This window comes from Neoarius graeffei, chromosome 20 (assembly GCF_027579695.1).
Source record: "Neoarius graeffei isolate fNeoGra1 chromosome 20, fNeoGra1.pri, whole genome shotgun sequence".
Lineage (NCBI taxonomy): Eukaryota > Metazoa > Chordata > Actinopteri > Siluriformes > Ariidae > Neoarius > Neoarius graeffei.
Window position 1 is genome coordinate 15,817,397 of NC_083588.1, and position 63,555 is coordinate 15,880,951.

Below are 63,555 nucleotides of genomic sequence, written 5' to 3' on the forward strand. Positions count from 1 at the left end.
TTTGGACTGTGAGGGAAACCGGAGCACCCGGAGAACATGCAAACTCCACACAGAAAGGCCCTCGCCAGCCGCTGGGCTCGAACCCAGGACCTTCTTGCTGTGAGGCGACAGCGCTAACCACTACACCACCATGCCGCCGTGATGGACATCCATCCATACATCCATTATCCGTAGCCGCTTATCCTGTCCTACAGGGTCACAGGCAAGCTGAAGCCTATCCCAGCTGACTATGGGCGAGAGGCGGGGTACACCCTGGACAAGTCGCCAGGTCATCGCAGGGCTGACACATAGACACACAACCATTCACACTCACATTCACACCTACGGTCAATTTTGATCCACCAATTAACCTAATCTACCTGTCTTTGGACTGTGAGGGAAACCCACACAGAAACGGGGAGAACATGCAAACTCCACACAGCAAAAAGCCCCCGCCGGCCTCAAACCCAGGACCTTCTTGCTGTGAGGCGACAGTGCTAACCACTACACCACCATGCCACCAGTTGACTATTATTACTGGTAGTAGTGCCTTTGAGCAAGGACCTAACCCCCAACTCCTACCCGGATGCTGTAGTGTAGCTGCGTACTGCTCTGGGTATGTGTGTGCTCAGGGGTGCAGATCCGATGTCAGGATTGGGGGGGGACACAAAAGTCTCTCATCTCATCTCATTATCTCTAGCCGCTTTATCCTGTTTTACAGGGTCGCAGGCAAGCTGGAGCCTATCCCAGCTGACTACGGGCGAAAGGCAGGGTACACCCTGGACAAGTCGCCAGGTCATCACAGGGCTGACATAGACACAGACAACCATTCACACTCACATTCACACCTACGGTCAATTTAGAGTCACCAGTTAACCTAACCTGCATGTCTTTGGACTGTGTGGGAAACCGGAGGAAACCCACGCGGACACGGGGAGAACATGCAAACTCCACACAGAAAGGCCCTCGCTGACCACGGGGCTCAAACCCGGATCTTCTTGCTGTGAGGTGACAGCGCTAACAACTACACCACCGTGCCACCCCAGTTAAAACTTGATTGTGCAAAAAGAAAGCCTTATATTAACTGTGTCCAGAAGCGCCGTTGACCTCTCTGGGCTTGGAGCCATCTGGGTTGGACCATCACACAGTGGAAATATATACTGTGGTCAAACGAATCAGTATTCCAGGTTTTTTTGGAAGAAATGGACACCATGTGCTCCAGACCAAAGATGAAAAGGACCATCCAGTGGTGGGTTTCCTAAAAGCCTCTTAACGCTAAGAGCATCTTAACTAGGAGAGAGAGTGTTCGTTGTACTGCTCACGCTACCCTTTAACGATGATCTTTGTGCTATGATGCTTTTGGGAAACTCAGCACAGACTGTTACCAGCAGCAAGTCCAAAAGTCAGGGTCTGTCATGGTATGGGGTTGCGTCCGTGCCCTTGGCAAAGGTAACTTACGCTTTTGTGATGGCAGCATTAATGCAGAAAAGTAGATTGAGATTTTGGAGCAACGTATGCTGCCTTCAAGATGACAGCTTTTCCAGGGAAATTTCAACAAGACAGTGCAAAACCACATTCTGCACACATTACAAAGGCATGACTGGAGAAGAAGAGGCTGTTTCCCCTCTGTTCCCAGGAAAGAACGTGTGGCGAATTTTGAAACTGAAAGTATAACAATGACGACCTCGTGCTTTTGCACACCTTAAGACCTGTTTGCAGGAAGAACAGGACAAAATAGCACCTGAAACACTTCATCACTTGGTGTCTTCAGTCCCTAAACATATTTTAAGTGTTGTGAGAAGGAATGGCAACATTACAAAGTGGTAAATGCTTTACTGACACAACTTTCTTTTTTTTTTTTTAAATCAAAATGGAAATAGACCGGGCGGCATGGTGGTGTAGTGGTTAGCGCTGTCGCCTCACAGCAAGAAGGTCGGGGTTCGAGCCCCGTGGCTGGGGAGGGCCTTTCTGTGCGGAGTTTGCATGTTCTCCCCGTGTCTGCGTGGGTTTCCTCCGGGTGCTCCGGTTTCCCCCACAGTCCAAAGACATGCAGGTTAGGTTAACTGGTGACTCTAAATTGACCGTAGATGTGAATGTGAAGATGTGTGAATGGTTGTCTGTGTCTATGTGTCAGCCCTGTGATGACCTGGCGACTTGTCCAGGGTGTACCCCGCCTTTCGCCCGTAGTCAGCTGGGATAGGCTCCAGCTTGCCTGCGACCCTGTAGAACAGGATAAAGCGGCTAGAGATAATGAGATGAGAGATGAAAATGGAAATGTGTTTATTTTGAAAAAATATATATATTGAGGTGAAACATCAAATAATGTGCTGTTGTATTGTTTTGAGTGCAATACAGGTCAAAGAGTATTTACAAATCATTATTTACAGTTTTAATTTCAGCAGAATTTCCCAACTTGGCAGCACGGTGATGTCGTGGTTAGCATTGTCACGTCATAGCAAGGTTCTGGGTTCGAGCCCGGTGGCCGACAGGAGCCTTTCTGTGTGGAGTTTGCATGTTTTCTCCGTGTCTGTGTGGGTTTCCTCTACAGTCCAAAGACATGCAGGTTAGGCTAATTGGTGGCTCTAAATTGAACGTCGGTGTGAATGGTTGTTTGTCTATGTATCAGCCCTGTGATGATCTGGTGACTTGTCCAAGGTGTACCCAATTAACCTAACCTGCATGTCTTTGGACTGTGAGGGAAACCGGAGCACCCGGAGAACATGCAAACTCCACACAGAAAGGCCCTCGCCAGCCGCTGGGCTCGAACCCAGGACCTTCTTGCTGTGAGGCGACAGCGCTAACCACTACACCACCATGCCGCCGTGATGGACATCCATCCATACATCCATTATCCGTAGCCGCTTATCCTGTCCTACAGGGTCACAGGCAAGCTGAAGCCTATCCCAGCTGACTATGGGCGAGAGGCGGGGTACACCCTGGACAAGTCGCCAGGTCATCGCAGGGCTGACACATAGACACACAACCATTCACACTCACATTCACACCTACGGTCAATTTTGATCCACCAATTAACCTAATCTACCTGTCTTTGGACTGTGAGGGAAACCCACACAGAAACGGGGAGAACATGCAAACTCCACACAGCAAAAAGCCCCCGCCGGCCTCAAACCCAGGACCTTCTTGCTGTGAGGCGACAGTGCTAACCACTACACCACCATGCCACCAGTTGACTATTATTACTGGTAGTAGTGCCTTTGAGCAAGGACCTAACCCCCAACTCCTACCCGGATGCTGTAGTGTAGCTGCGTACTGCTCTGGGTATGTGTGTGCTCAGGGGTGCAGATCCGATGTCAGGATTGGGGGGGGACACAAAAGTCTCTCATCTCATCTCATTATCTCTAGCCGCTTTATCCTGTTTTACAGGGTCGCAGGCAAGCTGGAGCCTATCCCAGCTGACTACGGGCGAAAGGCAGGGTACACCCTGGACAAGTCGCCAGGTCATCACAGGGCTGACATAGACACAGACAACCATTCACACTCACATTCACACCTACGGTCAATTTAGAGTCACCAGTTAACCTAACCTGCATGTCTTTGGACTGTGGGGGAAACCGGAGCACCCGGAGGAAACCCACGCGGACACGGGGAGAACATACAAACTCCACACAGAAAGGCCCTCGTCGGCCACGGGGCTCGAACGCGGACCTTCTTGCTGTGAGGCGACAGCGCTAACCACTACACCACCGTGCCACCCGCACAGGGAATCATTTGTCTGAAAATACATTTGTTTGTACAATTTAGGGGATTTTTATTGGGGGGGGGACAATTCATGTTTTGCAGAAATTGGGGGGGTCATGTCCCCCCTGGGGCGGCACGGTGGTGTAGTGGTTAGCGCTATCGCCTCACAGCAAGAAGGTCCTGGGTTCGAGCCCCGTGGCCGGCGAGGGCCTTTCTGTGCGGAGTTTGCATGTTCTCCCCGTGTCCGCGTGGGTTTCCTCCGGGTGCTCCGGTTTCCCCCACAGTCCAAAGGCATGCAGGTTAGGTTAACTGGTGACTCTAAATTGACCGTAGGTGTGAATGTGAAGATGTGTGAATGGTTGTGTGTCTATGTGTCAGCCCTGTGATGACCTGGCGACTTGTCCAGGGTGTACCCCGCCTTTCGCCCGTAGTCAGCTGGGATAGGCTCTGGCTTGCCTGCGACCCTGTAGAACAGGATAAAGCGGCTAGAGATAATGAGATGAGATGGACTCATTTCACTGTGCTTGAGTGTGCATGCGCGTTCTTCTTCTATTATTCTAGGGCGTTGTCTGAAGAGGCACCTAGCGTCAAAGTCGGAGTCGTGCACCTCGCGTGCAGAGACTCGTGCACGCGCTTTTCCATCGCGCTTTGGCGCCCGGGTCGCACTCTTGCTGTGTGTGTCGCGAGCTTGCCTGCCTTAACCCCGCCCTACTTGTATCGATGAAAGTTTGTGTTACAAAGATGGCGGATTTCCTGCCGTCCCGGTCCTTTCTATCCGTCTGTTTTCCTAAATGTCTACTCAACACCAGCGAAGCAGAGCAACTGAGGATATCAAAAGAGATCGACAGATGTATTTCGAAAGACAAAACGTACGTAAAGCGGTTAGTCAAGATACTTTTGCTCGGCGCCGGCGAGAGCGGCAAGTCCACTTTCCTCAAGCAGATGCGCATCATACACGGACAGGATTTCGACCAGCTGGCTCGAGAGGAGTTCCGAGCGACTATCTACAGTAACGTTATCAAAGGTGGGTCCGAGCTAGCCGTTCCAGTCCGCCTTTGTTTCGTTTTAATCCCTTTGAATTGTGTATTTGTGGCGTGGAAGTTCTTCCAGGCCGTATTCCAAACGCCGCCCTGTTCCCTACATAACTGTAGTGTGATTGGTATGAAATAATGGCTCGCGCGCACTACATAGGGCACCTACTGTTTAATCCGGAGTGGTTTAGTTAGTGATGGAGGTAAGCTAGCTAAGCTAAGCGGCTAATTTTGGTGTGTCCCAAACTAAAAGTCAAAGAAACGCCCATGTTTATTTTGAACCGTCGCGACTTGAAGGGAGGGAAAAAAAAGTATTTTTCACACTGCCATACAGGTATAGGAATTAAATAGACTATTTAGTTAGATAAAACATATATGGTTATTTTTTATTTTTAGAAGTAACAAATAGTCTTGTTAGGCTAGCGTTAGCAATGTGGATGAGTGAAGTGAAGTGAAATGCTATGCTAATAACCACAGCAGCTCAAACTGGTTTTATTTTTCTTACACCCAAAAAAAGCAACACTTTTTTTTTTAATTTTATTGGGTTATTTCCTGTCTATGAATATTTTTTTTTTTCGTTTAGACTGTAAATGTTTTATGTATAGTGTTACTAAATATCACCTGAGAAATTAACACGTCGTGAGGGGGGAAAAAAACCCAAAAACTACTACTCGACTGTTTGTTCAGGTCTGAAATAATTCATATCCACTTATAATAAAATATAATACACTTTGGGCTGTGCTTTTATTGGAAAATAACCCACGCCTTTTCTTGTCATACTAGCAACCCAGAGTGGATTATTTTCCTCTCACAGCTCGACCCTGTGTGTGTGTGTGTGTGAGAGAGAGAGAGAGAGAGAGAGAGAAATTCTACATATACGAGCTGCTCCAGCAACTTGCCCACACCATATCAACAATTCTACATTTTTATTTCTTAATTACCACCACGTTGTCTTAATCAGTTTTATTATTAGTAGTTTTGGAGGATATTGAGCATCCAATAATGTCCTTGTGTACAAGCTGTGTGACTTCAGAAACAGCACATGCGGCGTGCTGTAATTTAAAAATAATGATGAATATATGGTGTGATGCATTTTCCTGGAACTGTTCCCATGGCAGTTTCCCCACCGATAACTTTAAAAAAAAAAAATTCCCCAAGTCATCACGATTTTAAAAAAATCCCATCATAGTTAGATTAATCTTGTGGCATTTCTGTAAAAAGTTAGTTCCTGTTACTACTTATGATGACTAGAAACTTTCGTTTTCTCTCTCTTGCTCTCAGTAAGACGAAAAAAAACGCAGGTTCTCTGCCTGTGAAAACTTGACAGCATCCAGAAAATGTCACCATGTCAAGTATTACACGCTTATTTAAAAAAAAAAAATTATCCGTATTATCCATGCACAAGTTGTTTTAGAAAAGATCTAACGTATTCGAACAAGTGCATTAATATCCACGTGTTATTTGCATTTTGGCAGGAACACCCGGTCGGAATTGAAGCTTTAATTAAGCGCCATATAAATAGATGCCATTATGTGCTCTTTCCTTGCTACTCATGATGATGATGATGATGTAGTGTCTGTCTGTGATGCCCCCAAGCCACATGTTTATAGCTGTCACTCAGTCGGCTTTATTGTCAGACCCCAGGCAACACCAAGCGTCAATGTGAGTGTCAATACTTGCTTATCAGATTCGATATTTTCCGATCCAATCCAGTGACTTGTTTTGTACTGTAGCATGTCTGAGGCTGAGTGATACGACGTGGGCCTTGCCTGTGAATCTCGGCTGCAGTTAAAGTCTAACGCTCTTTCTTTTTCTTTCTTTATATTTTAAATTGGCAGTAGAAACTTGCAGAGTCACCTTGGTAATCAAGACATCAGTATCATGTTTCAGCCCATACCTGCCTGCAACGTGCTGTTATGTTTTCGTGTCGTGACCTACAATGTGAAATGTTTAACTCTTATTTGTGGACAGAATTAAATTTTCACGAGCACGTTATAGGTTTTTAAAGCTTGTTACAGATGACGTAGAGAGGGGCGGATCTTGTTTGTAAACGGCTCCCTATCGGACATAGAGGACAGACAACAATGGCTTGAACAACACACGAAACTGTGCACCGGTATTGGGGAGTATTTGTATCCTGAATGGTTCCTTGTGCACTTTGTTTGCCACCAAAGCCGTTATTGCATTGTAGTGCATGTAATTACAAAGGACTTCCTATTGGCCGTATGACTGGCTGTGAAATCTGTTATACTGTAGATACTACACTGATGGAGTAAGGGTATGGATTTCACATGGTTCCCTTTTGGACCTATTAGTACACTACACAGTGTAGAGGTTTAGTACCCTCTCTCTGGCATCTATATGGCAAGTTGTAGACTCGGTTTCAAATGGCTCACTGCCCCTTGGACATTTGCTTCATTCATAGAGGATATAAGCAGTTAATTTAGTTGTTGGTGCATTTAAATATAGAATAAAATACTCAGTGGTGTAGTGCTTAGCACTGTCGCCTCACAGCAAGAAGATTCTGGGTTCGAGCCCAGTGGCTGACGGGGGCCTTTCTGTGTGGAGTTTGTATGTTCTCTCCATGTCTGCGTGGGTTTCCCCCACAGTCCAAAGACATGCAGGTGAGGCTAATTGGTGGCTCTAAATTGACCCTAGGTGTGAATGAGTGTGTGAATGGTTTTGTCTCTGTGTCAGCCCTGCGATGATCTGGCGACTTGTCCAGGGTGTACCCCGCCTCTCGCTCATAGTCAGCTGGGATAGGCTCCAGCTTGCCCGCAACCCTGCACAGGATGAACGGTTATGGATGGATGGATACTCGGTACCCTGTTTCCTCGGGGTATAATGCGTTCTACATGAAAGACATGGATGACGAGTGACCTACACGAATCAGAATATCAAGCATCATTAAAACTACAATCGTAAATGTGTGTTCTAGTCAGTTGAGACTGAACTCAACCTTTTTGTTCATGCACACCGTTACCAAACAATTGCTTGGTGGGGGAAAAAAGGGTTTTGCATCCAGTGAAATATTACAATATGTGCCCAGATGGAGTGATGCTTTGGGGTTGTTCGGGGCTTCTGTGATGATAATTAGCATCATGAATCCTTCGGAGTACCCCAGGATATTTCAGCCCAAACCTAGTTGCCAGAAGGTTCAGACTTGGCCATAGATAACACACGTCAACATAAAATCAGAAATTATGAGAGAAACACGCTCACTGCGTTGCAAAGACAATCCCAGTCTGAACCCCCCAGAAAACCAGGAATAGACGTCGCGCTGTCGTTTCCAGTCCAGGTGTCGCAAAATGTTAATTTTTTTGTAGGGGAAAAAAAATTGCTACTTGAAAGAACTCATCTACTCCATGCTGTCTCTAAACCTGAAAATATCATTTATTGTGTGCGTTCGTTCTTATGATGCGTTGCGTTTTCTGATAGCCATGACATTGCATGTTGTGTAGAAGCCATTATTCATTGTGAAGCACCCTTATCTGGAAAGTAGGGTTCTGATGACCAGCTATATCTAGAGTGTTTAGAGCTGGTGTGTGTGTGATGGTTATAATGTGTTTCCATGAAAGGACAAGTTCTGTTATTGATGACTGTAATGATGAGCACAAGAAGAAATGTAGAGGAAAGCGCTATCTACCGCCTTCTGCATACTTGAACTTGTCGACGCCCCCATTTGGCTAGTGTCAAGTGATTGACCGGGGAGAGAGTATAATATGAACTCCTGCCCCCCACCCCAACCAGACAGAAACTTTGCTTTCCGACTCTGCCGACATGCAACCGTGCTTGGTTACAGCGCGGCGCAGCTCACTCGGTGGTGGAAACGGCAAGATCGTGCATGTAGGAGGAGACTTAATATGCCAAGTTGAGCCATCTGGTGAGGTGTGTAATAAATATACATCTTCAGAGCGTATTTACTCCTCCTTAGTTTCCTTGAAGAGCGGATGTGATGAATAATCAGTGGTGGTGATTGTGATTATTATTATTATTACATAACCCACAGCTTATGCGCTAGCTGTGGCTGCTGCTCATGAGGGAATTTCCAGTCATCTTACTGTAAAGAGTTTCTTGCTGAGATTGACGTGCAAGAATTTGTCAAGTTTACTGCCCTGACCAATGGGGTGGCTTTTTTTTTTTAAACCCAAGAATCTTTGATCAAACCCAACAAACAGGCTACGGTGGTAATAGCCCCCTGTGACACTTTTTCTTAAAAAAAAAAAAGCGTGTTGATTTTATTTCATGCAAATCCAAACCTGAAATCAGGGTTTATTTAAAGCGCGCCTGTTAAAAAGGAACGTGAGGTGCCTTAAATTGCGGCCACAGATTCAGATTTTCACAAACATGAAGCTTGTGTTTAAATTGTTAGCAGGGACGTGCACAGGATTATAGAGGGGCAGGGGCTCAAAGTCAGAAAAAGGGCAGCAAGTGCATGATCCCCCCCCCCCCCCCCCCCCCCGGTCCTTTCCAAAATATGGAAATGTAGAATTAAAATGAACGTACTAATAGGAAGGTAAGTACTTGGCTATGTGTCCTGTGTTGGTGAAAGTGATATGCAATTGCCATTTCTTTTGTGTCAGCAAAATTGTCACTCACATTATCATAGGCTTGGAAGACATGCAAAGCAATAAAACACGGGTGCATTATTAGGCTTTTTTATTGTTAAAGATTTAACATTGAACAGTGAAACCTGAACTTTGAACAAATAAGTAAATAGCCTAATGAACAAAATGATAATCAGTCAGCGGCATTTTATTTTGTGTTTTATACTCGATTTCCTGTACCATGCAAACTTCTCTGTGCTGCTCGATGCGCTGTACTCTGGCGTCCAGCAAAAATAGAAACTGACACATAACGTTTTTTTTTTTTTTTTCTGCAACATAACCCACATTTGATTTGAGCATGTTGTGGAAGAGGTTGATGACTAGTTATATATATACAAGAGGAGAATGTAAGCTTCCTGATGATATATGATACTTGCATGTACACCAAAGCACGGCCGAGGCAATCGATTGTGAACAGTAACGGGTCAGGTCACGTCAGTTAACAAGCAGATTGTTAACTTTTTTGTTAAATTGTTAATTGTTGTTGTTTTAAACTTCTAACAGGACTGTATTATTTATTAGGATTATTATTATTTTAAAAGGGCAACATTTAATTCGAGACAAAAAGGGCAGGGGCTCAAGCACCCCTAAAGCCCTGTGTGTGCACGTGCCTGATTGTTAGTTTTTTTTTTTTTGCCACCACCTTTCATAGCAATTTAAAAAAGGGGGAAAATTAAAAAAAAAAAAAAACTCCATGGCAACTCCCTTCCTTTTGGCTTAACAGTTCACTGCAGTTATTTGCCACATGGTTAACGGAGTAAGATGCATCTGTTACCCACACAGATCTAGTGCAACTTTTAACTTCTCTAAAAAAAAAAAAAAAGTGCAAAGCTTTCAGTAGGAATATGTTATGACAAACGCGTGTGTATGTAATTGATTGTTTTCATCTCAGAGGGCATAATCTCATCCTGTCGTTACTGTGAGATAAATCATGTTATGCAACGTATTGGTGTAAATACAGACATGGTGGAAATCAATTTTAATGACTGTTGTGGTTACTCAGTAACAGGACGACTGATTTGATTGATTTACAAGTGGTAGCTAATGTAATGCTAAAACGTACAGCATTAAAGTGCATATTCTGGACCAATTTCGTTTTTTTTTTTTTTAAATCTGAAAGAATGTCCCTTTACACACTCATCCAGAAGGGTAATTTTGCACAAGGCCATCTGTCTACAGTAGAAAAAAATAAAATAAAACATGTCTGGAAAAATCCCAAGAGAGTCTGGAGCCAGATTCGTGATGTCACCTGCGGAAGCGCCAGCAGGCTGTGCGAGCTTTGCACGGTTTCAGTGCACAGCCTGTGTAGACCAAGCGCTCCCATTTCTCTCATTGTCCGGTCTTTTGGGAAACCATGAGTACTAATCCCATCAAGATTGGTGTTGCTACACCCTCCTACGATAGATCTGTTGACCATTTTAATAATTACGTAATAAAAGAAATTTGCAGAAACCCACCAGGTCGTTTTCTCATAAATAAACCAGCGCTGACGTAGGATTCGGAGGGAGGCGTGCCGCACATGTCACGAAAAAAAATGTTTGCCGGGAAATCCAAATGCCAAGTTTTTTCAGAGGCGGACCAATTCAACTCAAATGGCTTGATTTCAACTGAATTTTTCTGGTATTGCGCAAGGTAAAAAAAAAATTGCGCAAAATGCGACAGATATTTGACCAAAGTTTAATATAAAATAGGAGAATTACATAGATCTTGCTCCTGAATTTACCCGTGATATGCACTTTAAACATCGTTAGCGAGTTCTGTACTTGAATACAGGCTAAGGGAAACTCCTAAACCAAATGCCATGCAGAACTTTCTGGTAAGCTTTCCATCTTCTCTCTAAACAGGCTAATTAATTCTGTGCAGTGATGTCCCAAATTGAGAAATTGTTTCTTTGGTTACAGTTGACAATAGCCGTTTCTTATTTTAATAAGATAATTTACTTTGATTGTTTAACGCAAAACATGCAAGTAGTACCGTATTTTCTGGACTATAAGCCGCTACTTTTTTCCTAGGTTTTGAACCATGCGGCTTATACAAAGGTGCGGCTATTCTGTGGATTTTTCTTCCACCGCTAGGGGCGCTCTAACCGGAAGTAGAATCAAAAATAAGATAGACGAAAAATCAATGCAAAGAAGAATTAGCAGATCTTTAGCAGATAGAACACGCATGACAAATTACTAACTGGTAATTATTTTCAAATCCAGTGAAGATGATTAAAGTGACTTGTGGTTTCAAACACAGGAGAAATGAAGGTAAATAAATACCGGTTATTTTCTCTTGGTTTTGTTCCGTTTTAATCAGCAAAGTTGCTGCCGTGTTAAAAGGCACTGTTCGGAAAGAATCTGTTCAGGTACATACATGTACATTTACAGTACAAAATCGTTCTGTACATGCAGTAAATATCTAATTTTTCAACATAGATATCTGCGGCTTATAGCCCGGTGCGGCTTGTATATCTTTTTTTTATTTTTTAAATAGAGCGGATGCGGCTTATATACAGGTGCGCTCTATAGTCCAGAAAATATGGTAATCAAATTTGTGCGCTTTATGGAGCAACAGTTCAAAAAGAGCTTTTTTTTGTTTGTTTTTTGTACAAAATACTATACTGTTTTTGGTCCAAGGTTGCCAGGTTTCATGGGTAATGTCCGTGTATTACAGATATATTATGTTTCCTTTTTTCTCTGAAAAAGGAAGAAAAATGTGTCTACCTTTGGGCTGGCGACTTTGAGTGATGGTTAAGATGGGAATTTTGCCACAGCCTATCAACCCTTCCCCCTTCCCAGGCTTGGTTACGGCGAGTTCTGTTTGTACTGGGAAGTCAGGATTTCAGGCTTCCCAGTTGGAATGGTCAACGAGAATGCCCCCTGAAGTTGGGTTTCCAACTCGGAAAGTCAGAGGAACCTCGCCAACCCCAGGTTCAAAATTCAACATGGCTGCTCTGCACATCAACAGTTTGAAAGCGGTATATCGTACGCTGTTTATTAGCACTTTTTTTGGCTCTTTAAATCAGTCGTGTCCGCAATACTTTCCAACTTCTGTCTGTGGACATGTTGGGACAATGATTTATACGTGCACAATGCATTATCAACTGGTATTGCTAACCTGGTTAAAACTATGCTACTGGAACGCATTCAACTCTGGTGCGACATCATTCCCAGCTCTGACATCTGAGGTAATGCAGCATGACACTGGGCAAGCTTCAAAGTCGCAAACTACAGGTGACCTATTCTTTTTCTGTGAACGTTTATGACTTTGAGCAGTGTTTTCCCCAGGAAAAAATTAAAGCCCTAAATTCTGGCATGATAAAACACAGACAATTGAGCGCTGAAGGCGCAAAGCGAAACTAGGGGGGTCCGGGGGCATGCGCTATTTCAAAATAGATGCTCTCAGGTGCATTTTCAGGGTCTTGGAGAGGTTTTAGATACATGATTATAGGATAGATTTTACCAGTGTTTCAATGATTTCTGACCTAAATAGTATTAAAGTGCATATCACGGGTAAATTCAGGAGCAAGATCAATGTAATTCTCCTATTTTATATTAAACTTTGGTCAAATATCTGTCACATTTTGTGCAATTTTTTTTTTTTTTTTACCTTGCGCAATACCAGAAAAATTCAGTTGAAATCAAGCCATTTGAGGCAAATTGGTCCGCCTCTGAAAAAATTTGGCGTTTGGATTTCCAGGGAAACATTGATTTTCGTGATGTCGCGTGCGGGACGCCTCCCTCTGAATCCTACGTCAGCGCTGGTTTGTTTATGAGAAAACGACCTGGTGGTTTTCTGCAAATTTCTTCAACGTTATCACGTAATTTATTAAAATGGTTAACAGATGTATCATAGGAGGGTGTAGCAACACCAATCTTGATGGGATTAGTACTCATCGTTTCCCAAAAGACCGGACAGTCAGTGCGTTTACATGCACATAGAGAGAATCGAATTTCTGCCGTTGCTCGACTGAAATCGAAGTTCAAAATGCCATGTATACACCTTAATTCGGCTGAAATTGAACCGAACTTGATTTCTCGGAATCGAGCTACACGACCTAGATTATGCGATTTTTGCCGAGCTACTTAGTGCATGTAAACCCTATTGAGCTACGTATTTGAGCTACTTACTTCAGCGCTGCCCCTTCCGAGAGTGACGAGACCACAAGCGGGAAACACAACAGCCTCAGTCGGCATGACAACGGCATGAATCTTTTCTTTTTGTGGCATTGTTTGCCCTGTTAAAATTTAGCTCACTTACTGTATCACCAAATACATCTGTACAGCTGTTGCATAGCTGTGAATTGTGTACATAAACAAGTCACTGTTTGTGTGTGCGCGCGCGTGTGTATATATAGGTGTCCAACATCTGAAGAATGTCAATAAAAACAAAACAATTGAACTTTGTGTGTTTATTAAGACATAAGTTAAATTGTAAGCAAAAAATGGACTTTAGAAAAATTTTTTGTAAGCAAAAACAATTTTTTTGTAAGCAAAAAATGGACTTTAGAAAAATATACAATTGTGCAAAATAAGTTGTCGTGCAAAACAGTGGTCTGTGCAGGACAGTTTGTAGCCATACAGTCTGTTAGAGCAAGCCTAACAGCTTGAGCACGGAACTTGTGAACACGGAACTGCCAGTGTTGCCAGATTGGGCGGTTTTAAATGCATTTTGGCGGATTTGAACATGTTTTGGGCTGGAAAACATCAGCAGTATCTGGCAACACTGCTGATAACTTTGTTTATACTCTTGAATAGCTCTTCATGACGACAACCGGAAGTGTACCAACACGATGGGGCGTGTAGCGCCACCTGTGGCTCGGGTGCACAATGTACCTCACACAATAGCTCGATTAACTTGTGTGCATGTAGGATTGGATTTCTCTGGCACCCCTGCTGGGACCCTTAGCTCGATTACCGACAGTAGCTCGATTTGGATGTGCATGTAAACGCACTGAGTGAGAGAGAAATGGGAGCGCTTCGTGCGAGGCACCCGGAAAAATTGGCTACAGACTACAGCATTATTTGCGGCGCTCACTTCACAAGACCCGATGACTTTGAGAACTATTTGCAGTGGGAAATGGGCTTTGCGAGGCAACTTGATCTGAAAAAAGACGCAGTTCCATCTGTCAGAATGCCCAAAGCAACACCGTCTCCATCTGTGTCAGCGTCACCAAAGGAGCCAGCCGTGTTCGTCTCTCCTGACAGAAGGCGAAGTGCTACATCCACTGAGGCCCTCCAAGTCGAGGACCAAGTAGAGCCGAGAAAAAGACCAAGAAAATCGGCAATTCACAAGTTGACTGTTGCCAGGTTAAGAAATAATTCTGACATCAAATTATATTCTTCATCCAAAGGTGACGTAACATTGCGCTCGGGTGATAATTCCATATTTCAATGCAAAATCGCTAGCTGCTAATCTTGGTCTACACAGGCTGTGCACTGAAACCGTGCAAAGCTCTCGCAGCCTGCTGGCGCTTCCGCAGGTGACGTCACGAATCTGGGATTTTTCCAAACGCGTTTTATTTTATTTATTTTTTTCTGCTGTAGACAGATGGCCTTGTGCAAAATTACCCTTCTGGATGAGTGTGTAAAGGGACGTTTTCATATTTAAAAAAAAAAACACAAAATTGGTCCAGGATATGCACTTTAAAGTTCAACATGCAAGTTAAACTGTTTTGTTATAGATTACTTAGGTATATGATGGATTGAAAATCTACGGGGATCCCTTAATTATCTATGATCAAGTAGTGTTGTAACAAAAATGTGCATGAAAATATGAACAGTGGTTTGCTCCATCTTCTACAATCCAATGAAGAGAATCGATCATCATGACTACCTGCTGATCACAATATATATATATATATATTATAAGAACACTAATATAACAAGGGGTCCATTTGAATGTAAGGTGTTAATGATTTTCAGTAATTATTTAACAAAACTAATTAGTATTATTCAGTAATCTGACTATAACCTGCCTCCGTCACTAGATATGATAACGTTTGCGTCAAGACATCCTGGCAAGCAAGTTATAATCTCACTATTAATGGCTGAGTGCCATCAAAAATAACACGTTCTTAGGTTATGGTTAAAGTATTAATTTAACGTAGGGCTGGGCGATTTTACGATTACGATGTTATTCACGATATAAAATCTCTACGATTAGAAATTAGACACGTACGATATGCCTACGATAAGCCTACGCCTTCAATAAAATTATTTCATCCGAAGTTTTGACAGACACGCGAATAGCCAATCATAACTAAACAGTACCGCACGTAACCAATCAGTTGGAAGAGAGCCACGTCAAGTTAGGTTGCGTGCACACACAAACACACACGTGTAGCAGCAACGCACAGCATGGCTGTGGTGAAGTTTGCAGGAGCGCGGCATTTCTCCAACAAAGCGTGAAACAAAGCGATTATAAAAATGAGCGAGAAGCCGACTGACCGGAGTTCTGAACAGGAAAGTCAGAGCACTGCCCTGGAGGACATCGTTGAAAAGAAGGGCCAGAGATCTTCGGTTGTGTGGAGGTATTTTGGATATTTAAAATCGGACATACAACAAAGTGTTACACAAAACCTTAAACACACTGACGTACAGGATTGCACTTTTTTTTTTTTTTTTCTCCTTGCAGCATAAGGTTTACACGTCAGTATGTCTTTGTTTATTTGAAAGCTGCTAGAATTTGCACAAATGATTAACAATGGTATATAGTTTTTATTTTTCAGTTTCAGTTTATTCATTTGAATAAAAAGAACAAAAGAATGTGCATCCAGTTTGTTTTGGTTCTGTGAAACTTGAAGGCTTGTTAAGCTATTTTTGTTAATTAGGAAGGAACTACTAATTTGTAATGTTCATATTTTGAGCAGAAAATTTAAAGAAAATACAAAAATGGTGATTTGATTTATATCGTGATATATATCGTTATCGAAAATTTTGAAAAAATATATCGTGATATAATTTTTTCTCATATCGCCCAGCCCTAATTTAACGTAACAGTTACTTACCTGTGCCACCTGAAGTGCTCTGTAGGAACCAGGGGTTATCCTTGACCCAGGCAGCTTCGAATCCTGATTTTCCTTTTTTTTTTTTTTTGGATCTCGGGGTGCTTTTTGGAGCGAATTTCTCTTGGTGCTCTGGCACTGAGAGAATGCTGGTGTAGACGCTGTAGTGCCAGTTGTCACCGTTGTGGCGGTGGACAGAGTAGTTGTGCTTTTTGAGCAAGTCGCTGTGATCAAAATTGACGACGTTTTGGTTGTCGTGACGGTTGTCTGGTTTTGTTCGCCATCGCTCACGTGGGTTTGTTGATGTTTAGTCAAACAATCTTTGATCGAAGCCATAATGATAATAGTCTAGGTCAAACTTTTGTGATTTGGGGACAACATCGGCAGCCAATGAGATGGCTTATAATGAATCGGAAAATTCCGGGATGTCTGACGGTTTGAACACGTGGTCTTGACAGCCAACAGATTAGTTTGTTTACATCATACCACGCAGACGTAAACATTGGAAAAAAAGATGGCTTGTTTAATACAAATATCAATCAATATGTAAATGGATCTGTTATTTGCTCTCCTATGTATCTAGTTAGTTGTGGGCAGGAAATTTAACGTATCGGTATAAATCTAAGCGTATCGGATTTTAACTAAAGCGACTAAGCGTATCAGCAGGCAGAGCAAGCATATCGGGCCCGATATGCTAACACGCTTTGGGAAAAACCATGTTGGAGGTATGATATAAATGATAACGACGAGCATTATTCAAATCTTAATTTCATGCAAATTTGCTCTGGTGCTTCCGTCGCATCTTGTTGTATGTTTGCGCAGGAAATGCCTGGCTGTCTGTTAAGCCTGGTGAATACTGGGTCAGAGCTGAATCTTTTGTTAATTTGTTTGAACACACCAGCCTTTTTTTCACGATTGGCATATTTGCAGCATACATCACCTTTGTCTGTATTTGGACTGTATCTACAGGATGTTTGTTTATTCTGATGTGAACGCTTCCTGGTACGATGTGTTGAGTCATGCTGTGCTATGGTATTTTACCTCTTTAACCTAAGGTTCAAGATCAGGCTGCTTAAGTCAGCAGATATGACTGAAAAATGTTTACTCTGGGTGTGGTGTCATCCCCCCCCACCCCCCCACCACCACTGAGATCATTTGGAGCTTGAAGTGATTTTTTTTTTTTAAAGATTGTATTTGAATTAAAATTAAGTCTGAGTTGCCTATCGGTTTCAATTTGTTGTGCTGATCTGACGATAGCCATTACTTTTGGCTGTGGCTCAAACTAATAAAGCAGTCGGTCGCTGTAGTTCGTATCAGGTGGTATAAGATTTTGCAAAACATGTTGCTCGTAATCCACACCAAGTAATGCGATTGGTTGCAAGCTAATATGAACACATTGGCGAACGTAGAGAAGTTCATTTACCTGGAAAGTACAATAACGCATAACGGTGATCTCACTCCCGGACTTAACAACCGCATTGGAAAGGCCGCGAATGCGTTCAGTAAACTTCTACCTATTATGCATCATAAATCCATCTGGCTGCGGACAAAAAAATGGCAGTATATCAAGCCATAGTGATCTCAACCTTACAGTACAGTGCTGAAGCTTGGAATACCACCTTACAAGAAGAGAAGCGCTTGGTGGCTTTTCATACTAGATGCCTTCGCAGAATTCTTGGTGTGTCCTGGAGAGACCACGTCTCAAACACAGAGATCTTTGAAAGAACTGGTCAGGCTCCCCTGATTAACATCCTGCGACGGAAACTGCTATCGTGGCTCGGCCGCATCGTACGCATGCCTCTAACACGCTTACTGCGCCGCCTGTTCCATTGGTTACCATCAGGACGGCGGCGTCCAGGCAGGGAACACATGAGATGGAGCGATGCGGTCTCAAGGGACTTACAGGAGTCGGGTATCTCGTTTAAGGAGGCAGTGGTGGCAGCGCAGGACAGGAAGCAATGACGATCCTTTGTGGGCGTGGCCCACTGTGGCAGTTAAGTAAGTAAAGTAATATGAACGCAATGACCTCAAGCATCAGCAGAAAATCAACTGTCCCAAATTCGGTTGCTTTTTACTTTTTGGTCTGCTCTAAAGTCTCGTCATTGATTGTAGTCTTGTTCTAGAGATGTGAGTGTGGTCTTTATGGTGGGAAAAGCCAATGACTGGTCAACACCTGTGTTTTGATAGATCTATTACGATGAACTTGGCCAAGCTGCCCCCCCCCCCCCCCCCTTTTTTATTTTTTTTTAATATAAATATACCCCTGCTCCAAAGGAGGGTGGGTATACTGGTTTACCTCGGTCCGTATTTCCGTCTGTCTGAAATGCACCCCATCCCAGTAACCACAGGTCTGCCCCACACCGTCTTTCTGTCTACCGACTGAATGTGTTTACGAAACGTATCGCGTGGATTTACAAAATTTTCATATCGCTTTGCTCCGCAATTACAAATCACAACTGCTAGATATTTGGAACCGAGCTTCAGCTTGGGGTTCTATACTGTGTACTCCTCTCAATTTGTGGAGGAATTTCATGAAACTTGACAAGAGGCATTGCTCTATGTCGGTAATACGCATATTGTAATTTGGTTTAAATTCAGTCGTTTTACCAGAGTTACAGCCCTTGATTAACAAAATTGTACTTTGACACCTTTCATGAGTGTGTTTTCCTTTCCTACCCAGCATACAATCGTTCCTCCATCCACCGCAGGAAGCCCATTTGGCTTTTTAAAGAAAATTATTTTTGATTATTATATCCCCACTCGGGGCGGCACGGTGGTGTAGTGGTTAGCGCTGTCGCCTCACAGCAAGAAGGTCCTGGGTTTGAGCCCCGGGGCCGGCGAGGGCCTTTGTGTGGAGTTTGCATGTTCTCCCCGTGTCCGCGTGGGTTTCCTCCGGGTGCTCCGGTTTCCCCCACAGTCCAAAGACATGCAGGTTAGGTTAACTGGTGACTCTAAATTGAGCGTAGGTGTGAATGTGGGTGTGAATGGTTGTCTGTGTCTATGTGTCAGCCCTGTGATGACCTGGCGACTTGTCCAGGGTGTACCCTGCCTTTCGCCCGTAGTCAGCTGGGATAGGCTCCAGCTTGCCTGCGACCCTGTAGAAGGATAAAGCGGCTAGAGATAATGAGATGAATGAGATATCCCCGCTCCGAAGGAGGGGGTGTATACTGGTTTACCTCTGTCCGTCCGTATCTCCATCTGTCTGAAACGCCCTTTTTCTCAGCAACCACAAATCATCGCCACTTGGTACCAAACTTCAGCTTGGGGTTGTGACATGAAGATGAAAACTGCGCACCAAGTGGCAGTATTGAAGGGAAGGCAGAGAAATTTTAACAGTGCATAGTGACTGACCGTAAACAAATAAGCTCTGGCAGTGCAAAAGTTATGGAGGACCAGGGTTGTAAACAGTGTTGCGTATTTTGGCTCATATACACACAACAGAAAAGACCGGATTACTGCTGGGAGATTTATTAAATAAATACAAGGTTTCTGCAAGAAAATAATAAAGGAAAACGGGGCACACGACAATATTCAAACAGCATTACCAAAAAAAAAAAAATACACTGGCCTGTGTTCAGAGTCTGTGAAATATCCTGACGCGAAGAATCCGAAAAACGATCCTTGACGCGTTGTCAAATTCCGAGTCCAAGCGGTTCATCTGTCCGAAAGCCTTGCCGCAGGAATCCCTTAATGATATCTGTCGAGACAACTTCTGAATTTTCAAACACAAGCAAGGTGATGTCCAGCTCCTCCCAAGTACCAAACCGCTGCGTTTATGTAGTCCGGACAGAACTCGAAAGAGCCGCGTTACATCATGCGCAATTGGGCGCAGCCAGAAATCCAGCATCATATCCTGAACAGTCCAAGTTATTCTGGTATGTTCTAGATGTGCAGTCATGAACAACAGGCCGGTCATTGCCATAACAAACTGATTCGCACGTAAACGATCAAAACAAACAACCGAATAGCATCCCAATACATAACAATACTGTACAGTAGAGAGGTCCGAGTTCTGTGTCAGACAGAGGTGACTTGTTGTACAGGATGATGGTTTGGGGCAGGAAAGATTTCCTGTATCGGTCCCGGTGACAGCGAAGCGCTAACAGTCTGTTGGAGAAGATGCTCCGCTGTCTGTCCAGTGTGTGATGGAGAGGACCGTCAGGATTCTCCGTGACGGAGAAGTTTGTTCAGAGTCCTCCTCTCCACCACAGCCTCAAGTGCATTAAACGCTAGCCGTGTAATGAGCCGCCCAGTTCATGACTTGAGTCTCAATATTGGGTGCACGATGTAATTTTCCTTCCATGATTCATTTTTTGAAAAAAAAGTTATTTTCCTTTTCTTTGTTAACTTGTTTAATTGCCAACAGTTATTTACTGTTTTTATTTATTTTATTGTAGAGTAACTTATAATTGCCTATTAACTAAAATACTGTGTATTAGAATGAAAAGTTAGTAACAAATGCCCCTTTTCCACCAAAGCAGTTCCAGGGCTGGTTCGGGGCCAGTGCTTAGTTTGGAACCGGGTTTTCTGTTTCCACTGACAAAGAAAAACTGGTTCCAGGCTAGCACCAACTCTCTGCTGGGCCAGAGGAAAGAACCACTTATGTCAGCGGGGGGGCGGAGTTGTTAAGACCAACAACAATAACAAGACCGCGAAAGATCGCCATTTTTAAGTGATGAGAAGCAGCAGCTGTACAAATGCGAAGTCATCCATTATTATTGTTGCTGCTGCTTCTTCCATGTTTTTGCTTCGATATTCGCGCCAAGGTTTATGCAAACGCAGCGACGTAACTGACGTATACAGCGACGTAATGACGTGGCTTCCCTTAGCACCGCGAGCTATGGAAAAGTAAACTGGTTCTCAGCTGGCTCGCAAGTTGAACGAGTTGTGAACCAACACCAGCACTGGCCCCGAACCAGCCCTGGAACTGATTTGGTGGAAAAGGGGTAAAGTAGGTCTTTTTTTTTTTTTTTCTTTTTTTTTTAACGTTTGTACTATCTCCACTTCATCTTTCTGCAGCCTGTGAAGAGCTCCAATTTCTTCTAAAATCTATTTGTCCAATCGCACAGCAGCTCTCTCCTTTCCCTTTTCTAATTTTTTTTTTTTTGGTCTGTCTGCGTGGCATTAGACCTGTTACACTTCTGCCCAGGATGAAGTCATGTGCATTCCTGATATTGTACGTAATTGCACGCCCTGTTGTCTAAACCAGGCAAGTGCAGCCAGGAAAATCTAAGATTACGCAGCCTGATAATTGTGATTCGTTTTGTTTTTCTTTTTCATCTTTTCAAATTGTATTGCATAAATTTGTCGTGATTTGTTACATGCTAATTGTATAATGATGCCAAGAGAGTTTAAAACTGTTTCTCAATCAGTGGGCCACGAATTATTATTATTATTATTATTCCCCCCCCCCCCCCCCCCAAGTTGAAGCTAATTTTTACTTGTGGTAGAGTACAATTGCCGAGTTGCGTCCGACGTCACATCCGCCTCATTAAGCGACAGTCACACTACAGCTCGCGATGGGTTATTGATGAAAATGAGGCATTTTGGTGGCGATGTACAGGTGAGCTAAAAGTTGTGGTCACACAGCAAGTGAACGCTTGACTGTCATACCTTTGCACGCTTGAGTCTGGCGCAGCTTGAGCAGCCGCGCGTGCTTGCAGGACCCAGCCGTTATGGGAAACGCCCGATACCGATTTGTGCGCAATCGGCACGCACAGATACGGAAGCTGTTTTCACAGAGGCTATGGGAAGTATGAAGGTTATCACAGTCAGATTTGTTTCTAGTCAGGTTTAGAAAACTGTTTAAAATTTTTTTTTTTCTGTTTCGCTTTCACTTTTGTAACTATCATGCCTGCTAATAAACACTCTTCTTGCACTTGGATCCATCTACCGCCGTCTATCTTGTAGTATCCTCATCCCCAGATCTTTAACCCAACCACATTATAAAAAGTTGTACTCCTCCGTGCTCTTCCAGGTTTTCATCTGTTTGTGTAGAACGATGGCTGGGAACTCGACGGATGGATAATTTCCCAACTCGTAGGAAAAATCCTCCTTTGTTAACGTGTAAGGATCTAATCCCATTGAGTGGTTTCTATATCCCCTTCTTGGTTTGAATAACTTGCTTGTTTGCTGAACACAAACATGGCAATAAGTTCTTGTGTTAATTGACCAGACTCCGCTTTTGGATCATGCTGAGAATGTCCTGCGCGCATGGTTCGGCTTCTGGCACATCCGTACAGTTTTAAATACAAGACCTACAAATGGTGTTTTTATTGAATTCCTGGGCTCCCAACTGTAACAGGAAGTGATGTTGCATCCCATTAATACACTTTACAGTAGGTTGATTCTAGGGATGGCGAAAACTAAAAAAAAAATCTTGACCGACCACTGAGCCTCATTAGTCGGTTAACCTATGAGTTTAAACAGGGATGCAAACGGCGTGCCTTTTGGCGGATGCCGCCTTTTTCACGGCTGAATCGTGCAGATCCGATTTTATTTATTTATTTTTTTTGGGGGGGGGGCGTTGGAGTGTCTGAATAATTTCATCAGAGTAAATGCTGTATTAAAATTACTACATAAGCAAATGCCGTTAGTCCATGAAACACAGGAAGTATGAAAAGAAAACAGTAAATCAGAAAGCTGTGCACGTTACATTAGTAATTTTAATACAGAATTTACTCTGATGGGGGGCGTCGTGGCTCAGGTGGTTAAGGCGCCATACCATGAATGCGGGCAACCCGGGTTCGATTCTGGCCCGAGGTCATTTCCCGATCCCTTCCCGTCTCTCTCTCCCGCTCATTTCCTGTCTCTACACTGTCCTATCCAATAAAGGTGCAAAAAGCCCAAAAAAATATCTAAAAAAAAAAAAAAATTTACTCTGATGAAATTATTCAGACACTCCAACGCCCCCCTAAAAAAAATCGGATCTGCACGATTCAGCCGTGAAAAGGTAGGCATCTGCGCCTTTTAGTTTGTGTGGAGAGATGTGATCTGCAATAACATGCATTGTTGGCTACAGACCGAAACATACTTTCAGAATGCACTGGCCAAGGCAGGACTAAACTCCATGTGCCTTCTAATAATAATTTTTAAAAAAAAAATTGTAATTTGTAAGCTAAAAAGCCCGTGTCTACACTTTTTTTTTTTTTTTCTTTCGCCGAGGGGCAGCTGTGTTCAACTGGGACGGGAGGGTGGGACATGACTGAATGGGTGTTTCTGATTTGTCAGCTGTCGTCCTTACACCGCATGGCATACCCCAAGCGTTTACAACACACAATTCCAGGTTCTCTGCTCCAAAATCGGCAGCTTCAAAACGATTGATTTTTTGTTTGTTTGTTTTTTTTTTAACCGACAACCAAAAAAAAAATTAACCGGTTGACGTTGATTTGGTCAACCACCAGTCAAACAGTCATCGGTTAACATCCCTAGTTGATTCTAATAGAATAGATGAGACAAAAAAATTAGGGATCTTTTTTTAATGGGCTTTGACTCGTTACAAGTATGAATAGGTGGGTTTTAAAAGTAGAAACGGTTGAACCCCTGGTTTTAAAGTATACTGTGATGTATATATTTTTTTGGGGGGGGGATGCTGATGCACGAAGTAAGAAAGCAGCTACACCACAGAAGCAAATTAGGACAGAAAAGCCATTTCAGTTCAGCACAGTGTGTGTATTGTTCCAAGCCTACGGGCGGTGAGGTAATGGTTATGTAGTGTGCAGTCCACAAGTTCAGATATACTGAGCGATTTTAGATATTGGCTGCTGAGAATGTTTCCATAATCCTTTGTCCTTTTCTCTTGATTTCACAACTTTTTTTTTTTTTATACCTCAAACAAGACACAACTTAACACTTTCTCCCCCTCCTCACAATTTTTTTTTTAGGTACTATCTATGTCTAAAATTTCCAAAAAGGGGCCATTTTGGCTCAAACAGGATGCTAGTGCGAAACCGTTTGCACATGGGTAAACGTGCACAGGCTCGTCCAGACACCGCAGGTTTTACGCTTGAACCGAGTGTGTGTCAGAAATTTCCGGGGATTTGGGAATGTTCCTAAGGGCATGCAGGCCTGCGCACACAGGACTCCGAAGAAAAGAAGCGATCACGTGCACAGTCCTGGTTTCCCGTCGGAGTTTAATCGTCATTATATCTGAAGGGGTAACGACGTCATTAAACTCTCCCACCCAAATGATGTTTCACCGAGCTTGTTTAGCAGCCCCGTGTCGTCCCTGCAGCGTTCATGTAACCAGTGAACACCTTCATGATGGTATTGGTTACAACAGGATAATCTCGTGATCGGCGTAGAGGCGTCGTGTCCTATAATGTCTGAAAAGGAAGAAAGTGAAGCGCTGAATAACGTCATGATGCGTGCTTTTGTAAAGATGTCTCCTCTCGTCATGTGTGCACCTCTACTGTCTGTCCTTTTGCTTTGTGCCACAGTTCTCTGTAGCCAGAAATTCAAAAGCTCATACTCAGCCCTTCTCTCTGGGTGAGAACAGCCTTCCGCTTTCGAAAACCGAAATAGTGAACTGTGCCACTTGTACGGTATCTGCAGTGATTGGCTAATAGTGACACATGAAAAGGCAGAGAATGGCTGTTAGTTTCGACTCTGCTGCTGTGAGTGCGAGGAGTGGCTGTTGGAGACCAAACGCATGTACCCTCACCTGTCCGGTCTCCACTGAAGCCTGCCAGCGTTTTATTCACACTGTGGCTATGACGACTACTTCCTGTTTATAAACTTGCTCACCTTGTTTGAAACATTTCTACTGTTCTTTTTATTAAATAAATAAATAAACACGCACACATGAGCGTTCAGTGCAGTTTCAGCTGGTCGTTGTTGTGGGTCGAGAGAGTTAACGATCATAGATTTAACGCTACAGTCACTTTTTGTGTTTATGGAAACGGGTATGGCCGGTTTTGACTGATTCAACTCTCATTTGCGTATTTGAGAAGGAAACGTACTGCAGATGAATGTTGGATTATTTAATAGCACAGAGAAAAACTATTTCTTGTACCTTTTCGCTAGAGTTCTTTAGTTCCGATGAACTAAAGTGAAGTCTTTCACACAGTGAGCTCTGTATGTGAGTGAGGGGTTTTTTTTGGTATTACAACTGGTTGTTTTTGTCTTTTTTTTTTTTTTTTTTATTTCTCTCAAGCCAAGTGCAGAGATATTCACATTCAGTGGCAGAATCGATTAAATCCGCCACATTTCCTGTTAAACCTCTGCAACTGTTTATAAGCGCTGCTTAAATTAAGAAATTGAAATGTTTATCAGGCCTACTTCGTATTAAAGGATTGAGGATTTAAGCTGCTGTTCACCACAGAGCGCATGTACCGTAAGCATCACTTCTTATATAATTCTCTTTCAGTGTTAATGAGCTCGGGTACAGCTAATAACTTGTTTGTTTGCAGTCCTGACTTCAGTTTTGCAGGCATTCTTGCCTCTACATACACGCCACCTAAAGCTACAGGAGATACCGTCATGTAAAAGAGAAAGCAAGGGAAAATGAACGTTATTGTTATTATTTAACATGCAATAATGGAGACGTTCCCAGCGTACTTTAATATCGGTCGCAGTATCTATTGTGTTTATAGCATTCTCGACACAAACGTGCTGAAACAATGGCAGGAATCAAATGGACAAGGCGAATGTCCCAACAAGCCCAGTGCACCCAAATCCGAGCTGAAACACCTTCCAAGGTAGCAGGCAGATGATTTTATGGCTTTAATAAGGAGTGTTGTAACTAGGGATGTTAACCGATGACCGGTTAACGTCAACCGGTTCATTTTTTTTTTTTGGTTGTTGGTTAAAAAAAAAATCAATCGTTTTGAAGCTGCCAATTTTGGAGCGGAGAGCCTGGAATTCTGTGTTGTAAACGCTTGGGGCATGCCATGTGGTGTAAGGACGACAGCTGACAAATCAGAAACACCCATTCAGTCATGTCCCGCCCCAGTTGAAGACAGCTGCCACTCGGCGAAAGAAAAGTGTAGAGACAGGCTTTTTAGCTTACAAATTACTTTTTTTTAAAATTATTATTAGAAGGCACATCGAGTTTAGTCCTGCCTTGGCCAGTGCATTCTGAAAGTATGTTTCGGTCTGTAGCCAACAATGCATGTTATTGCAGATCATATCTCTCCACACAAACTAAAGGCGCAGATGCCGACTTTTGGAGGGAAGGGGAGAGAATGAAATGACAGCGGTGTCTGGAGGGGGAGTGACAAACGCAGCTTTTATGTCTGTGAGCCAAGTCGGTGACGGCTTCAGAGCAACTTCAATACCATGCAGTAACGGCGTGTTGATATTGGTAACGGCGTTATAACGATTGTAGCTAATTAATTAGATTACCCGGCATTATAACAGCCTTTATTTTAACGCCGTTATTCCCATCACTGAATGCTATGTACTTCTTCTAGCACTTGACTTTATTTTCAATGCCATCATGGCCAACTGAAACTGTCTCTAAGCTGGAGCCATTTGTCCTCCACTCCAATACAAACCCCTCGACATCAGTGCCGCGTTTGACTAAGGCTACATCCACACGACAACAGCAACGAGATTTAAAAATATATATATATCGCGTCCACATGGGCAACGGATCAGTAAAATATCAGGTCCATATGGCAACGCAACGCTTGCTGAAAACGATGCAATACACATGCCACACCTCTAGGTGCGCTGTAAGACGGTCCCATCGGAGACACAGAACAATAGAAGAAGTAAGGACGCATGCGCAAAACTATTATGCGCGAGACTTCATATTAGCCACAAAATCAGAAAAATCTGTTCGTAAAATTACGTTATAATGACCAAATACAATGAAAAGTATTTTTCCAGTCTCACCTGTGAAAGGTAATCCCATGTGATCTCGTTTGGACGGTAAACCTGTTGGTACAGTTAAACGCAGCACATGAATGAGGCATCTTTATTCTCCGCTTTGCCCCATCCAATATGGTGGCGAGGATGACGTATGATTCTACGCGGAAGGCGGCGTCTTTAATGGTCCGGAATAAACTGAATGCTACACGTTGATGGATTAATTTGTTCTTCTACGCCCTTTTTGAGGAATGTATTGTAGGACTTAAACCAACATCTGAAGAGGTGAGATCGCTCCTTTTTTTTTCCCTATTTTTGCTGGCGGGATTGACTCTGCCCTAAGGGCTTCTCTCTCTCTCTCTCTCTCTCTCTCTCTCTCTCTCTCTCTCTCTCTCTGCACTCACTCTCTTTGAAAATATTTTGTAAGCGCGTTTCATGAACCAAGTTATAGGATTTGTTGACAACTCGCATCGAGTTCGTTACACTTCTACCCGGCGTGAAGTACATGTGGTTGTGACGTCATCGTAAACAAATCCGTTCTTCTCATCCAGACGACTTCGCAACGGCGCCGTTGCCAGATCTTTCCACTCTGGAATCCGTTCTCAAAAGATTTCGTTTTGGGGCACCCAAAACGCCGGTGCCGTGTGGACACCAGGCCGAAACGATAAACAATTTTATCAGATTCACATGAATCCGTTGCCGTGTGGACAGGGCCTAAATGTTTCGTGCTGTAGAAAAGGTAATGTGAGTGGAGGGCAGCGACTGGGACTGAATGTGCGAATGCTCGCGGTTAGATTTAGAATAGATTCTAATAATTCCAATTCTAGAATTTTAAACTCATAGGTTAACCGGCTAATGAGGCTCGGTGGTCGGTCAAGATTTTTTTTTTTTTTTTTAGTTTTCGCCATCCTTAGTTGTAACAGAATATCCAGATCCATCCAGAAATCGCCATTTCAAATCCTGATGATGCCGAAACCATCCGTGGCTGGAAGCGGAGCACAGAGCAGTGTGAAGCACACTATTGTTCTTAAGTGTACTTTGTTGTTGTTGACTTAATAACAATGGTGTGCTTTGTGCTGAGCAAGCACACTAATAACTCTCCTTGCTGTTTTTCGCCAAGTCGCCATGAGTCCGCCAAGTGAATTGTCTGTAAGCTGCATAGTGCAGAAACCTGGTTTAAAAAAATTATATATAAAAATAAAATCTCGACACCGTTCCAACTCGGAAACGTCCAGTCTGAAGTGGTGTAGTGCGCTTGTATACTTACAGCTTTTGGATAGACACACCTATTCTCACATTCTTGTTTGCGGAGTTTTTTTTTAAAGTCCCTCGCTGGCCAAAAGGCCCGAAGGAGGATTGTCATGGCGATGTATGTCCGTCCGTCCCGGGAAGGGTGCTCACGTTCTGAAATCAACTTCTCTCACAATTTGTGGAGGAAGTTCACGAAACTTGACGAGGTATTGTTGTGTGTCAGTATGACACACACTGTAATTTTGTTAAATTCGGTCACATTTTACCAGAATTACAGCCTTTGATTAACAAAATTTATACTTTGACAATTTCATGAGTGTGTTTTCCTTTCCTACCCGGCATACAATCATTCCTCTATCCACCACAGGAAGCCCATCTGGCTTTTTAAAGATAATTAATTTTTTTATTATTATTATTATCCCTGCTCCGAAGGAGGGGGTGTATACTGGTTTACCTCCGTCCATCCGACCGAAACACCCTTTTTCTCAGCAGCCACAAATCGTAGCCACTTGGTACCAAACTTCAGCTTGGGGTTCTATACCGTGTGTACCGTTTTTCAGGTCTGTCCCACATCGACTTCCTGTTTACCGATAATGTATTTACGAAATGTATAGCGTGGATTTACAAACTTTTCATAACCCTTTTCTCAGCAACTACAAATCATAACTGCTTGATATTTGGTACCGAGCTTGAGCTTGGGGTTCTATACCGTGTGTACCGTTTTTCAGGTCTGTCGCACATCGACTTCCTGTTTACTGACAATGTATTTATGAAACGTATAACATGATTTTGATGCTGTTTCAAGGAGCAAAATGCAGTGTAGGAAATTCATGGAAAATATCAGCCAGACCACTCTGAAAAGTTGCCTGCCCCAATTTCAACTATAATCCGCCGTAATATCGCATAATTTTCGAAAAATTGTAAAAGAGGCAGTGCATGTAATGTATCATGCATGTAATTTCATATATTCAATTTAGTTTTGATTTATTACTGGTGTTTATGTATATAAATGTACATGTGACCTATGTTTGATTGAGTTCCTATCTAACAAAAAATAATGTGGTGTTAGCGCTGCTATCTTTGTACCCTATCCTGCACACTATGTACCCTTCAACCCCTAACCCACTCTCTGTAGTATGCTAGCTGGCTTGTAACTAGACTGCATGTGGGGCAGCTTCTGTGCATTGCTGCATGGGTTGCTAACCAGGCAATGTGAGCACAGCATAGGGGGTGACTTGGGGTGGATTTCACTGAGCTGTGTATATATCGAGCTCTCTAATTGGCTGACCCTCCGAAGCAACAGCCAATCGGAGCGCTCGTTTCATTTCTAATAGGGCTGTAACGATACACCCAACTCACGATTCGATTCGTATCGCGATTTTTGACCCACGATTCGATACACCCACGATTTTTTTAAAATGTTTTTTTAAAGTAGTAAATTTGACTTAACATCTTACTTACTTTAACTATTTAATAACAAATAATTCAGACCACTGCAGAGAATGAGTAATATGTATGCAAAAATGGACAAATGTATATCCAAAGATTGTTTTATTTCTCAAAATAATACTGTTGAGCCGGAAGCTCTGTTTTTTTCGGTTCTGAAAGTGTCATTTTTCCAAATCGTGTAAATCCATTAAGATTTTTTTCTTTTTTTGGGGGGGGGGGTACAGGGGTGGCTCTCTCACTGTCTCACTCTCATAGGGCCAATGATTTTCTGTGATCACAGAAAACAGATGGAAATTACGGAATTTTTATAGTGAAACATTGCTCGCGTGTCAAAATGTAACTGCCGCAGAAGGCTTCCGCCCAAGCAGACATGCCTTCAGTGTTGCCAGATACTGCTAACGTTTTCCACCCCAAAATATGTTCAAAACCAGCCAAAAAGCACCTAAAACCTCCCAATCTGGCAACACTGCATGCCTTTCCGGTCAAGTGATTGTGATTGGCTTGTGGCACACCTAGCCAGCCAATGAGCTGCTTGTTTACAGATTCGCTCCCCGCGTCGCAACCAGAATGGCGAACGCTTAAAAGAAACGAATGCTCTGGTGGCCAAGGACGCCATATGGCTGCCAGTGGCGAGTGTGGACGTTGCGTGACTCGCAGAAGATTGTCGCAGGTCGGCAAAAAAACGACTTACTAATAGATATAAAAAATAAAAGTAATTTAAGTAAGTTTAAAATGTAATTTAAATAAAAAGTAAAGTATTCATAAATTGAAGTTTGGAAGCGCCCATGTTTTTGGGCTGAGGAGAAGTTTGAAAAAAGGGTGTACCGCGATTCTGCCTTCTTGTATCGCAACACGGATCGTGGCTCTGCATATCGCGATTTCGATACACATATTGTTACAGCCCTAATTTCTAAGCGAAAACAATATGGCCACGCCCGAGTCGGTAAACAAACCAACAGAATCTAGTGAAAATGTCTTGAAGTCCTTCAATATGATGAAATATCGAGAGAACGATGAACCCCCTTAAAGAGGGACTGCCTGTGGGGCTGGCAACTTATAAATTCATTCCGTCCTTGCTGCAAACTGACCGCAACGGGCGGTAGGGCGGGCACCCATTTCCTACACTGAAAATGCTATTTCAGAATGGCAGTTTACGCCAGGATGCTATTTGAAATCCCTGGGGAGTGACACTGCTCTTTACTTCCTTGTTTCAGGGTTAATTATTTGTTGAAGTCAACATTCATAATGCGTGTCCTGTTCCTTTGATTGCTTGCGTTCTGATGCAAGCGAGAGCGGGGGGATATGGAAGTGAGCAGTAGCTCACAGTTGGGCTTGTTCTCGAACTCTATTTGGTCTCCGGAAATGAAAGGGTTTTTTTAATTATTATTTATTTATTTTTTAAAATCTGCGACTACTTTAAGTTTGAGAATAAATCTGCTGAAGGATCCCTTTAAATCTGGAATGTTGATTGGAGCCAAAAGCATGGTGTTAAAAACCAGTACTTGCATGTGATGGGAGCACAAATAGCAGGTGCAAGGATGGGTTTGTTTGTTTTCTTGCTGTATTTAACTGAATTTAATGTTACTTTTAATAATTAAAATAGGAAACAGTAATACCAGTGTGAATTTTACTATGAATCTAGTTTCTTTCCCTGTTGTAGAGTTTTATTAAACTTTTTTGCAAAAGTCGTAACATGGTAACTGACATCTCTCTTCACAATGTGTGCTTGTCCAAAAATGGCAACCTTGGTGTCCATGTTCTGGTGTTTGTTAATTAGAAATAATAATTCTGCAGCTGCGTAATGTCCCCCTAGTGTCTGAAATGCATCAACAGCGGTCTATCCTTATCCCCTCGGGCAGCGCTCGAAACTAACGGTGTCCCGACGTCCCGGGGACCATAAAAAATGTCATCGGGACACAAAATGATCATATCTGGGACAATCCCGGGACAATGGAAAAAAATAGATCTAGAAAAAAAGTTCTACATTAATATTATTTACAAAGCCGTAACACATACGTAGACATTCACCTAATTTGTCAATTTTAATTTTAAAACGTTAACAGCGAAAAATACATAGTAGCTACACTTTCGATGCACCTGCATCCGTAGGCTACAGAGCAGCGCATTCTGTTCTAGAATCTTCGGCCGGAGTCCGCATTATATGGACTTGGAATGGAATTGCTACCGCACACGCTGCGCCGACTCTTGCCAGAACAAAAATGCTTAAATGGTTGAAGCGGACCGACCGCGGGGAAGAAACTGAAAGCCCAGACATAACGTCTCCGGGACCTTCAGGATCCAAAGTGTCATCGCCTGGTCTGCAGGCAACGCTAGCAACTGAATGAACTTAATGAACACTGTTAGACACGTTATAAAATACAACAGGAATGATGTGGATGATATTGACGGAAGATACCGTTCAACAGAATAAGTGAGTTTTCTTGGTGTCTTTCTAGTTCAGAAAGTTTAGTCAGTCAGCAGCACAACTAGGCTCGGACCTGGCACTATGCTGATGTTCCACCCACGTTTCGGCAGCGAAAGTTCATAAAATGGATAACGGAAAGTTCATAAAAATGGGAAAGTTCATAAAAATGGATAACGGTAATGGATAACGGAAAGTTCATAAAAATGGATAACGGTCTCATCTCATCTCATTATCTGTAGCCGCTTTATCCTGTTCTACAGGGTCGCAGGCAAGCTGGAGCCTATCCCAGCTGACTACGGGCGAAAGGCGGGGTACACCCTGGACAAGTCACCAGGTCATCACAGGGCTATGGATAACGGTAATGGTGAAAATTATAAGTTGGCCTTATAAGTGCCAACAGATATTCAAGGTATAAGCAGATGAAATGAACATAAAAGGGGTCTTATTTTCAACTAAAGTGTACTGCAGATGTAGGGAGTTGAAACATTTTCTGAATGAGCTAGTTGGCCCCTTTAAATAAACGGGTATCTATTCATACAGTGAGATCGCCAAAGTTTAATAAACTGAAAATGCAATAACTAATTTTGAAGTAGATGATGTATAGGACATGTGTCGCTTGTGTCTTATTGTAAAAATGATATAAAGGGTTCAAAATCGCATAGTTACAAATATAGTAGTAACTTCATATGATAATATTAACCACTGGTTATTTCAGAGAGGAAAAAAATGGGGACACTATTGCTTCCATTCGGGACAATACAACACAGAATTCGGGACCACTGGGGGACACAAAGAAAAAAAGTTAATTTCGAGCCCTGCCCTCGGGAGTGTTCGATGTAGCAGACGCTATATAGTTAGTGAGGTGAGTGGACAATCTGAACACTGCATACTGTATGTGTGGGGAAACGCTGCAGATGATGAGGAAATTATTGATAAAAGTAAGGGGTTTAAAGGCACAGTACAGTGGTTAAATTCAGCATTTTTTCTTTCTCGTGGTAATTATTTAAAAATGTTCAATAATTATTGACAAACATTTTATGATACGTTTTTCAGATATCTTGATGGAATGATGGTCGCTGCGGACAGTATGATTTGTACACAATCATGATTGTCCCTTTTTCTGGACTGTTTTGTCTGTAGTTGTAATTGATGTGATGAGTGACTTGATGTGTGTTCCCCGTCAGGCATTCGCGTCCTTGTGGATGCACGAGAAAAGCTGCGTATCCCATGGGGTGAGCCATCAAATCAGACACACGGCGAGACCCTGATGAGCTTCGACACGCGCTCGGCTCAGGGCATGGTGGAGGCCAAAGTCTTCCATCAGTATCTACCTGCAGTGCGTGCGCTCTGGGCCGACAGTGGCATCCAGCATGCCTACGACCGCCGCCGCGAGTTCCAGCTGGTGAGCTACACGCATACACAAAACTAACACACTGATGGGTTTTTCAATGAGTCATGGGTTCTCCTGTATTTAGTACCACTTAGTCTTCATCTGTTTCGTTATCTTTCTCTCTCAGTAAGTAAACTCGCCAGCCACGTTAATAGGAACGCCTGTACCACTGGACTAGGACTAGGTAGGGCCTCGCTTTGTTCTCAAACAGCCTTAAATCTTCATGGCATGGAATTCATAAAATGTTGGGGACATTCCTTTGAGATCCTGGTCTACGTTGACATGATTGCGTTACGCAATTCCTGCTGGTTTTTCATAGTGCAGATCACAAAGGTGTTCTGCTGAATACAGATCTACTGACTGGGAAGGCCATTGAGCTCATTGTCACGTTCATGATTTTTGCTTTATGACATGGTGCATTATCCTGCTGTCTGTAGCAGAGATGCCTACTCGTACGGATCGGCCGTATTTTGTACGGAAAAGTTACGTAAATACGATGTTACGGCAAACAGTGTTATTCTGTACGGAATTTATTATAAAGTCTTAAATTCCAGTGAGTTGTTTTTAAATGTCCAAGCAACTTTTTCAATCCATGCGCGATTCACGGCTAGGCTATTTGTTTTTACGACAACCGCACATGCTGTGTGTGACATGTGCAGATTCCGCACATTTGTTCGCGCTGTTTTCGATACGGTAGAATGGCCGTGCATTACACCCAGTCAAAAGGGCAATGGATACGCGCACTGCAAACTGTGTAGAACTGACATTAACATCACTCGTGGTGGTCGCGATGACTGCAGGCGGCATGTCAACTACAAAAAAAAACATATGGAGTATGCTGAAATGGCGAGTCAGGCGGAAAGTAAATCTGGGGGTATCCAGCAGTTTTTTACGAAATCTGTGGCTGAAAAGACACGGAACGTGACACGTGCTGAAGCGGTGATGGTTGACCTATGCTTGGAGTTGAACTTGCCAATTAGTGCCATGAAATGTGAGTTAAACTTATTCAGTTTCTTTTTACATGTCTGATTTTTATTCACTGAAATATCAAACACTGTCTGTACTTCTTTAATTCAAAGTCTTTTCAGTGTTGCAAGTGTAAATGTACATGTAGTATGATCAAAAACAGAATTTTATGATTAGTGCTGTTGGGATTGTGGCAAAAAATTGATCATTCCACTGTTTTAAATACAATTATAAATGTCATTTTATTCAATGTCTCTTCTGAAGCATTATGCTGAAGTATTTATATATATATTGGGACATTAAAGTGCCATTCCACCATTGGATGTATTCTTTGGCATAAAATACAATATATTTTATGACAACATGACTAAACAGAGAAATCTTTTAGCTTCAAAATGATATATCAAACATAATTTTTTGACGACAAGTATATTAATTTTGCGACCAAAGTCACCTACCCTTTTAATTTCCGTGCGGTAGTGAAACGTGATGTCATCGGCAGGTTCCCCTTCTTGTGTACCACGTCACGTGTGACGTGGCACAGATTATCAGCAATGGCGGATAGAACGCGATTTCCACTTGTCGATTGCTGTGCCGATATTCACCACCGACCGTCTCCTTTGGGCATCACTTGCTATTTTCCTTCGCTTCTTTTCCGAAGCTGACAATCGCGTTCTATCCGCCATTGCTGATAATCTGTGCCACGTCACACGTGACGTGGTACACAAGAAGGGGAACCTGCCGATGACATCACGTTTCACTACCGCGCGGAAATTAAAAGGGTAGGTGACTTTGGTCGCAAAATTTAATATACTTGTCGTTGTCAAAAAATTGTTTGATATATCATTTTGAAGCTAAAAGATTTCTCTGTCTAGTCATGTTGTCATAAAATATATTGTATTTTATGCCAATAAAATACATCCAATGGTGGAATGGCACTTTAAGATAACAATGTCGGACTCTCTTTGGCATGAAATAAGGTGGGTTTTTTTTTTTTTTTTTTTTTTTTTATTAGAATCCGTTAACAGGTAGAACATTTTGCCAGGCAATATAATATAATACTTTTGAGGAGTTACATTCAATACCAATGATTGGTAGTCAACCGTAATGTCTGCAAACAGGGAACACTATTGTATTTAGAAAAATGTGATATATTGTATGCTCTAGAAATTTGTTGAGTGGAAATTCAGTTGAGATGGCTGCTCGCGTTTTGTTTATTCAATTCACACAACAGTTCTTTTTAATAATTTAAATGTTAAACACACTTGGTATATATACACCTCTTTATAATGGAAATGCGCATAAATTAATGTTACTGAAAGTCATTCCAAAATACTGAAAAATGTTTTCAAGAATACTGAAATTCAAAATTTGGGGTAGGCATCTCTGCTGTAGCTGTTAGAAGACGGGTCCTGAAGCGAAGCAGATGGTCAGCAACGCTGTTCAAGTGATGGATGACTGGCTGCTAACAGGTCCAAAGCGTGAAAAGAAAACACACCATTACACCACCTCCACCAGCCCTAGGCTGTTGACACAAGACAGGTTTGGTCCATGCATTGGTGCCAAATTCTGACCCTACCATCCGTGTGCCTCGGCTGAAATTGAGATTCATGAAACCAGGCTACGTTGTTCTCGTCTTGAGCCGTTCAGTTTTGGTTCGCCTGTGCCCATTGAAATAGTGTCCGTTAAGGTTTTTTCAGTAAATTCTGGCACTGTGGTGCTTCTTGCTATGAGCAATTCCAGCGTTACGGACGTGACACTTGAACTCAAAATGGCAACAAATGACCCAGTGCATGTTTTATTGTCTCCCAGTATTTAAACAGGTGTTGCATATTTTAAGGCTGTACCATACTGGAGAAGTGATAGAACAAGAACAATTCCCATAGTACATCTAGGGCATGCCAGAAAACGCCAATAAAAGATGCGTTATGGATGTGACAGAAAAAGTATCACTTTTCTTGGGTGACTGTACATTTTTATCAAACTCTGTGAAATTGTAAACCTAATGTCGAAATGGAGATATCCATTTGATAGAGGGGTCCAAGGTGAATATTAAAAAATCTTTGTTTAAAATATTTTGTATTTCATGCAGAGTTTCGGAAGGAAAAGTCAGCGTTATGGATGTGACGAAATTCCGTTATGGATGTGACGCGTCTGAAATGGACATGGCATATGTTTAGAAAATCAGCAATTTAACCACCATAACCCTTTGAAAAACTCTCTAAATATCAGCTAAAACTATCAAAGTTCTTAAATAATATTTAGGATGGCTATTGTTTTGCTGTTTTGTGGATTTTAGCATACATTTCTGTGGCTTGTGGCAATAATATAGAATTGTACATGATCAAAGTTGATTTTAGCTTGGGGTTTACATTATAAGAAAGAAAGACTGATAGTGACATATTAGGTTGGTTACAAATTGGTTCAACTTATTCACATCTGTAAAATACAGGCCTAGGTGAGATCTCTGGGAGTGGTTTTGATGCATTACATGTTGCTTAATTTTTGCATGGTGAGGTTGACATTTACATGGAATTGCCCCTATAAAGGTCTTGCTGAATCCAAAAAAGTACTTGGCTTTCACGAGTTTTCGCAATACAGTCAAACCTCAGGTCACAAACGTCCCTATTGACGAACAAATCGGGCTACGAACACCATTTCCGAACAAATTTTGCTTCGATGCACGAACGCGCAAACTGGCGGGCTTCCGCACCACGTGAGGCGTGCAGCAGCATCAGTTGTACTCAAGGTGGCGCGCAGTGAACATTGTTCGTCATTGCGTTGTTGATCCGCTTGCTTTTTTGCATTAAATTAACCCTCATTATGGCTCGCAAGAAAGTGAAAAGCATCAGTGCTGTTAAGAAGCCTAAACGTATTACTGTTGAAACGAAGGAGGAGATAATAGTTAACCATGAACGTGGTGTTCGTGTTTCTGATTTCGCCAAGCAGTACCATCAACCACAAAGGTCAAGTGTACTGTACAATTTTTATTTTAGTACTGTGTTTTTCTATAATTAAGGTTATCTTTAATTCCTTTCTGTATTCTTTTCCACACACACCCATAAAAAGTTACAAAACTGTTTCTGGGGCCGGTGAACGGATTAATTGTATTTGCATTAATTTCAATGGGAAAAATGAATTCTGTTTGTGAACGGAGTCAAAGAACTAATTAAGTTCATAACCCGAGGTGCCACTTTTGGAGGGGTGGTTTGTTTTTTTTGTGGGTTTTTTTTTTCCCCTTTTTTTTTTTTTTAAACACTCATTCTTGGTTACAACGAAGCAGACACTTGTGCTGACACCCCCCCCCTTCTCCCATGAGTCATAACAGAAAGAGCTTTTAGAGATGTTTATATCTGAGCGGAAGTGCAGACCGCATTAGCAGTGCACTGATCTCTCAGAAAAATCTCTTTCCACTCACGGACAGAAAAACAGCCGTACAGTTGAAGGTTGTTTATGTACGCCCATCCTCAGAGATGGTAAACACTGCTTCTGTTACCTTTTCTTACACCAGTTTGAAAGGGCCACGTACAGCTTTTATTCTGTGTTATGAAGTAGGGATCTCAAAACCACTTTAGAGAAACTTGTGCACTGTCCATGCAATTGGACACCAAAAATGACCAGTTCTACTTGGAATGTAATGTTAAATCAACAAATGCAGCATGACCTTTTGTGTTGCGTTGGCATAAAGATCCCTACACTCGGATACGGCTCAGCGCGATTTGTCAATATGTCGAGTACAGTGTAAGCTGTGTTGGATCACAGCTCACAGGAAGTGTCGAATGAGCCTGCCGCTGTACTGCAGTGACCTGTTTAACACCTTGCCTCGAAGCATGCTTAAGAGGAAATGCACAAGGCACGTGAGCTCAGGCTTGTTTTTGCTAGTTGTGGTGACGGCAGCTTTCTAGTGCAGAGGCCACAGGCCTGGATTCTGTTGTGGCTGAGATTTCATTGATTTTAAAACCCTCTCACTGACCACTTGCTATCATCATGGCTTCGCTTCGCTTAATGGCTGACGTCACAGAACCGCTGTAAATTGTACCGCGTCCCGAAGGTGGTGTGGTTGGATTCAGAAAGGAAATGACACATTAGCCTACTGGATGTAGCCATTATAAGATGGCTGAATTATGGCCATAAAAGGTTGCATGTGGTCAAGATTCAATCCTCAGCCAATAAAAAATTTCCCCACACCATTACACTGTTCCCACCAGCCTGAACTGTTCACACACAGGTCCATGAAGTCATGCATTTGACACTAAATTCTGACCATACCATCTGCAAATCACAGCAGAAATCCAGGCAATGTTTTGTTTTTTTCCTCCCCCACCTTCTCTCTCTCGGTCATCATCAGCTGTCCAAATTCAATGAGCCTGTGCTAGACTGTATCCTGTTCTTGGCTGACAGGAGTGGAACCCAATATGGTGTCTTGTACCCTGGTGAAAAACCTCACAGGATCTTTGCAGGATCCTTAAAGGATCTTCGAAAGATCTTCAAAGACCTTCATATGCAAAATCATTTGTAAAGATCCTTAAGGATTTGACAAGGATCTTTTTTTTTTTTTTTTTTTTTTTTTAAGGATCCTACAAAGATCCTCGTAACGATCCCCGCAAGGATCTGTGAAGATCCTCAAGGATTCAATCAGGATCTTTCAAAAATATTACAAGGATCCTGTTGAGATCTTTGGTAGGATCTTTGAGGCTGTGATCAGGAGCTTTGTCAAGATCTTTGCAAAGTTCCTCCAAGATCCGCAAAGATCTTAAAAGGATCCTTTTCAGGATTTTATAAAGATCTTTACTGGAATCCTCAAGAATTTTAACCAGGATCTTGTAAGGATCCTTGTCAAAGTCTCTACAAGATCTTTGTTAGGATCCTTTCAGATCCTTGACTCTAATGAGGCTCTTTTATTTATTTATTTATTTATTTATTTATTTAAATGATTGATTCAGCGGAATTGGCAAGGATGGAAATGGATTGAAACTTGCATAATTATGATTCATAAGAATTGGATAAGGATGTACCACAGATTCCTGAATAGCCAACATCTTAAAAGGATCTTTGAAATAATCTTTTCATGATTTTTTTCAAGGTTTCAAAGATCTTGAAAGGATCTTAAGGATTTCTTGAAGTTCTTTTTTGGATATTGAAGATCTTGACAAGAATTCTAAAGGTCCTTGAAGAGCTTGAAAAGAACTTTTGAAGACTCTTAGATCCTTGAAGATATTGGCAAGAAAATTGAAGATTCTTCAGGGCTAGACATTAACTTTTAAACCCACTTGCCCTGGGGAGAAAGTGGGGGTAAAGTTCCATTTGCCCCCTTCCCAATATTCTCACTTGTCCCCTATGTTGTGAGGTTTTTTTTTTTAAAGGAAAACCATAGAATAGTTGTGAATCGCAACATAAAATGATCACACATTGAGTTGAAGTTTGGTTATTGATTGTTTTATTATTAAGTTTGGTTATTGGTTACTTTTTACTTGTAACGGACAATAACAATTTTATCCGAAATAGTTATTCCTGCCTTAGTCGATTTATTTCCGTTTCACATGCATGCAGCTGTTGTAAAGGTCAGCGTGTTTGTGTAGAACTCGCTCTCAAGCTGTAGTCATTACTCGCTAATGTAGAAACCAAAGTTTGTATGAAGAAAACAAGAGGGTGCCAAGACTTTTGAACAGCACTATTTATTTATTAAATCATCCACCTCTAGGTTTAAAAATAAACAAATAAAAACCCTGCGCTGCATCATGACAAACAAGATATAATACTTGAGTTTAAAATTTAGTGTGTAGGTTGTCGTGTTTTATACAGATCTGGCAGCCTGTAACTGAATCAGTGCAGCTGGTCTGTCATGACCCAGCATGGGTTGTGTTTTTTTAATTTATTTTTTTATATACCTAGAGGTAGATTTTTATTTATATAATATAAAAATTTTGCGCAGGACTGTGTCCCTCTGATAACAGAAACAAAGCTCCAGCTCTCACTACTCTTAATCTGTTCTGTTCTTTCAGGATTTATTGGGCATGTTGCTCCTTGTTGAGTTGTTTTTTTTTTTTTAAATATATAAATATTCCTGAGTTGTTTGAAACCAATTTGGGTTTTCTGTGTTGAATAAGGAAGCGGCTTCACCTAAAAGAAAATCAAACACTTTCATGAAGGCGCTAACTCGAATCCGAGCAGAAAAAAATAAGATTCTTATGAAACTCTTCCATCCTCACTTCCGACTTTGTTTTTGTAAAATACATTTTAAATAAAATCGTGAATTTCTCTGGAGTTTTGAGGCTGAGCTCCTCTCCTCGTACTTTTTTTTTTTTTAACCACTCATTTACTCGTTCTTGAAGCATTTGCTTCTATTTGTTAATATTTTTCTTGATAGCGGAGAGACTGTAATGCCTTTTATCTATGTGTTTGAACAAGCAAAAACAGCACAAAAATTAGCCATATTGAAGACGGATTAAGCCTTGCTTGCATGAAAGACGATATCTGTCTGACCCCAGCTGTAATTGTCACGTGATGCATGACGTCATGCACACGGGGTCTATAAACAGTACGCGTACCGTACTACAGCAGCGGGGGTATATAAAATGACTTGCAAAGCAGTAAATGAAACCGAGACTAAGAAACCAGCCAAGCCATAATGGCGGATACGTAGTGAGGGACGCTTTTAGGAACTGAAATAAAAGATCAAGAAGCCTCATTTTTGTGGTGCTAGTTCGTAATGTATGCTCATTCCAACTTGCCCGGTCGGGCATGTCGGGGACATATCCTACTTGCCCCGGGCAATCGGGCAGTCCTTAATGTCGAGCCCTGTCCTTGAAGACCTTGGCAAGAAGGTAAAAGATCTTGCCAAGAATTTGAAAGATCTTTTGAGGATCTTTGTTGAGATCCTCAGTAGGTTCCTCAAAGACCCTCTCAAAGATCTTGAAGGATCCATAAAAGATTTTCACCAGGGTAGCCTATCCAGCTTGAGGCTTGATTATTCTTTGTGTTCAGAGATGCTTTTTTGCTCACTGTGGTGAGCGTGCACTTATTTTAGTGACCGTAGCTTTTTTTTTTTTTTTTGGCTCAAATCAGTGTAGGCGTTCTTCTCCGACATCTCTGCAGCTGCTGCACAGGCCAATTTTGCTCTCTTAAGCTCCCGTCCACGGCTGACTCCGGCATCATCTGGATTTCAAAATCGCAATTTCTGGATGATGGGGCTAATGCTTGTCTGTTGCACCGCTCAGGAGCCGTGAATTAGTGTTTGTACCCACGTTTGTAACCCTTTGCTGATGCACTGCATTTACCCACTGATTCACATGCCCTTTGAATCTTTTGTCTGTAGAGCAGCTCGCAATGAATGAATGATGCGTTGCTCTACAAACTGTAGTGTGAACTTGTTTCATGCATTTGTGGTTTCTCTGATATTGTTCATGTGTTATTAGTTCAGCTCATGGCTGCCTACTGTATTGAGAATTGACTTGTATCCTTCTATACACTGGTGAGGTTTGGTTAGACGCCCAGGTTTTTCTTAATGTAATGTGTTAATGCTCACTGTACTGTAGATTATCAGTGTACCATACATGTATTTTAAGTTTGTGTTTCAAGAGCACTGATGTGACCAAGACAGGACAATTGTCCTATAAAACTAACTATGTCGTTTGTCTTCCTCAGGGTGAATCGGTGAAGTATTTCTTGGACAACTTGGAAAAACTTGGAATGCCGGTAAGTATAGTCTGTCTTCACTGACATGGACACACATGCACATGGTGTCTTGCAAAAGTATTCATCCCCCTTGGTGTTTGTCCTGTTTTGTCACATTACAAACTGGAATTAAAATGGATTTTTGGGGGGTTAGCACCCCCATACTTTGTAGAGCCACCTTTTGCTGCAATTACAGCGGAGAGTTTCTTGTGGTATGTCTCTATTAGCTTAGCACATCCAGCCACTGGGATTTTTGCCCATTCCTCAAGGCAGAACTGCTCTAACTACTTTTGAGTTAGATGGGTTGCGTTGGTGTTAGGGCTGCTCGATATTGGAAAAAATCAATATCACGATTTTTTCAGTAAATATCGATATCGCGATTTTTAAAACGATATTTATACACCTTTTTTTAAAGCCCTGATCATCAACACCTGAGGCACCGGGCCACATTTTTATAGTACAGGCCTCATAGGCTACCTGTCAACCCTTCCCGTTGTACCCTGAAACGCCTTTTACTTAAACTATTTACTGTGCAAGCGCGTACTTTGCATAGGTCCTATCGCCTGCACAAGGCTCACGTTCTCCTCACTCAACATTTCCGATCACAGAGGATGGAGCCAGCGCTGGTATTACCAGTGATTACTGCGTAACGTCCACACTGGCTCGTAGCCAGCCAAGGATAAAATCTCTCTCTCACACACAGACACACTACAACGTAAGCTTGTGTGTTGTTAAGACACCAACATTAAAACACGCACACACACGGACTGGCCATTGGGAGTAGCGGGAGTTTGTGGGCCGGCGGAGAAAAAAAAAGTTGCGCGCTGGCCTTTAATATGATAAGCAATGTTAACAGTTTCTTTAAGAAACTGTTAACATTGCTTATCATATTAAAGGCCAGCGAGCAACTGTTTTGTTTTTTTCTCCGCCGGCCCACACTGAACCACCGGGAAAACTCCCGCTACTCCCGATGGCCAGTCCGTGTGTGAACACGCACAATATAGAGGCAAGTCCTTAAGAATTAACATACATGAAAATAGCTCAGCGGCATGTAAACATTCCCTGAAAGTGTAGGTGGCACTGCGGCTAGATGCTACGTGAAATGGCACAAGGCAAACACCATGCTTCGCTCAGTCAACAGACAAAATCCACGAACCCAGTAGTCCTCCTACTACTGTGGGTTAGTGTTCTGTGGCCAAAAACACCCTATGCACAGTCATTCCAAAACATCCCCACTAGTTGCAGGTTATGTCTCAAATACAGATATGCGTTGTGGATTAAGCGATCTATTTTCAAGCATCAGGCTTCTCTTCCTTCATCTTCCAAATGTGGACTCCGCTATCTTTTTGGCATGTCAGCATTGAAATACCATTTGCAGAGATATTTCACTCGCCATTAAGAAAAGTAAAAGCAACACATGATTAGGGCTACATGATTAGCAGGGGGACACCGTTTTAAGCGCACGGAATTTTAAAAACAATGTAATTACATCTGAGTCCGTCTACATCGCGCAATAAACCCGTCCTTAGCAGAACCTACTTCAAAGCATGATGCTAGCTGCAGATGCACAAGTCAAAATCAAATGAACCCAAGTAAACATGCCGCGGCGGGCAACATTAATAACCAAATTGCCTTACCTTAAAACGCTGCCTTGACCACAGGACGACTCGCAATTATTCCACTTAAATCCACACGGTTTAACACATCTAACACAGCTAGCAAGCTGGATATGTGCTAATATTGTGCTTGTTTTCTTCCGTAGATGCCATTTTTACATTACCCAGTCCCACATCCAAAAATATGACGTAAATATATGTTAATTGTATTATTATAACTATTAGCAAGCAAATCAAACAACATATTAAGAAATCAATATATCAAATCACCCGACACGTATGAAAACAGAAGAACTGATTTTTTACTGTTGCGGAGATATCGCGGGAGTAGAATGGATGACGTATGCAAGGCTACGGTGTGCCTTAGGGGACAGAAGGGTTCGTTTTACCTTACTGTCACGTCAATGTTATTGTTGTTTTATTGCCATTGTAGAAATATTGTGCATGTCCCTTTCGACAAATGACAAAAAATCGTTTCATATCGATATTATGAATTTTGATATCGTTTGACACCAATATCGATATCGTGATAAAAATACGATATATTGCACAGCTCTAGTTGGTGTACAGCAATCTTCAAGTTTTGCCACAGATTCTCAATTGGATTGAGGTCTGGGCTTTGACTAGGCCATTCCAAGACATTTAAAGGTTTCCCTTTAAACTATTGCACTGTAGCTTTTGCAGTATGTTTAGGGTCATTGTCCTGCTGGAACACGAACCTTCGTCATAGTCTCAAACCTCTGGCTGACTCAAACAGGTTTTCCTCCAGAATTGCCTGGTATTTAGTGCCATCCACCTGTCCTTCAGTCCTGAGCAGCTTTCCTGTCCCTGCAGATGAAAACTATCCCCACAGCATGATGCTGCCACCACCATGCTTCACTGTAGGAATGGTGTTCTCAGGGTGTTAGGTTTGCGCCACATGTGGCATTTCCCATGATGGCCAAAAAGATCAATTTTAGTCTCATCTGACCAGAAAATCATCTTCCTTCCATGTGTTTGGGGAGTCTGCCACATGCTGTTGGGGGGGGGGGGGGGGACTCCCAACGTTTTCTGAAGCAATGACACTTCCATAAAGCCCCGCTCTGTGGAGTGTACAGCTTAATGTGGTCCTATGGACAGAGTCCCATCTCCGCTGTGGATCTTTGCAGCTCCTTCAGTGTTATCATTGGTGTCTTTGTTGGATCTCTGATTAATGCGCTTTTTGCCCGGTCTGTGAATTTTGGTGGGCGGCCTTCTCTTGTCAGGTTTGTAGTGGTGCCATATTCTTTCCATTGTGCTATAATGGATTTAATGGTGCTCTGTGGGATATTCAAAATTTGGTATATTTTTATAACCCAACCCTGATCTATACTTCTCCACAACTTTGTCTCTGACCTGTTTGGAGGCTCCTTGGTTTTCATGTTGCTTGCTTAGTCGTGTTGCAGAGTCAGGGTCCTTCCAGAACAGGTGGATTTATACAGACATCATGTGACCAATCATGTGACACTTTGATTGGACACAGGTGGATCTTAATCAAGCAATTGTGACTTAGGAAGTGAATAGGTTGGACCAGCTCTTATTTAGGGGTTTCATACGAAAGGGGGTGAATACCTATGCACACTCCAGATTTCTGTTTTTCATCTTAATTCTTGTTTGTGTCACAAAAAATGCACCTTTTTAAGTTATAGGCATGTTGTGTAAATCAAATGGTGCTAACGGCCCGAAAATCCATTTTAATTCCAGCTTGTAATGCGACAAAACGGGACAAACACCAAGGGGGATGAATACTTTTGCAAGACACTGTAGACAGACAGGTGCACGTAGTCTCTCACACACTAATGGAATTTATCCGTACTGTGATTCTGCTGGACCTCATGTATCGGTTATTGACTGCTATTTCAACATCATGGAGTGGGAAGTGAAAGTTGTGTGCACTACATATCTGCACTCGCGCTATTGTATGACAGCTTTGTTTGAAAATGGAGCAAAATCTCAAAGTTTTTAGTAGCGAGTCTAAGGGGTGAGTCGAAGCCCCTGTGTGTTCCCCAGGCCCATGTTTTTGTATTTCAGAAATGTAACTGACTAAGCAAAAAAGCGGTACCTAAGTTCATTTAATAACTTGCAGCGAGCTAGTTTGGTCAATACAATTTGATTCAATTCTACTTTATATAATGCTTTTACAGGGATGCAAACGGCGTGCCTTTTGGTGGATGCCGCCTTTTTCACGGCTGAATCGTGCAGATCCGATTTTTTTTTTTTTTTTTTTTTTTTTTAAAAAGGGGGCGTTGGAGTGTCTGATTATAATTTCATCAAAGTAAATTCTGTATTAAAATTACTAAATAAGCAAATGCCGTTACAATCCATGAAACATAGGAAGTATAAGTATGAGAAGAAAGCAGTATATCAGAAAGCTGCGCACGTAAAGCCAATTGCGTAACTTCCGTTGGACTGATGGAAATCCTTGCGCGTGCAGTGAAGTGCAGCCAGCAGCAGATAATGGCACGCAGCCAATTGGCTTTACATGTGCAGCTTTCTGATTTATGGTTTCCTTCTCATACTTCCTATGTTTCATGGACTGTAATGGCATTTGCTTATTTAGTCATTTTAATACAGAATTTACTTTGATGAAATTATAATCGGACACGCCAACGCCACCCCCCACCCCCAAAAAAATCGGGTCTGCACGATTCAGCCGTGAAAAAGGCGGCATCCGCCAAAAGGCGCGCCATTTGCATCCGTTTTAACATTGTCACAAAGCATCTTTACAGAAATCTAGATTCCTAATATGCAAGCCAGAGCCAACAGTGGCAAGGACATCCTCCCTGAAATGTCCCTCAAAAGGGAGGGACCCCATTCTCTTCCTGGTGACACAGCGTAGCGTGATTGAGTAATTCCTCACTCTTGACACTCTAGTCGAACAGTCCTAAGTGTGTTACAGACATGGGCTCGTTATCGACTTGTAACAAAGTTTCTAATGTAGCACATTGCATTTGCGTCCTCAACAAAACGTCAGCGACTCACTAATGAACGCGTTAGCGATGAGATGCGGTGTTCTCATCCGTTCGCGTTAATTACTACGCCGAATAAAACTGCTCTGTCATGCTATTAACTTGCCTTTCAATTAATACTTGAATATTCATATCGCTTACTGGGAGTGCAAACTGCTCTTTGTTCTCGGGCCATAAACACTGGCTTGGTTCTTAGCGCTTCAGTTTATGACGCTTCCGCTTGTGCCTGCTCTGTCGTCAGTTATGTTGACTCAGATCTCTAGATCTGTCGATTTGCGCGATGCAGGCGCTCGACTTGACGTCACCTCACGCAGCGCTGTGCGCGTGCTCTCGCTTGGAGAGGAAGTGTGCGGTTCCTGAGTTGACGCCGAAACAGTCATTGAACTGGAGATGAACGTCAGTTAGGCAATAAATGCAAGAACGTGCTCGCGAGTTGTGTAATGTCCCAGCTGGGTTACAGATCAATGGGTCTTTTCTGTTACTACTACTACCCACATCAGTATCACTATTATGCTGAAGGCATCACTGCTGACAGCTTTACGCTGGAGACGACTCCTGAAAACGTAGAATCTTTTTAAAAAGATGACCGGTTATTTAATCCGTTTAGAATTAGCCTGAGATTATGTGGCACGCCACCATACAAGTCCCTGTGTACGTTAGTGTCGAAACAGTGATATAAAATGACTAAATGTAAATGTGTTTATTGGTCAGCTAGCTAACAAACAAACTGCATCTTCAAGGGTTTTTTTTTTTTTTTTTTTAAATTTATTTAGGTTTTTGAGGTTTTCCACTGGTCGAGCCCCCGGTGTGAGTGGTTTGTTTGGGGGAGGGGGGAAACCAGTCTGCTGGATGCGCACTGAGCCCATCTCTAGTGGAAATGTTCAGACAATTGTGTGATGTGTTTCTAGTGTGAGCAGATGATGTACACAGATTTTCCAAGTTTCTCACACCTCACTCACACACGCACTTCATTAAAGGAAAACAAAACCCAAAAATAAGCGCCGTTTGCCGATCTCTGCGAGTTCAACTTTTTTTTTTTTTTTTAAATGGATAAATTATTTGCTAAAAATATGCTTACCTGGACGCAACCATTTGCACTGGAACCGGATATCCACCTATGACATAACGGCATCGCTAGTACGCCGTTTACCTTTGTGTGACAGAGCCGTCAAATAAAGGCTTCTAATTCTTAAAAAAAATAAATTAATCACTGGGTGTCGCTTCACGCTCGCTCGCTGTCTCAATCTGCCGTCAGAGCGCAGTATTCGAACTTATTCGTAAAAAATAATGACGGTGTTACGCGCTGTACCATTTCTAACCGTGACTTTAGCATTGCCCATGGCGGGTTAAACGATTGTCAGACATGTCGGGATGAGTTTAACAGTGTCATTTGTTCATGTGCGTATTATTTACACTTGCTGGCGAGCTGCTAAGGCGACCTAAGGCCAAACTCCTTGAAGACTTGCTTAAAGTTGCGACAGAATATAAAATACGAGTTGAATAATAGTAATAAGCAGTTTACGTCAATAGTGTAAGTCGTCTACGCATTTTGTCACGTTTTCTACATATGCAGGGATGAGAATTTTCCGCCGATTGGCGGATTTCCGACTTTTTCAGACCAAAATGATCGTTTTTGAGATCGATGTAAATCCGTTGAGAATTTTTTTTTTGGGGGGGGGGGGGTTGATTAACGATCTGTGGTCACCTTATAACGCAGACATCCCAAGTCTCCCGGAAGTTCCGGGAGTCTCCTGCATATTGATAGAAGCGAGCAAGAGCGTGCGCGCATAATATTAAGGTCTGCATCACGCATCTTAGAATGTGCGCAAGGGAGACTGTGTGCAGTGTTGCCAGATACTGCTGACGTTTTCAGCCCAAAATATGTTCAAAACCCGCCAAAATGCACTTAAAACCACCCAATCTGGCAACATTGTCTGTGTGCCTGTTCATGTAGCGCATGCCAGACAAAGAGCATCTTGATTGGGTTACTCAGCAAAATAAGCCAATCAGCTTTCAGTGTGGGCGGGCTTTTGTCTTTTCTCGAGGACCGGAGTTTTCAGTTGAGTCAGTGCGGCCTACAGGATTGGCATGGCAGAGAGCGCGCGCGCCCCAAAAAATATATATCGATTACATGTCATACAAGTGTGTATCTTTTATAAATGGGGTTAGCTTATCTAATGTAGCATGTTGGGGAGAATCATAGTATCATATCTATATTTCTGGTGAAATTTTAAGTATGATAGCATGTATAACTCTCCTACTTATTGCTCATTTCATGGGGGGAATTGCTGGCATGTGCCGCGTGGGAGCGTCTGCCCAAATTTTTTAGGCAGAGATGAACTTGTAGTTTTTTATTTAAAAAAAATTTCCAATATGTAATGCCCATTGTACATGCCTGTTCTTTAATTCAAAATCACTATCTCGATCTTCAGATTGACCATATGGTATCTGTATTACATTACACAGCATCCTGTCCAGATAAAACCTAGTTAGTACACACAACAGTTGAAAGGGAAGTGATAAGCGATGTTGAATGTTGCCTGCTTAATATGCAAGAGCTCCTGCTACCACGATAACATCAGAAGAAAGCTTAAGAGAATTATATGATAGAACTTTTTTCTGGTTTGCACTTCATTTTAAAGGATTAGAGTATTCAAAGACACGAATAGCTAAAATGCAGAAATATAATACTGTAGAGCTCGTTTATATTAAAAGGTGCATTGATTTTTTTGAAATCAAATGTGAATTGATTAAAAACAAGTCTCTTGTACCATATTCATCATTTTCACCTGGGAGTCCACCAAGAAAGGGAATTTATTTCCAAATAAATTGCAAATTTTTGCTGATAAAATTAATGGTTTTGGGCTTAAAAAAAAAAAGCCAAAAATCATTAGCCCCATGGGCCCTGCCCACCCGGGCCCCGCCCCGGTTTTTTCAGACTTTTAAAATATTTTTCATTCTCATCCCTGATTTATGGGTCTATTGTTCCAAAACCTAAAAGGTTGGACTGAACATGCTGAAAAAGTCAAACAAGGTGGGATATGATATTTTAAGAAAACACTTGTCATGATACAAAAATTTCAGTTGATGGCATGTTGAATTGGGATATCAACTTCGAGAAAAATACATGTATTTCATTGCTAAAATTATTGGGTTTTGGGTGTTTTAAATCGCCAAAATCCATCAGCTTCGGCCCCTGGTCCCTCACCGAGACGTTGGCAACGGGTTATAGCAACACACGCATCATAATGGAGCGCTGGATAGTTTGTTTATTGTTAGAGTTCAAGTTTGAGTTTTAATTGAAAAATTTATCATTAAAGCATAATTATAATGATACTAGCTGTTTGATAAACTTTTACTGCTTGTCCAAGTGGATTAAAAAGTTAATGTAGAGCCCTGACTGGTTGGCGGGTTTTTTTTTTTTTTTTTAAATGACTTCTCTTTAAATGACAGTGGAATTTTTCACATTTCCACAGAAGTCACCTGTTCACACCCCCTCCCCCAGATGGTCTATAGTATAGCTTATCAATGTGTCTGAACGTCTTTAACGACCTCTCACCCATCTCATTTAGAAAGTGAAATTGCGTCTGTGCATATTCAGGATTTCCTTTCAGCTCGCCTTCAAGTGCATGCGTGTATTTGTGGAATCTGTGCGAGGAGGATTATTACTGTGTGGCGCAGTGCTCCATATCCTCCTACACGATGCCGACGTGAACACGAAGGGCTTTATCTGATGCGTGACCTCCTTCCTTTTTGGAATGCATACTCCAGGCTCGATTTAGAAGTCTGAAAACACGTTCATCATCTGATAAGTCCTTAAAACGAAAGCACAATAATGTAGATGCGCATCATCTCGAAGTCTAGTCCGTTATCTCCAACAGTAGTTGAATCCTGTTCCGTATATTTACGTTTTATTCGTTTAGTTTGAGTCATTAATTTTGCGCACACGGGGACCACACCTAGGATTAAACTTCTCTTTCTTTCTTAGAATTTTCCAAGAACGAAATAACACAAGTATGCAGGAGGTGGTTTAGGTGAACTTTTTGTTCATTCATACTCATATCACTCCCCACTGAGGTCAAATCTGAGACAGATTTCCTCTCTGGGGGAAACGAAGACCCTTGATGTTGAGTTGACGCAGTATCAAGTTGGTCTTGCGTTTATGCGCCATCTAGTGGCACAAATAACGAAATGTAAAAAGGATACAACTTGTTTATCAAGCAGAAACGAACGATATCTGATCAAATAAAACTTGAGAAATGCACAGGACAGAAACTAACTTGGTTTACACCTGAAATGTTTGTTAGTGGTCCCAGTCAGGAAGTTAATAAGGCTGCTGCATAAAGCAAACAGAGTTTAGTCAAGGATGTATAGTCCAGAAAATACGATAATGATGTATTTCTCTCTCTCTCTCGTCACAGGACTATCTGCCGAGTCAGCAGGATATCTTGCTGGCCCGCAAACCCACCAAAGGCATCCACGAGTATGACTTTGAAATCAAGAATGTCCCGTTCAAGATGGTCGACGTGGGTGGGCAGCGCTCCGAGCGGCGCCGCTGGTTCGAGTGCTTCGACAGCGTCACCTCCATCCTGTTCCTGGTATCGTCGAGCGAGTTCGACCAGGTCCTGATGGAGGACCGTCAGACCAACCGGCTCACAGAGTCGCTCAACATTTTTGGCACCATCGTCAACAACCGCGTGTTCAGCAACGTCTCCATCATCCTGTTCCTGAACAAGACCGACCTGCTGGAGGAGAAAGTCAAGACCGTAGCCATCAAGGACTTCTTCCCCGAGTACGAGGGCGATCCGCACAGCTTGGAGGACGTGCAGAAGTTCCTCGTGACGTGCTTCCGCAACCAGCGCCGCGAGCAGCAGAACAAGCCGCTCTACCACCACTTCACCACGGCCATCAACACTGAGAACATTCGCCTCGTCTTCCGGGACGTCAAGGACACCATCTTGCACGACAATCTCAAGCAGCTCATGCTGCAATGATCTGAACTCGTTCCTTAGCTTCCACTGCTCGTGTCCAAACCTGGACCACTAAACCTGACTTGGGGGAGGGAGGGGGGGGAGATCACAGAGCAAATCTTAATTCATGTGTGAGTGTGTGAGAGTGTGTGAGGGCGCATACACAGGTTCAGCCTCACTCAGAGTATCTGTCTGAGGAAAGAGTGAGCGATCATGTGTTTCTGACTGCCTTTAAAGTCACTCAACTGAACAGCGTGTGTGTGTGCGCACGCGCATGATTGGATGCACCTTTTTCTAACCTTTTATTATAACCTGTGTGCCTGTATATGACTCTGAAGCAGGTCCTGATTTTGAGTTAGCACAGCTGGAGCACAAGTCCATTCCACTTGGCATCAAATCCTGATCTTAATGGCGTCAGCGACGATTCGCTAAACTAACCGATGCTATGCACGTGTTGGCTCAGTGCTGCATATTAGTTGGCTGTCTGACTGTAAAGTAGCATCTTGACCTTAGATTTGCTAGTTCTTGGTGAACCATTATGTACCGTCATTTGATTGGCAGATCGAGTTAAACTTTAGCTCTGCCCCTCTGAACCCAGGGATGCCTGATGCTCTGCAAAATCAGGACGCGTGTGTGTGGTTGTCGTACACTGCCTTATTTCAGCCAACCCGAGGAGCTGTTTCAGCTTCACTCCTTAATACAATTCTCTGAAGTGTGTGTGTGTGCTCTGATCTGCCTTACTTTTACCGTGTGTGTGTGTGTGTGTGTCAGTCAAACCTCACTGAAAATGGCTTCCCTGTCTGGTGTGTGTGTGTCAGGGGGAGAGAGAGAGAGAGACGCTAATGTGCTCTTGCACGCTTATCTGCCTTCAATCACTCAAGCGTCTCTCGTCTGAAGCGTGTTTGTCAGGCCGGCATGAAAAGCTGTTACGTAACAAGGGGACCGGGCGAGAGTGCGTGTGTGTGTGTGAGAGAGAGAGTGGGGGGTTGGTGTAAGAGTAGGGTCCGAGAACCTCCTGTTCCAAGCCTTTTCTTACTAAACCCGTGCGATTGTACTAATATTATAATAGGAAGCCGTGTTTCTGAGCCTCTGCCTTTAATTTGCTGTAGTTCCTAATCAGTGGTGGTTTTTTTTTTTTTTTTAAATTCTGCTGTTTTTATATATGGATTTATTTAGCTGTAAGTTATATTCCAAAGGTTTACACTCTGCTGCCGCCGCTGATGAATTCCACTTAATAGGCATGTGCTCTTATCGTTTTACCATATGACGGGCTGCTTTTTTTTTTTTTATTTTATTTAAAACACAATCACTCCGCAGCCACGAATCTGTCTCTCCTGCATGTTTTCGAATGTGTGGGTCGTCTCTCATTTTTATTTTTTATTTTTTAAATAAAGCTCTTTCTTTGTGAGCAACGAGCGCCGCTTTAGTTGACCCCGTGACCTAAAAGTTCAACTAAATTGCCTGACCCGATGACAAGTTTGCTTAACGTTTAACTCGCTTACTAAAAACCTCCGCGACTGGTTTTAATGACGTAAAATAATAGCTAGCTTAAGCTAGCCTGCTGGCAAATTGTGTACTACTACTACTACTACTCAAAATCTTGTTCATCATAACAGTACTGATGGTGTGTGTTAAAGATAACTGATTTTCTGTGCGCGTTTGTGGTTACTGTTGGTTACGGTTAATCTTAATCGGCGAGAAAAGCTCAGACGCATACGTGTGTTTTTTAAACCACTCAAACTGTAGAAAGTGACGCAGTGTGAAACTCAGGGCTGAATAATGTTAACCACTTTTTTTTTGTGTGTGTGTAAGCTTCAGTAACGTGCATGAGTGGTTGGAACACCCCCCACCCCACCCCCTTGACACTAGGGCTGGGTGATGTGATAAATTTCACAATTGGTGATCTAATGTCTAATCTACTCCTTGTTATTGTAATAGCACTGGAGTTGGTCAGTGTTATTAACAGTACTGATATTTACTGTGCTCAGTGTATCGTGATACAGTAAGTCATTGTCAAATCATCCACCTCTACTGTGAATGTTCTTCCACTTCTTCCCAGGGTTTTTTTTTTTTTAATAATCAAACTATTGATTTATTCCCAAGTGCCATGATTGAAAGGTACCGCTTATTGAACCAATACTATTGTTCCGAACCGTTTTTAAAAGAACTCCTGCCTTCTGAAGCCAGCAGATTTCCCGGCTCACAACCAAAATGTTGCCTTTTTTTTTTTTTTTTATATAAAACCTCGCCTCAGTTCAAGATATGAGAGAATGGATTTGGCTTCATTCATTTCCTTTATTAACGGTTGTGTACAGCACTTGTGTCCATTACAGCAATTGATTGATTCCCATCCTGCTGGATAATTCACATGAATGCTTCGAGAGAACTAGTTCAGGTCGTGTTTTTTGTTTTTTTGCCCCACTGGTTTAAATTTCATGTACGCCGTCACCCAGGATGTGTGCCATGACCTATTTTGCTCATCTCACGCTCTTTCTTAATACGTTCACTCGATACCAGTGTCTCATTTGTTCAGTATTTGCTGTCTTCGCCTTGATTCTCTTGGCGAAGAATGAATCGGTTGCTTTTGTTCATCTCCCGCGCACGCTCCAGACAGCGGCTAAACACTTGAGAGACGAGGCTGAGTCATGTCTCTGTCCTTCAGTGCCAGTCAGTCAGGGCACTTTTAATGGCTAAAACGGGCGTCAGGGCCAGGCACAAAATCATTCTCACCTCAGGCATGTGCCGTTAGTACATAGTACATCTGGTGCCAAGGAATGAATCAATGCTCTTATAATATCTGAGCACAAAAAAAGCAGTCTCCTGCCAAATAGGGGAGAAAAAAAAAAAACACCAAGTGCTGATATTTTGACTAGCTGCAATAACAGTAATTGGGTAACTGATTGGTTGTCGGAGCATGTTGCAGATAAATTTCTCCCTAAATCTGGTATTTTACTTTTTTCAGTCTTGCTGCGTTTCTCCAGTCCCAAGTGAACGCTGTTTGTCCTATGCGAAGGCAAAACTGTATCTAATCCGCAACACAAGACCCTGAGCGTCTTCCTTTGGCCTGTACCAGTGTGATATTTGTTTATTACAAGTCCACAAAAGCTTGCGAAGGCCCCGACTTGTGCAAACAGCTCAGCGATTATCTCATGCTCGTTCAGTAAGGCTTGCTTTTGACTGTAGAAGTCAAGCAAAGACCGTCAGTGCTATAACCTAAGGGAAAAGTGCGTTCTGCTAAAATACCCATTTCAGCAGAGGGCGGCACTCGGATAGACGGCGGTCTGACTTTTTGGTGTTGCCGCTCCGAGTGCATAATAAGCAGCCTGCTTACACGAGCGTCTCAGCACGTCTGGCCTTTCAGAATCCTGTTCTGAACAGCGAGGAGCTCCGTCTCGGTCACGTTTCAAGACGCCTTCAACCTTGAGCGAACGGTTGCGTAACACGCCGTTAGCGGCGTGAAGGACCCGATGAACGAAATGCCAAGAGCAAGCATGTGCCATGATGTTCACAGCGCAATAACTGCCCGTCACGGTTTTGCATCATTACGTTGTTTAAGACACACGTGCGTATGATTTTTGTCTTCCATGCCCCAGCAATAACCGAAATGACGCTTCTTGCAGTTTAGTATAAAAACGTCCCTCACTGTTTTTGTTCCCGAAAGTGAGCTTGTGCCAATAAAAGGCTTTTTTTGGTTTGTTTGTTTGTTTGTTTTTTGTTGTCCAAGAGAAAAATTACTTCAGTATGAAGTGCAAGTTCGTGACGTTGAAAAGAAACCATGCAAGTGATTTATCGGCACATGCCTAGCAGAGCGCATGGGGTTTAATTTAGTTTTGGAAAGCAAGTTTGCTGCTAACTGAACATGCCTCTGCTGTTTTTGTGTCATCTGTGAAACGCCTTTATGGTCTCATAATTCTGAAGTGTGTGTGTGAGAGAAATTTCAGCTTCTTTGAACAGATAATGTACCCATCATATGTTTTGTGCGTGCACAGACTTGGCAAGTGGCTCTGTTTATTATTCTATTGAATGTCCTGGCAGTAGGTCTTGAGGCTAAACGCTGTATTCAACACAGACGCACTACTGTAATTCACTTGTATCTGTGTGTTTAGGTGTTAACGTTCCACAGAGCTCTTAACGTCACAGTTATTATGCAAATGTGCTGCGGTCTGCAAATATCTTTTCAACAGTGGGTTTTTGTTTTCATTTAAAAAAAAAAAAAAAAAGACCAATCAGACATGTTTCCCTGAAGAATCCAGGATGTTGATTTTGATGTAGAATTATGCAACCTGCACAAAAGACTAAATATAATTTAGTGCCTTTTTTTTGTAATTTTGTATGTAGATGTTTTAAACGTTACATTTCCTGACTCGCGTTGCTGTAATCCTACTAAACAAATTCTGAACTGCAGAACAGTGACCCTATGCTCCTTGTACAGTTTAATAATCTTTGCTTCCTCACTTGTTTTCAGTCTCAATAAACTACATCCCAACATGTTCACGTGGTTCGATTTGATTTATTCTGAGTTAGGGATGATGTGCTCCTGTTTTTATATCACCTTGTGCCATTTTAATACTGTTTTTTAACTGTTTCCAACTGGATAATGTGGATCATGAAGACCGTGATCTACTGTTCATAATTAAAGCATTTCCATGTCTCCCAGCCTATAAATAATACATTTTAGTATACATTTTAATATGTAAAGCCATCCATCCGTCTATACCACTTACCAGTCAGGGTCGTAGGTGAGCTGGAGTCGATTGCAAAAAGTGACTTCCAGTGAGAGATGGGGTACAACCTGAGCAGGTTCAAACTCCAGTTGTGTAACCAGGAAATTATAGTTTTAACATGAAGTTCAACTGTTCACTGAGGGCGACTGGAGCTCAAAACTGTTTTGCGGCAATTGTCAGCCTAAGCCATCGTTGCAAAACTGCTCATCAGTTGCAGTTCAACGCCGTCTTCACGGTTTCTAAATGCATCTTTAGCAGCAGGAGTGAAGTGAGGAGAACTCCAGCTAGAAGTAGGACGTCAGGATGGATCAGGCAGATCTGGATAGCAGAAGCAGTCAGGATTGCTGGTCTCTCAGGAAGAGCATGTTTGGACGGAGTGTTGTCAAGGTTGGTGTCGAAGGACTCGTGTCCTGCACAGAGCCAAGATCTCAACCCCACTCTGGCTTGGAGTACTCAAGTCTGACTGGTGCGTTAACGGCGTTCAGACTCGTAAATTGGAGACGAGGACTCTGATTTTTTTTTTCTTAATTTCTTTTGTAACCTGCCATAATTTGGCGCAAGATATTTACATTAATGGCACTAAAATGCCTGGAGAGAATGCCCCTAGGATTGTCCGCTTTGCTTTTTCCACCTTGACCGTGCACTGACTGTTCTATCATTCTATTAAACGAACAGCTGATCACACCGAGGTGCTCACTGACCACTGGTATTTATTTAGTTTGCTCCTGTGTTTTCATTTCCTTCGCAACATAACGTCTTTTCTTCTTGCTTTCTGTTATTCAGTTTTTTCAAGTTTCATTAGCACGCTTGCGTCCTTCATTTTTCTCTCCCGTTTCAAATTTGAATCCCGTAATGCTTTGCGCGAACGGGGAAAGCCCACCATGTAATGCATGATGTAGTATCTTGTATCGCGTCATGGTAAAACAGGAAAAAATAGCGGAGAATTTTGGGCCACATGGCTCTAAATTCTTTTTTTTTTTTTTTTTTTTAAACCACTAATAAAATTGGAAGTCTGTGATTTTGAGAGTTCAGTAGCTTTTGATCCACTAAACGGAAATAATTGGGTGTCAGCAGGGGTTAAATTGGGCCGGGGCTGAGCCCCGGCACATAAGCTCGGAGCGGATGGCATATGATCACGCACACATCAAAAGCAACAAACCCTTTTCATGATTTTCAGTTCTGAATAATTAAATATCATTTTATTAATCAATAAACCCATGACTTTTATGAGATAGATCATAGTTTTCCTGATAACAAGACGACCTGTCAAAGCTATTTAGAACAGAACTTGCTATCAGAGATTCTGGTTTCTGGAACACTGCGTGGGTTGCCAATTCTGCTTTTTATAAGCGACTTTGGGGTTTCTTTTTTTGTGAGCTCGCTTTAAAAAAAAAAAAATCAGAAGTCGTGGTTTGCGGGTTTTTGGGCTTGTGTTTCAGCGTTGTGACTTGTTTATAATTTTCTCCGTACACCGTCTCCCCTTTTAAAATAGAAGCACAATCATTTGAATGCAGCAAAACTTTTGCTGCATTTTGCTGCTATAATATGCTCATCTTATGTATGTTCTAGACAATACAAAAAGCACCACATGCCAAATAAATAATTGAATACATAATAATAATAAATGCTTCCAGTGTTATAGTGTTGTTTGTATTTGGTTGCATTCACTGCATGAATATATTTGATTGACAATTTGACTGACAGTGTTTTGGCATATTTAACATTTATCCTCCAAAATAAATCAACTGTTTTGGTTTAAGATTGTGCAAGCCTTCAAATTTTCTCACTGAACATTTCTCCTTCACATTTTTCACCTGTAGGCATGTGACAAGATTTAACATGATATTGCTCAACCTACCTCTGTAAAGTCAGCTAACAACTTATTAAAATGCACCAGAATTCAGCAAATAACATGTATGATAATAAAAAAACTTCTGGGGGAGGACCCCCAGACCCCCCACTAATCATTTCCTTCAAACCAATGTACAACAACCTGTACAATCTGTTACATTGGCCAACCAATCTACATTCAAACTGCCATAATGTGTAAGGGGGCACTACAAGACACACATAGGCCTATAACACACAGATAAGGTGTATATCTCTGTGCAATATGATATGGTTATCAAATTAGAGGGTTATTTTCCAAAAAGTATATTGGGGCAGGGCGGTGGGGGCAGGGGCCGGTACGAGGCAGAGCCCCCCCACATAACCAATCCCAATTTAACCCCTGGGTGTCAGGGAAAATTTATTTTTATGACCTAAACTTGAAAAATCTGAACAGCAGTACAACTTTAAAATGGCAGGTTTTTGTGAAGTAAAAGAATGACACCAAGATAAATCACGTCTTTTTCCAGCTTTTAATGGGAAATTGCAAAGTATACAAATAATTAAAAGTAGTACCTTTTTAGATTTTAAGCATGGCACATCTTGACTTATTTTCCACTCCATCCATCTATTATCTATACCACTCATCAGTCAGGGTCACTGTGAAGCTGGCGCCAATCCCAGTTGACTTTGGGTGAGAGGTGGGGTACCAGGTTACCAATCTATCACGGGGCTTTATTTTCCGTTCTCCTTCGCGAAAGCGTTCTAGATCTGTCAAATTGTGAGAGAGTTTTCTGTATACAGCCTGCTTTTGGTCATCCAACGTATTTTAGTTGGATTCCGCTCTGGGCTTTAGCTAGACCATTCAAAAACATTGGTCATCTTTTGGTTAAGTCATTTGTTTGTCAATTTAGATGTATTCTTCGGGTCATTGTTGTGCTGAAAGGTGAAATGCCTTTTCGTCTTCAGCTTACTAGCAGACACCTGATTTGTTTTGCACTAAAATCCACTGGTATTTGTATCTCTTCCCAATTCTAAGCCCCAGTTCTGGCTGAAGAAAAGCAGCTGTAAATCGTGATGCCGCCACCACCGTGCTTCACTGTGGATATGGTTTCCTTTTCGTGAAGTGCTTTTAACATCAAACAAAACTTTTGGGATTTGTCTCATCAGACCATAACACAGTTTGCCACATGGTTTGGGCTGATTTAGTTTGGCTTGGATTTTTTTTTTTGTGAGGGCTTCCGTCTCGCCATCTGAACCCGTAGCACAGATGTGAAGAATATGAGAGATTGTTGTTTTATGTAGAGAGTAATCAGTACTTGTCGGATATCCCTGCAGATCCTTTAATGTTGCCGTCTGTCTCTTCACAGCCTGCCTGGTAAGCTTTTGTAAGTTTTGGAGAGATGTCCCGTTTAATGTCACTGTGGTGCTCCATTTTCTCTCTTTGTTGATAATAGCCTTCATGTCGTTCCATCGAATGTTTCAGAAATTCTTTTACACCCCTCTCCTGATCATTACCTTTCAATAAGTGAGATACCACATATACTTTGTAAGCTCTTTGAAGTCCATGGCATCAGCAGTAGGATGAAACCAAAGCTGTGTCTGACATCACTCACTCGTTCATTCACTATTCCCTACTCACTATCTAGGGAATTACTATATAGAGGACTATATAGTGAGCTCATTGGTAAAATGAAAAAAAAAACCACTTTGACACTACTCTGCTGTGCCGTTATTTACGTCGTTATTGTCGCACAATTAAAACTTGCCAGATCAGTCGGCTGGTGGGTTTTCAAAATAAATCCATATTACACTGGGCGCATTTTCCACATTAATAAATACAAAGTACTTTGTTTCTGCTGCATCTTTCAGTTCTTTTAAATCAAGCGTGAATACTTTCCTTCTTTGCCGCTGCCTTTTATTAAATCAAATTTGAGGCTTTTGATTAATTCCTCACTCTGCATTGTAACTTTTATTCTTGGATTTAATGTCTTATTCTATTTTAGGTTTTTTTTCTATTCTCTTACTATTTTTAATTGTACTTGAATGTTTGTTTCTTCCTCCGTACGTTCACCCCCAACACACTACAATATTATTGCTATTTTCACGCCACAGCTTGTAAATTTGTCTCATGCCCATTGTCCGAAGGAAAAACAAACTACTGCGATACTCAATCTAAAATACTTAACGATCCTTAAACAGCTCTGTGAAAATGTGACCACAATATTGCTTGGTTAGTGGCCATCGGTTGTACACCACTTTTCATGATGCATTGTGGGATACTATGAGTCCACTATCTACTTGGACAGCACTACACAATTGGGAAGACACTCTACAGTATATCCATCCATTGATTATCCATAACCGCTTATCCTGTGCAGAGTCGGGGGCAAGCTGGAGCCTAAACCCAGCTGACTATGGGTGAGATAATAAGACCCTGGACAAGTCGCCAGGTCATTGCAGGGCTGACACATAGAGACAAACAACCGTTCACGCTCACATTCACACCTACGGTCAATTTAGAGCCACCAATTTACCCAACCTGCATGTCTTTGGACTGTGGGGGAAACCCATGTGGACATGGGGAGAACATGCAAACTCCACATAGAAAGGCCCCTGGTGGCCACTGGGCTCGAACCCAAAACCTTCTTGCTATGAGGCTACAGTGCTAACTGCTACATCACCATGTATCCATCCATTGTCTGTAGCTGCTTATCCTGTTCTACAGGGTTACAGGCAAGCCGGAACCTATCCCAGCTGACTATGGGAGAGACTCAGGGTACACCCTGGACAAGTCGCCAGGTCATCGTAGGGCTGACACATGGAGACAGACAACCATTCACACTCTCATTCAAACCTACGGTCAATTTCGAGCCACCAATTTGCCCAACCTACATGTCTTTGGACTGTCAGGGAAACCCACGTAGACAGGGGGAGAACATGCAAACTCCACACAAAAAGGCCCTCGCCAGCCGCTGGGCTCGAACCCAGAACCTTCTTGCTGTGAGGCGACAGTGCTAATCGCTACACCACTGTGCCGGGCCATCACCATTTCGTGAGTCCACTAGGTAGTGAATGGTTTCGGACACAGGCCGAGAAGCTGTGAATAAACTCTTTACCTGGGGTTTATCAGAATAATTTAATTGATGACAGCTGTATGATAATTACAATGTCGAATGTGATTGGTTCATTCTGAACACAGTCACACCCCTAATTAGAAAAGGGTGGGCACTATATGCAACCAGGTTATTTAAAAAAAAAATTTTTTTATTGATTGTCACTTAATGTTCATACGTTGTTGAAACGCAAGTTGGTGAATTCAAGTGCAGGAAAATGGGGGCTGCGATAGTGAGGTGAGAAGGAGAGTGCAGGCAGGATGGAGCAGTTGAAGAAGGATTTCGGGAGTCATTTGCAATAGGAAAGTCCCAGCAAAAGTGAAAGGTGAGATGTATAAGACAGTAGTGAGACCAGCTGTGATGTACGGATTGGAGACCGAAGAGACAGGAGGCAAAGTTGGAGGTGGCGGAGTTGAGGATGTTAAGGTTTGCGATGGGAGTGATAAGGTAGGACAGGATAAGGAACAAGCACATCAGAGGGACAGCACATGTGGAGATGAGACTGAAATGGTCTGGGCACGTCCTGATGCCATGAAGAGATGCCGGAAGGAGAATGATGAGGATGGAGCTGCCGGGCACATGAAAATGAAGAAGGCCAAAGAGGAGATACAGTGCATGGATGTGGTGAAAGAGGACATGAAAGTGGTCGAGAAGGATGTGGAAGACAGGGAGCAACGGAGACGAAAGATCTGCTGTGGCGACACCTAATCCGGAGCAGCCAAAAGAAGAAGAAGACGACTTAATGTTTACATGTTTTAATTTTATACGGAAGGTGGAAAAAGTTCTGATATGATTTATCTTGGGGGTGGCACGGTGGTGTAGTGGTTAGCACTGTCGCCTCACAGCAAGAAGGTCCTGGGTTCGAGCCCAGTGGCTGACAAGGGCCTTTCTGTGTGGAGTTTGCATGCTCTCCCTGTGGGTGTGGGTTTCCTCCGGGTGCTCTGGTTACCCCCGCAGTCCAAAGACATGCAGGTTAAGCCAGTGTCTCACTGCGACTAGTTGGAGACGCAACAATTGCGATAAAATATGCGAATTAGCGACAGTTTTCACTTGGAATCACACTGAATTGATATTCGCATATTTTACCGCAATTGTGGTGTCTCCAACTAGTTGCAGGCTGTCGCAGCCCGGCTTTCCCTCGGCAGGCAGGGAAGTAGAGGAAGCCTCCCGGAAACTAACTCAAGAAGGGTTCGCGACAGCTTTGTGACGCATTTGCGGCTATTTTGAGAGACGTTTTGTCGCACGAATTTTTTGAACATGTTCAAAATTTCAGCGATGAAGGAGCGACACTTTGCGATTCATGCGAAGAAATTGAGAAGCCCCACGAATGTTTCAAGACACTCTTGAAACTCTGTCGCGAATGACATTCGCAAGCTGTCGCAGCCCAGTGAGATACTAGCTTTAGGATAATTGGTGGCTCTAAATTGACCATAGGTGCGAATGTGAGTGTGAATGTGTATGTGTCAGCCCTGCGATGACCTGGCGACTTGTCCAGGGTGTACCCTGGCTCTCCCCCATAGTCAGTTGGGATAGGCTCCAGCTTGCCTGCGACCCTGTAGAACAGGATAAAGCGGCTAGAGATAATCTCATCTCATCTCATTATCTCTCGCCGCTTTATCCTTCTACAGGGTCGCAGGCAAGCTGGAGCCTATCCCAGCTGACTACGGGCGAAAGGCGGGGTACACCCTGGACAAGTCGCCAGGTCATCACAGGGCTGACACATAGACACAGACAACCATTCACACTCACATTCACACCTACGGTCAATTTAGAGTCACCAGTTAACCTAACCTGCATGTCTTTGGACTGTGGGGGAAACCGGAGCACCCGGAGGAAACCCACACAGACACGGGGAGAACATGCAAACTCCGCCCAGAAAGGCCCTCGCCGGCCACGGGGCTCGAACCCGGACCTTCTTGCTGTGAGACGACAACGCTAACCACTACACCACCGTACTTTGCAACTCATGCGAAGAAATTGAGAAGCCCTGCGAATGTTTCAAGGGTGTACCCCGGCTCTCGCCCATAGTCAGCTGGGATAG

The 63,555-nt window shown here is 42.5% G+C and overlaps 1 protein-coding gene across 3 annotated transcripts; it reads left to right on the forward strand.

The window, feature by feature from the left end:
- Window positions 1-4,379: 4,379 nt before the first annotated feature.
- On the forward strand, window positions 4,380-51,940 carry gna13b (guanine nucleotide binding protein (G protein), alpha 13b). Of its 3 annotated transcripts, none has more exons than XM_060901321.1 (4): window positions 4,380-4,702; window positions 33,429-33,646; window positions 42,245-42,295; window positions 51,299-51,940. In XM_060901321.1, exons 1-4 carry the CDS (start codon window positions 4,399-4,401, stop codon window positions 51,869-51,871), a joined length of 1,146 nt encoding a protein of 381 aa, XP_060757304.1. In that variant the 5' UTR covers window positions 4,380-4,398; the 3' UTR covers window positions 51,872-51,940. The 3 variants fall into 3 exon arrangements, with proteins under 3 accessions (XP_060757304.1, XP_060757305.1, XP_060757306.1); XM_060901322.1 differs by lacking the exon at window positions 4,380-4,702 and adding an exon at window positions 4,915-5,043; XM_060901323.1 differs by lacking the exon at window positions 4,380-4,702 and adding an exon at window positions 25,585-25,641.
- Window positions 51,941-63,555: the final 11,615 nt, after the last annotated feature.

Bases quoted from the DNA above. Each gene is read 5' to 3' on its own strand.
- gna13b (XM_060901321.1), top strand. From the start codon at position 4,399: ATGAAAGTTTGTGTTACAAAGATGGCGGATTTCCTGCCGTCCCGGTCC. The intron at 4,703-33,428 runs GTGGGTCCGAGC...GTTCCCCGTCAG, and splicing joins CTACAGTAACGTTATCAAAG to GCATTCGCGTCCTTGTGGAT. The intron at 33,647-42,244 runs GTGAGCTACACG...TGTCTTCCTCAG, and splicing joins GCCGCCGCGAGTTCCAGCTG to GGTGAATCGGTGAAGTATTT.